This window comes from Taudactylus pleione, unplaced genomic scaffold (genome assembly GCF_031769625.1).
Source record: "Taudactylus pleione unplaced genomic scaffold, aTauple2 ptg000089l, whole genome shotgun sequence".
Lineage (NCBI taxonomy): Eukaryota > Metazoa > Chordata > Amphibia > Anura > Myobatrachidae > Taudactylus > Taudactylus pleione.
In genome coordinates, this window is record NW_028284491.1 from 7812574 (window position 1) to 7882336 (window position 69763).

The 69763-nt window shown below is 44.5% G+C and overlaps 1 protein-coding gene across 1 annotated transcript; it reads right to left on the reverse strand.

Moving 5' to 3' along the window:
• Window positions 1-435: 435 nt before the first annotated feature.
• On the reverse strand, window positions 436-8795 carry LOC148527335 (keratin, type II cytoskeletal 5-like). The gene is made up of 9 exons (XM_088469141.1): window positions 8207-8795; window positions 7883-8097; window positions 7317-7377; window positions 7109-7204; window positions 6561-6725; window positions 6111-6236; window positions 5564-5784; window positions 1262-1296; window positions 436-1162 (listed from the first exon to the last, which is right to left on the reverse strand). The coding sequence occupies exons 1-9, from the start codon at window positions 8732-8734 to the stop codon at window positions 840-842; spliced, it is 1770 nt and encodes a 589-aa protein (XP_088325267.1). The 5' UTR covers window positions 8735-8795; the 3' UTR covers window positions 436-839.
• Window positions 8796-69763: the final 60968 nt, after the last annotated feature.

A 69763-nucleotide genomic window follows, 5' to 3' on the forward strand; every position in this document is an offset into this window, starting at 1 on the left:
TGGATACACTCTAGTGCCCAGAGTCTACCGGTGCGGCGCTGCACTCAGTGCGCAGCCGGCCACCGGAGAGAGAGGAGGGGGCCCCGGACAGAGACTGCACACGGGCCTCCTCCTCTCTTGAAACGCCCCTGGTATAACTGCACTATACTGTAAGTCAAAGTAGTACTATTAATGGGGGGATGTATCAAGCCTAGGAGAGAGATAAAGTGGACAGAGATAAAGCACCAACCAACCAGCAACTAACTGTCAATCTTCAACTATGACATGCAGTTAAGAGCTGTTTGGCTGGTACTTTATCTCCACCCAAGGCTTAGTAAATATACCCCAGCAAAGTTACAGTTAGATGCTGATTAGTTGGTAATTTATCTCTCTCCCCCTAGAGCCTACACTGTAATACGTGAATAAAGCCCACACTATTTCACACAAGAAAAGTGATATCGTCTTCTAAAATGATTTATTTTGCAAGCACATTTAATCTTTTGAATAAACAGCAGAAGAAGTCAGGAACAAGGTGTTAAGTATGATTGCAGTTTATTACAGTGTATATAACATAAGACATTTTAAAAGTATTAAAATTAAGCGACAGCTCAATTGCACATTCTGCTTTATAGAAGCGTAGTTATCAAGTAAGAAATGGATGTATTATCCTACTGGTTATCTGTTCAACGTTGTAAGAATAGTGGGTCAGTAAACTTTATGGGCAAAGAATTTCTGAAACTTCTATTTATACTGGTTGTGAATGGAATGGACCAAGTGAGACTCATGAGGTGATAATAATTAGTAGAATATGTATCTTTTATGATACAAAAACACATCCATGTACAGTAGTCTGGCAATGTTTAATACCTCCGGGAACTTGTGGAGGTTGTTGACAAAATTTTTACACTTGAGCTGGTGCCACCTCCTGAGCCAAAGTTTGCCATTTTTCCACTGTGAGCACTGAAACTTCCTCCACCTACACCTCCACCGAATCCGCTTCCGGAACCAGCGCCATATCCACTTCCGCCTCCAGCTCCATAGCCAGCACCGAATCCGCTTCCGGAACCAGCGCCAAATGCACTTCCGCCTCCAGCTCCATAGCCAACACCGAATCCACTTCCACCTCCAGCTCCATAACTGTAACCTGATCCGCCACTGGTGCCATAGGATGAACTCACGACAGCTATTAAAACGCCCCATCAGAATATGGTTAGTTAACCCGAACGATAACATATACATTATATAAAACATTCGTACATGTGAAGTAACAGAATGGACTTACAGATATTTACAGGTATAACACCATCTCCAGACAACCTGTAAGTAAAGAATAAACCAAATAAGTAACCAATAAACCAAATAAATATTAAACTTCTTCATTCCAAAACTATTTTGCACATTTATTTCATTTATTGTAAATATATATATATATATATATATATATATATATATACAGATCACAGAGGCGGCACTCGGAAGACTTCAAATCAAGGTAGAAAAATAGCAATAATTTATTGCAAGAACATGCGAATAGATCTGATCGCATTAGATATAAGGAGAAAGCATGTGATAAAGATAATGAAGTTTTATTCATTACCCCATTCAATAAGGATGAAAATAGGATACGTAACACTTTAATGAAACATTGGGGGATCTTAAAAACGGATGGGATATTGAACAGCATCTTACCAGATAAACCAAAGGTGGTTTTCAAAACGAGAAATTTAAAGAATATATTAGCACCTAGCCAGCTGAAAGTGAAGCCACCTATGAATACGTGGGAAAGTCAGCGTAAAGGCTTTCATAAGTGCGGCCACTGCAATGTTTACAGATTTGCACATCCTGCTTCAAAGTTATTTATGAATTTCGATGCTTCCAAAAGCTTTCCAATTAGAGAATATATGAATTGTACAACTACATGGGTAATTTATGTACTTGAATGTCCTTGAAAGTTGAAGTATGTCGGCAAAACAAAAAGACCTTTTAAAATGAGAATACAAGAACATGTGCGGAGTATTAAAAATAAACAGGATAACCATAGTGTTCCCAGACATTTTAAATCAGTTCATAATTCTGATGTGGGAGGTTTTAAATTTAAAGCAATAGAGCATGTGACAATTGTAGAACGGGGAGGTGATTTAGAGAATAAATTATCGAAAAGAGAGATGTTTTGGATCTACACACTCAATACTCTAGTTCCCCATGGATTGAACGATAATTATGAATTGCTCCCTTTTTAATACAATGATTTTTAGGAAGGTCTTAAGGTCACTATGTATGAGGTTTTATGAATATGGTCATTTGATTACATTAATTTTCAGTATAGGTTGCTAAATGGTCCTTTCCATATGTATTAGTATCTTTTTTATTATATATTTATTGATGTGTATTAATTATATCCATTAATTGCCATTCCTATTAGGCTATTTTTCTTTTTTTTTATTATTAGAATGTTTTATTGTTTTAATGTGTTATTGTCTTCTTGATACCCTTGATGATTAGCTTTTATTGTTATTTTTTAAATTGTTAATTTGTGTACTAAGCTAAGCAGATGCAAGAGGTCTGATTGCCATAAGTGCTTAGACTCAGTGTTTTTCCATGGCTGGAATATACGGCAAAATGGCCACCGAGGAAACACTAGAGGTAAAACTACAATAAAATGGCCGCTGCAGATTATGTGTGGACCCGGCCGGAGGGTGACGCGGCACCTGGAGCTGACGGCACTGTGACCGTCAGTGTTATCCGGGATGCCCAATCACTCCTAGACAGGGGACATATACTCAGGGGCCTCCGGTAAGAGGTGGATAATGTTATATAGTGGAGGCTATGAGAGCACATCCGGGATTTGGAATGCACTTCTGGATCACTTCCGGGAGTGTGGAACGCACGCCATAAGGACGGCCTTTTTGCGGTACACACGCCCATCACTTGGGATAATCATTTAGGGTATATAAACAGTGCTAATATGATCATAAGATATCCTCCTGATGAAGTCCATGTGAATGTAAAGGAACGAAACGCGTTAAGGTGACAGGCACTCTGACAGGTGATATCCTCTGATGGCAACATTGTGATGTTGCAGATGGACAGATAAGCCTTTATTATCTTTTTATATGTACAGGCAATTTGTTTTTGTCTTTTTTGTGGATTAAATTTGTTTGTGTAGTATTACACTGTGGTTCTCTCTTTTTTTCTACTTTTTCATTATGATGGAGTTATGACATTGGGTTGTTCATAGGATCCTGAGATTGAGGACTATTAAGGTTATTCATGTTGTCAAAAAAGTGGTGTTTCCACTTCTCAAGGTACACCCCCATCCACACAGAGGGGATTACACCTGGTGGTGGTTAAATATACTGTACAATATTGCACTAGGAGGCGCGCTCTTCTCCGCTCTTTATTTTATAGGATTACACGCTGTCGGAACAACAGACGTTGGGAGAAGAAGCAGCCACCCTTGAGATCTGGGGAGTGCGTCTATTGAGGATTAGTGAGACTTTAATCTGAGGGAATATAAGCTAAGCGCCGTTACCACTCTTTCTTTATTTATAGATTTGAAGTCTTCCGAGTGCCGCCTCTGTGATCTGTATATATATATATATATATATATATATATGTATATTTATATAGAGATGGAAACACAAAAGAGGGCGCTCCATAGTGCATAAACAGTTTATTTAAAAACACAGTACTGGTCATCAAAGCAAAAGCATCAATGTACTCGTACCACAATAGATGACTCTGTGGACTGGTTACCACATGGCAGAAGGAAATCCAGACCAGGCAAAACTCCGAGCTCCGCACTCCGCAGGAGACCTGTACACCACGCCGCGACTCTCCACGATGTGATGGCGTGTCGGGTGACCCGGGAGGCAGACACCGGGAGAACAGCCTGGATGTATCAATCGTCTTGTAAGCCCCGCCCTAATGCGTTTCGTCATCAGACTTCGTCAGAGGGCTGTCCCACAAGACGCATGGCTCAGTATTTACATTGGGAGCCACCAATCACTGTTCGGTGGGCGTGTTTAATTCCCTAAGCAACACTGCACATGTTTAAATCAACTACTAAGTTATACTCAGGCCGATCAGAACATTAACTAAAACAAGGTTATAGTTTTAGTTAATGTTCTGATCGGCCTGAGTATCACTTAGTAGTTGATTTAAACATGTGCAGTGTTGCTTAGGGAATTAAACACGCCCACCGAACAGTGATTGGTGGCTCCCAATGTAAATACTGAGCCATGCGTCTTGTGGGACAGCCCTCTGACGAAGTCTGATGACGAAATGCGTTAGGGCGGGGCTTACAAGACGATTTATCCATCCAGGCTGTTCTCCCGGTGTCTGCCTCTCGGGTCACCCGACACACCATCATCTCGTGGAGAGTCGCGGCGTGGTGTACAGGTCTCCTGCGGTGTGCGGAGCTCAGAGTTTTGCCTGGTCTGGATTTCCTTCTGCCATGTGTAACCAGTCCACAGAGTCATCTATTGTGGTACGAGTACATTGATGCTTATGCTTGGATGACCAGTACTGTGTTTTTAAATAAACTGTTTATGCACTATGGAGCGCCCTCTTTTGTGTTTCCATCTCTAGATTCATCATCCTGAGGGATTCGGGATACATTTTGTCACAGAAGAGGAGCAGCAGTTCCCCTATGAACTTAGTGTTTATTTATACTCCATGTTGTAGCGTGTCGCTCACTCACTATTTGTGAACACTTAGGGTTCAGCGCCTATCACATGTTTCTATCTAATGTATATTTATATATATATATATATATATATATATATATATATATATATATACAGATCACAAAGGCGGCACTCGGAAGACTTCAAATCAAGGTAGAAAAATAGCAATCATTTATTGCAAGAACATGCATCTTGCAATTAATAATTGCTACCTTTCTACCTTGATTTGAAGTCTTCCAAGTCTACCTACAGTATATATATAGAGGAACAACAATGATCCGGCATTCAATAAATTCCTGAGATATGAATGCTTCGGTGCCCTCCTTACAGGGAGCAGCATCCCCACCATATACAGATCACAGAGGAGGCACTCGGAAGACTTCAAATCAAGGTAGAAAGGTAGCAATTATTTATTGCAAGATGCATGTTCTTGCAATAAATGATTGCAATTTTTCTACCTTGATTTGAAGTCTTCCGAGTGCCGCCTCTGTGATCTGTATGTATATATATATATATATATATATATATATATATAAACTGTTGTATGCGCTTGTACAAATGTCTTGAGGATTCTCATAGTCCCGAGGATACAGCTCACATACTGAGTGACACCATTAGTAAATCTTCTGATACTTGTTAAGTCTCGTTTCTATGGTGCTACCTGGTCCTTATTACTGTATCTTTTGGTTTCAATTTGTTGTTTTTTCACGTTTTTTTATTCATAATCTTTCTGGTAATTCTGCCTTAGCATAGAGGATCCATTTCTAGATGTCAGTTGCCTGACATAAACAAGACTTTAATGGTAGACTATTATTATTATTATTATTATTATTATTATTATTATTATTATTATTATTATGTATTGATAATATTTAGTCAGTTCCAATGGTAGTTACCTGCTCTCTTCTCCTTCCAGCAGTTTCCTGTAGGTGGCGATCTCAATATCCAGAGCCAGCTTAACATTCATCAGATCCTGGTATTCTTTCAGTTGGCGAGCCATGTCCTGCTTGGCCTTCTGCAGAGCATCCTCTAGCTCTGATAGCTTATGTTTGGCGTCCTTCACTGCCAGCTCCCCGCGTTCCTCGGCCTCAGCAATAGAGCTCTGCAGCTTGGCACACTGTTTTAATAACGAAATAGGAACATCATGTATATTTGGTGTCAGTGCATACCATGACCACAGTATTTTCTAACATATGATAAATGACGCTGGTGCCAAAAATATTATGCTCCTTTCATCCATTTAAGGTTTCTTTTCATTTGAAAGTTTCTGAGGCAACAAAGATGCCAATCCAGTTTTATAGACATGCATTTATGTTCTTTAATAAATACTTCCTGGCAGACAATAAATTCTAAGACAATGTGACACTGTAATTACCCCTCTGCATCAAGGAAAGTATTCACAAAGACAGTTATTTTATTAATCCCTAAAGCTATTTCACCTACTTGTTTTTTCACGTTGTCGATTTCTGAGCGCAGTCTGTTAATCATACGGTTTAGCTCAGAGATCTCAGTCTTTGTGTTCCTGAGATCGTCACCGTGTCTTCCAGCTGAAACCTGGAGCTCCTCGTACTGCAGACAAAATAAAGAATGAGATTGTAGAGATACAGGGGCTTGTTTCATTTCATATATACTGTAATTATAAGTAAGGACAGTTCTGTTTTCTGACATGTCCTTGAATCTACAGCTGTTGTTAACCTACAATTGTTAGCATACACAGCAAGTAAGGACTGGAGGCCTACCCTTCACAATGTACGTATTATACAGTCAGATGGATACAGTATGACCCAATGTATGAGATACTGTCCACTGAAGGCCATATAATTCCAAGTCTGACATGATGCTGTCAAATGACAGTCATATAAATTAGTCATAAATACCATAATAAGAACTCACTTTGGTTTGATACCAGGATTCGGCTTCTTGGCGGCTTTTGTTGGCGATTTCCTCATACTGAGATTTGACCTCAGCAATGATACCATCCAGGTCCAAAGCTCTGTTATTGTCCATTGTCAAAACAACTTGTGTGTCTGAGATCTGTGCCTGCATCTCGTTGATTTCCTAAATATCATACAAATTAATTATTTTGTATAGGTGAGTTAATAATATTTCTGTAAGCTCAGTAATGATGATGGATTAATAAAAAGAACATAAAAAATAACAATACTGAACAATAAGTACTAAATGTCAATTTAGTTCATGCTGAAATAGCTACAAGACATATCTTGGCACCTGTCCCAGTCATTAAGTGTCTCTTCATTCTAGTGGTTAAACTAGTCTGGTATTGCTCAACTTTATGGGATTGGCCAGCCTGAATCAAGTTCTGTATTGTGTTCCAGTTTTTATTTGAATCATAAATATCAATTATAACCGTTAACACTACGTATATATTATAGGTCTACAGTTCATAGAGAAGTACATAGTGGATAGTGTATTGCAGTTACCATTTCATACAGTGCCCTCAGGAAGTTAATCTCATCATTCAGACCATCCACCTTGGATTCCAGTTCTACTTTGTTCATGTAGGCAGCATCCACATCCTAAGGCAACACAAATATTGAGAATACTACATGTTACACAGAGCACAAAGCTTTTCAATTCATTTAGAGCTTTCAATCTGTGATCTAATGGGGGTATTGCTTATATAATTACCTTTTTAAGCACCACAAATTCATTCTCAGCAGCTGTGCGCTTGTTAATTTCTTCTTCATATCTGTATTAAGTAGAAATATCATGAATATGATAAGTAAAGTGGTAAGCGGCCGATACACATCAAGTTTAGAGTTGTCCTCACCACTCACAGCGTGCAATGATTTCTACCGACATTAATTGCACACATCACATGCGCTTGATGTGACTTAGATCACAATAAGTTTGATGTTTACTTATAACACAGTGTAAACATCAATTCCCCAAATCATTATTACAATATATATATTGTCCATGACTAATATATTCAGCGGCAATTCTTAATAAACACTATATAGATCTATCCCTCTTACATTTCCCACAATGTCCATTTAGCTGCCGGATGAGCGGAGTATATCAGCAATAGATAAGATTCCCCAATATTTTTGGAATAAGCCAGAAAAAAAAGTTGTTTTCAATTCTGACAGCATGGTTAGTGTATGGAAAGGCAGCTAGTTCTGCATCTAGAGTTTGCCAAGACTCTATTTTAGGCTGTGCTAAACATTCTAACAGGTCACATCTTGACTTACTTGGTCTTGTAATCCTCTACAGCATCCTGCATTTGTCTTAGTTCTGAATCCAAGCGGACTTTGTCATTTCCTATTCCATCTAGCTGTCTGCGCAGCCTATTAATGTAGGCTTCAAAGAGGGGTTCAATGTTATTTTTAACTGTTTTGACTCCCTGTTCTTGCAAGAGGCTCCATTTGGTTTCCAGGACTTTGTTCTGTTGCTCTAAGAAACGCACCTACATGGTAACAGTAACCGATTGTTAAATATCAGTCATAATGTCAGTAATTGGCACATCATCTAGTGCAACAGGGAAGGGGAGGATATGAAACAGGAATATAACTTACCTTGTCAATGAAGGTAGCAAACTTGTTGTTGAGGGTCTTGATCTGTTCTCTTTCTTCTGTGCGTACTCTCTGAATGTTTGGGTCAATTTCCAAATTGAGTGGGGCTAAAAGGCTCTGATTAATTGTAACTTCTTGGATTCCTCCAGGTGGGCACACTGGAAACCCAGGTCCACCGCCATATCCTTGACCACCGCCATATCCTTGACCACCGCCATATCCTTGACCACCACCAAATCCTTGACCACCACCAAATCCTTGACCAGCACCAAAGCCTGCTCCACTACCAGCTCCACTACCAAAGCCGGAGCCATATCCATAACGGGACTGAGAACTTAGGGACACTCTTTTGTTTGCTCCTACATTGTGGAGGCTTCTGCTGCCAAAGCTACCAGAGCTAACCCGGCCGCCACCTCCACCGCCAGAGCGATTGATAGAGACAGAGCTGAAGCTGTTACGGTTTGCCCCTGATGGAACAGCAGAAGCTGCACTGAAGGTTTTTTTGACAGTTGTTTGGCGAGACATCGACATGGTCCTGTTGATAGTGTGATGCTGAGGATGAGCTGAGAGGGAGACAGAGTGAACGGCTCATGAAACTCACCTTTTATTTGTCCCAGTATGTGGGTTTGGTCCAGGACGTGTATGTATCATCTTACCACAATAATGGGTTTGGCATGCCCTGAAGCAATCTAAACACTGAGCTCATCTGATTAACGCACACCTCTATTATCTGAAGTGCTCAAAACTATGCAATAGCTTGTATTCTGTGTGAATCCCTTCACCCCTTCTAGACTTCTGACTGTTACATGTCAGCAGATATTGTTTTTACTTTAACACTCCCATCTCTTGTTTTATAAATGAAAATAACTAGAATAAAATGAGTAGATAAACAGATAGATATGATATAGATGATATGATAAATTGCAAAAGTCTGTAAAGAAATATGTACATCATTGTCCTTTCCCCCCACCCAGGGAGAGGCTTATGTATTCATCATTTGTCATTTACAACTTTGCTGTATATGCAGGTAGAAGATTGCAGAATACTGTAATGACTAAATACAACAGTGTCACCTCCCCGAATTGTGGTTAGCAAGTTATTTTTTTTGCAAACAGGTAAGGAATGTTGCTAAGTTGCTAGCAGATCAGTGCAGGGCATTACCCCATCATGCCGAGCAACCAGTGGACAAAGGATCCCCTGTTCTGCACAGTTAAAGAGAGACTAGTGAAAGATTCACAAAATTAATAAAAAAAATAACAGTGATCTAACAAAACACAATTGCTTATATTACACATTACTTCAGTGGCAAGGAGTGGTAATATTATGCTTAAGTTTTAATAATTGGAAAGTGAAACCATTGGGATCCTGTAGAGATGGACATGCATGTTTTTTAATTTATTTATTTATTTGGGGGGATTGTTTCTGTAACCTATGCCATTACGTATTGTACATGCACACAAGCCAAGCCAAGATTTGGGCTGCCTCAGCTTCCATTTACGACTCCTTAAGAGAAGCAGAATTGGGGTGGGAACAAGTGTGCAAGGGTAGGGCAAAGGGGATGTAGCTACCATCCCGGTGGTCAGAATACCGGCGCTGGAATACCGACAGAAGTCTGAATCCTGTCAGCAGTCGGAATCACGGCTCCAGAATCCTGACCATCGGAATCCCAGTGGTGAGTATTAGGTTTAGGGTAAGGGTTATATTTAGGCACTGGGGAGGGGGGTTAGAGTTAAGCTGCGGGGGGGGGTTGGGTTGGGCTGCAGGGGGGGAGAGTTAGAGTTAAGCTATGGTGGGGGAGAGGGCTTGGGTTAGGCTGCAGGAAAGGTGGGTTAGGGTTAGGGGGAGGGTTAGGAGTTAGGGTTAGGATACTTACCTGTAGACATCTGGATTCTGACTGTCGGGGTCCCATACCCAGCCCGGGCAAGGATGTATTTATATAATTGTGGCACAATGAAGTTTGGAAGAAGCCACGGATTTGTCTCAGTTGAAAGTGATCAACCAACAGCTCAAGTTATGCACTGATAATGATGAGCATCAGCACAGACTTTTGCACTGTTGAAAAAAAAATCTTCCTAAGAGTGAGTGCTCATCATAGCAATTGTGGGGGGGATAACAGGCTGGGCTGGTCACACTGTAACATACTCTCCCCTTCTCCCAGGAAAACAAAAGCGCCATCCGGACAGCTCTGGTGCTCTTCCTAATACCTGTGTGAGGTGTGTGTGCGGGTAAGAAACTGTTATGTATAAAAGATACACAAATTCTGTGTGTGGCACTGCATGATCCCAGCAAGCACCTGAATGCATAGACTGATTTGGGTATGGCGGCTCTTGTACGTGGCTGCCAGGATACGATCGTACTTATTAAACAAGAAATATAGGGCCACAAAAAAGTACTGTCAAAATTTTAAATCCAGAAAAAAATCTCCTATCCATCCAAATCCCCTATTCAGCAATTTACTATTCACCTAGACCATTGATTCCCAACCTCGGTTCTCGAGGCACACTAACAGTCCTGGTTTTAGTGATATCCATGCTTGAGCACAGATGGTTAAATCAAAATAACTGAGGTACTAATTAAGTCACCTGTGCTCACGTATGGCTATCCTTAAAACCTGAATTTTTAGTGTGCCTTGAGGACCGTGGTTGGGAACCCCTGACCTAGACACTCTTCTACTGCTACGAAATAAAGTAATTGGAGGAAATTGACCAAGCAGTGATTTGGTCATGGCCGGTTTGCAGACAGGAAATCTATAAAATCCTCCCTACATCTCAGTGTTGGTTTGCCACTGGGCCTGATCCAGAGATAGACGCTAATGTGTACGCAGCCGCGCTTTCCCACGCTCGCAGCTGTGTAAACATGCTAATGTTAGCAAAGATCACCCAAGCATAAAGACGCCCACTGTTGCCTTCGTACTTGTACGCGAGATCGCATGCACACATAAATTTCAGTAACATTGAAGGACATCGGCGGCCATTTTACCCTTGCGGAAAGTCTGACCTGCCGCAACCTAGGGCGCTCTTCTGCCACGCAGGGCTGCGTATACACTTGCAGTGGCTAATTTATGCACGCCCACGAAACAGAGTTCAAACGCCCAGGCATGCATGCTTTTCCTTAACCACCCCCCGTCAACACCCCCAAATGGTCACTTCCTGTCAATCAAGCTGCAATGGGCCTCCATGGTCTGCGGCCTTGCACGGCGATCGCTGCAGTATCGCACAGCTGCCGTCGCGCGTGCGAACTGTGATTAATGCACATGTGCAATGGCAAACAATCACTCAGTCTGCGTGCGAATTGCAATAGCGACCACCTCTGAATCAGGCCCACTATCTGTGTGTTTAGAGATAGATTGGCTCTGGACTGTCTCTAAGATCAGGAGATTGTGTGAATGTTTTAGCTGAATTGCTAGAACCTCCTGCAGCTTTATGAGCAGGTGAGACAATACTTAATGCCTTTTGCACCAAAAAGCTATGCAGTGTCTGGGCACCCATACTGATGTGTACTATACACTTTACAGCCATAGAGCCGTATTAAATATGAGCAGACCCGCGTCACTTTTCCCCCTCCCGGACTTTTCGCCTACATTGCGTGTTTTGCAGGTGGAAAAGTATCGCTTGTGAGCCCCCGTATCCCCGTATTCAATTTGAAAGTACGCGAAAATGGGATCCGGCAAAACTTACACAAGCGGAAAGTCCTGTCAGATTTGGGGAAATCAGCCTGACACCCCCCAAAAGATGCTCTGACATGGGGGTTAGCTATGGTTACATATCGATCCAGCTTGATAAAGGCCATTGCCGAAACGCATTGCTGTCTACCTCATTGATCTACCTCTATATCAAGCATCTTGATACCCGATATTGGTAACTATTTGAGACCATTTGGATACTCTGTAACTCAAGTCCTCCCAGCTAATTACTGAGACCGGACGATGCCTTCCACGTGCCTACCTGATTACCATCACAGCTGCTGGCGCGGTGGAGTATATGGAGACTTCCGACTTGCACTGTCTGTTACAGGGTGGAGGCCGCTCGTTCCCTGTGAGAGTGAGAGAGCGAGGCTGCTGCAGGCACTTGAGGGAGATTCAGCCTGCCAATTCACTTGCTACATGTGGAGCATTGAGCCAGAGACGCTCCGTGAGTAAATCCCCTGCATGGAGGCTCCATCGACTAATCCTAATTGGGTTCAATCCATCTGAGCAGGTGTCATTGGATTTGTCCAACTGTCCTTTCTCCTCCTATTACACTTGCAGGCTATGACTGTTCTAAATATATGGTTTTAAACATTCCAATACTATATATTTTTTACCTATAAGTGCTGGATTTCTTTCATTATCACGGCTGTCAATTCCTGATTAACATTCATTTGTACATGGGACATTGCTATTTAAAACCTCCATCGGATACAATTGTGGTTTATATATCTATCATTCCATGAGATAACATTGTATCACAATTAATAGCCATTTATTACACAATTAGGTATTTTGAGGTTTAGTCTCATGGTTATCGTCTAGTGTTTTTATGTGTGTATTTGTATTTATGACAATTTTTATTAAATATATGCGATATCTATTATTGATGCGATTGATTATTGTTTTTGACAGGGACACTCCAGCGCAGTATTCATTTACTTCCTTATGTTTTTTGAGGCTGGCATACCTCTTTCTACTGCTGCAGGGTGCCTCTAATTTAACAGATTCACACAGGTCCAGTACCTTCTGTATTTATTAGCTATGGTTACCCCCGATTTGGCTTGCCGAAGGTATTTGGTGTTTTTAAACTGGCTCAATAGCTGCTAATAGCGTTTCTGTATAAGTGGTGCAGAATAGTATTCAGGAGTTTTTTTGCAGAAAATAACTTATCCCAGCAAATTTGGGGTACTTGAAAATGGGGGTCAGCATATTTTAAAGTTGCTAAAGTTAATTTTAAAAAATCATGAAAAATCCAACTGCCGCAAGCCCCTGCAATGAAAAAAACACCTGGGGAATACTTGGGGACCCCCCTAGAGTCTAGTTCACTAGTTTTTAACTTTGTCCCCCAACATTTTTTTTTTCTCCCCCAAAATGAAAGTGATTTTTTGCGGTGTTCTTAAGTGTTTTTTTTTTTTTACATTTTTGATGCAGTTTACCTTTGGGGGACTGTCTGAAGGCTGCACGGGGGTTCCTGCAATGCTGCACCCCAAAACCCCAGTTCTGCACTTATTTCCGCCTGCTATTCATTGGCAAAACTTTTCCGCCTATTACATTGCATTGACTTTCCTCCTAGGCAGAAAGTCTTTCAAATTGAATACGGCGATACTTTTCCGCCTGGTGAAATGATGTCATAGGCGAAACTTTTTCGCCGATTCCGGCTTTTCGCCTCAAATTGTATACGGGCCATAGGCTTTTTCCAGTCTGTGATATCTAAAATAAACTGTAACATTATTACAAATCCAACAGTTTTCAGGCGCTTAAGCAGTGTTAAGTGCCCTCATATAATTGTGGCTCATAAATCTGTTTCCCCAGCCAGCAGTCCGATTGATATGACCTTAATTTAAGCTTGTATGGAGCTGTTTAGAATGTAAGCTGTCACCAGCAGGACCCTCTTCCCTCACGTGCTTCTCCTTACTTATACTATCATTTACCCCTAACTCCCCACAATGGCACCTAACACTGATATCATGACCACTGCTTCAACGTGCAGGTGGTCTGCGATTTTTACAAAAGTGTTGTGCCCATCTTTCCTGGGTCGTAACGTCCTGCCTACAGTATATCCTGCGGAGGTTAGCCATCTTCTAGAAGTTTGTGAATAGGAAAATGTCAGAGGGGCTGATTACTGGATTAGTGCAATAAACATTGTTTTCTGCATAAAGTTTATTGGCCCATGCTATACATAGACTCCATGCTATATATGTTGACTGATGTTAATATGTGTGTGCTGCGTGTTATTTCAGATGACTCAGGATATGAGCCTTTCACCTGGTTACTGACACCTCTGAATCTACAGACTCCTGCTGATCACAAATATAGTGAGGTACATGTAATCACTAGGGATGTGATAAAGGGTAGCCGATATTGCTAATTCTTGATGTATGCAGCACAATATAGCTTTTACATTGATAGGCCTAGGCATGGGCTGGGCCTTATATGGAGAATACAGAGTAGGGGGGCAGGTCAGACTGTGTTATACATATGTGTTTCCCCAAAAACCTTATTCAGCATGTTAATGTGTTGGTAACCCTTTGTAGTACAAATAACTCACCTTGTTTATTTCCTATATTTAGTACATTTACCACACTTGAGCATTGGCCCGTGGCCTACATCTGTGTCACCATTATCCTGGTACAGTATTAGCACTTTTTATTATATTGTCACTTCTACTCTCCAATGGCTAAATCAACCTTACAGCATAGCAGAGTTATGTTGTTTCTTACAAGAGATTTCCACATAACACTATACCACAGACATTAAGCTATGAACAAGTATTAAGCAACAAAGTCATAAATTACAATATGAATTGCAAAATAACCCAATAAAATACTTAATGCATATCAAGATTTTTCTTTTAATGTCAAAACAATGTTCTACATGTTCAACTTTTTTTAATTAAAAATATATAACATGGGTTTTTTTTCTATTTTTTGGCAGGACAATTATCATTATCACCTGTACTCATTACTCTTCCACACAGAGGCTTAGCTTATAGCCATAGCACTAGGAGCATGTGCATTCTATGCCAGCCCCCACCCAGAAGAGTAGTGTGGAAACATGGCGCCGGAGAAAGTGCATGTTATAGCGTCCCCCCTGTACTGAACTGTGCCAGTGGGGTATGGCCAGCCTGCGGGGGAATACTGAAGTGAAGAGAAAAATAGCAAACAGTGGCAGTAGCTCCTTTGGCACTGTTTTATTCATGTATAGCACCTAGGATCTGACTTTTGCTCCTTGAAATCATTCTTATTAGTCAATAAAGGAGTTTGTATTATACAGTATATTCTGATAATTTAACTTAAATTGACAGAGTACATGTGCTAGATTTAGATTCCACAGGGTGCACAGCTTATTACTGCAATTACTGCCCCAAACAGCTATCACTGGAGTGGGAAAACCTACTGTATGGGAAGCTCCCTTCTCAGCTATGCTCCTACTTCACAAATATACATTGCACAAATATTAATGTGAGGACTATTAATCTGTCTACCACCATTATTAATATTATTATTTCAGGTCTCCTAATATTTTCCTTTCAAATAGACCTTCAAATAACACTGTGTGGTCATGCCTGTGTACACCTCCATTGCTTTAAATAGCAAAGCAGTGACTCTTTTTAAACTCATACCTTTAAATTGAAGTTTAGAATTTTACCTCAGATGTGTCACTTTTAAGTCCACTGAAGCTGAATGAATGAATGAGGAGAGAAGGAGGGAGGGGATCAAAGAGGAGATGTCACAAGCTGCCACACTGCAAATGCTGTGAGAAGCTAACGCCGGGCAAGTATTTGCTGAAACTCCGCCAACCTCCTGTCCATCATTCTGAGGATCAGTCCAGATTGGCTCCTACATCTATATCCTGCTGGCACTAACGCTGCTCCGATGCCGGTGATAGAGTTTTCGTGTTTCCGGTTCTGGCTTTGTCTCCTGTCTTCCAGTTGAATTCCAGTTTTACTGTCTCCTACATTGTTGTTCTGCCATTTGTGTCATTTAGGTGGCACAGTTTTGCATATCATCTACCTGCTGTTTGAGTCATCCAGGCAGCACGGTCCACATATTGGTCCTCTGCCGTTCGTGTCATCCAGGCGGCACGGACTGTATCCAGAGTATGCATTACTGCATCAGCTGCTCGTGTCAACCCGATGGCACAGGCCGCACTACTGCGTCAGCAGCTTGTGTCAACCTGGCAGCACAGGCCGCACTACAGCGTCAGCTGCTTGTGTCAACTTGGAGGCACAGGCCGCACCCCAGTGACTTAATTGCGCAGTCCCACGCACCAACACCAATGACTTTGCTACAGCTATACCCAGCTGCTGTCACATCTAGCCAAGTCATACCAGCCCTCAAAGCTGCTACACGGCCCAGAGGCCGATTCATATTCTACTGCCCACTGGCCATAGCTAGCCAAGTCATACCAGCCCTCAAGGGTGCTACACGGCCCAGAGGCCGTTTCATATTCTACGGCCCACTGGCCACATCTAGCCAAGCCATACCAGCCCTCAAGGCTGCTACAAGGCCCAGAGGCTGCTTCATATTCTACAGCCCACTGGCCACAGCTAGCCATCATACCAGCCCTCAAGGCTGCTGCACGGCTCAAAGGCTGCTTCATAATTTACGGCCTTTAGGCCCACCTAGCCAAGTTTCTATCAGCTCTCAAAGCTGTTGCATGGCCGCATCCAGCCAAGAATTCCAGTCCTCAAGGCTGCTGCAGGACTATACTCAAAAGTCATGCATGTGCCCTAACATTATCACCAGCCACACATATTTTTTCTTTGAGTATAGTTGATCCCCTTTTCTGGAGCCTGGTCAAAATCCTGCTCAAATTTTAGCTGCACAGATACAGGTTCTTACGCAGAAAGTTCAAGAACTCTCCCTCCATGTTCAAGCAACCCGAGGCGCCTCAGCTCCCACTGTTGTTGAACCTAAACTAAATCTGCCTGATCGTTTCTCAGGTAACCGTAAGGATTTTTTACATTTCAACGAGAGCTGCAAGCTTTATTTCAAGCTCTGACCTAGGTCCTCGGGTTTTGAAGCCCAAGAAGTAGGGATAATTATCTCTTTGTTACAGGGTGACCCACAAACATGGGCCTTTGGTCTCCCTGTAACTAGCCCTGCACTATTGATGGCCGAAGCAATCTTTGCAATATTGGGTCTCCTCTACGACGACCCAGATAAAGCGGCAATGGCATAGGCTAGCCTCAGATCTCTGAAACAGGAAAACAGAGCCGCTGAGGACTACTGTACAGTTCTGGAGATGGGCGGTCGATTCTGGCTAAAATGACCCAGCCTTGCGAAGCCAGTTTCATGGCAGACTGTCTGAGGAGATTAAGGATATCTTAGTCCAGTATCCTGCCCCTAGTTCTGTGCATGACCTCATGAACCTGGTTATTCACTTTGACCGGTGGCTCCGTGAATGCCGAGTGGAGAAGAAATTGCCTTCTCTTCCTCCACGATCTCCATTATGGTTAGCTCTGCCCGATTCTGAGGAACCAATGCAACTGGGAGCATTTCGTCTTTCCGCCGAAGAGAAACAGAGGAGATGTTTGTTGGGTCTGTGCCTGTACTGCGGTGGTAGAGGACATATGGCTCAGCTTTGCCCACTGAAGTTGGGAAAAGACAAGGTCTAGATGAGCTAGGGGAGGTACATCTAGGCCTTGCATCCATTTCCCCAGAAACATTCTGTCCTTATTACCGCAGTCATCTCTCTTTCTAATGATCAAGTCTCAGTTAATGCATTCATTGACAGCGGAGCTGTGGAGAATTTCATGGATGTAACCTTTTTTAAGACCTTGGGCCTGGAACCTGAGCACTTATCCACACCTGGTCAATTATTGGACTTGATGGGTCAAATCTCTCCAAGCTTCCAGTCGTCTGCTGGACCCCTTCATTGCAATTTGCCATTGGAGCTCTGCATCAGGAGGAAATTATCATTCCTACTTCTTCAATGTACACTGGCCCCAGTTGTCCTGGGGTTACCTTGGATGAAGGAACATAACCCCATAAGCCAGTGGCAAACTGGTGAAATTCGTGAGTGGGGATCGACTTGCTTCTCCGGATGTTTATTCCATCCTGTTCGTCTTGCTGCCCCCGTCTCAGCCGAGTCCTCATCTATTCCTGCTCCTTACCGGGATCTGGCCAAAGTTTTTTCTAAAAGGAAGGCTGGCGTTCTGCTGCCTCACCATCGATTTGACTGCGCCATTGATTTATTACCTGGTACCAGGCTTCCTAACGGCAGATTATATGCATTATTTATTCCGGAAGATAAAGCCATGCAGGAATATATTCAAGAGGCTCTGGATAAAGGATTCATTTGTCCTTCTAAATCCCCGGTGGGAACGGGGTTTTTCTTTGTCCAGAAGAAGGATGGATCCCTCCGACCCTGCATTGACTTCCGCAGACTGAATAAAATCACAGTCAAGAACGCCTATCCCTTGCCACTCATCTCCGTCATCTTCGACCAATTGCGTGAGGCCTCCATCTTTTCTAAGATTGATCTTATAGGCACATATAAACTCATCCGCATCAGAGAAGGAGACGAGTGGAAGACAGCATTTAACACTCATTCGGGACTCTTTGAATATCTTGTCATGCCATTTGGCCTCTCCAATGCCCCAGCCATCTTTCAAGATTTCATTAATGAGGTGTTAAAGGATTTCTTGGGAGTCTTTGCAGTGGTCTATCTAGATGACATCCTCATCTATTCAAAATTCATGGATGAACATCATAGACATGTGAGGCAGGTCTTACAAAGGCTACTGAAGAACAACTTGTATGCCAAATTAGAGAAATGCAAGTTTGATGTAAAGGAGGTATCATTCCTGGGTTACATTATCTCCTCGCAAGGTTTCTCTATGGATCCCGGCAAGGTGAAGGCCATCCTGGATTGGGAACAACCCGCTATGCTGAAGGCCATCCAGAGGTTCCTGGGGTTTGCAAATTATTATCGCAGGTTTCTGAAGTCCTACACCTCTATAGTCTCGCTCATTGTACAGCCTTGGCCAAAAGTTTTGAGAATGACACAAAAGTTGGTTTTCACAAAGTTTGCTGCTTCAGTTTTGTCAGATGTTACTATGGTAAAATTTCAAGCATTTCATAAGTGTCAAAGGCTTTTATTGACAATTACGTTAAGTTTATGCAAAGAGTCAATATTTGCAATGTTGACCCTTCTTTTTCTGCAATTCGCCCTGGCATGTTGTCAATGAACTTCTGGGCCACATTCTGACTGATGGACTCCCATTCTTGCATAATCAATGCTTAGAGTTTGTCAGAATTTGTGGGTTTTTATTTGTCCACCTGCCTCTTGAGGATTGACCACAAGTTCTCAATGGGATTAAGGTCTGGGGAGTTTCCTGGCTATGGACTCAAAATTTTGATGTTTTTTTCCCAGAACCACTTAATTATCACTTTTGCCTTATGGCAAGGTGCTCCATCATGCTGGAAAAGGCATTGTTCGTCACCAAATTGTTCTTCGATGGTTGGGAGAAGTTGCTCTTGGAGGATGTTTTGGTACCATTCTTTATTCATGGCTGTGTTCTTAGGCAAAATTGTGAGTGAGCCCACTCCCTTGGCTGCAAAGCAACCCCACACATGAATGGTCTCAGGATGCTTCTGTCCTGTTCTGTCTGGTGGCAGTCCGTGTCTCGAGACGCTCATGAATTTGTCCTGGCATGCGATGTCTGTTCTAGAAATAAGACCCTCCGAACCACTCCTCAAGGTCTCCTGTTTCCTATGCCTACCAGATACCAGAATCAGGTCTTGAAAAAGACCTTCTTCAGGTCGAAACACGTTGGCAGAGTAGGGGGGACACCGGGACCATATCCAAGGATTGGTTGGAGAACAGTGCCTAAGGGTCAGCTACAATTCCTGGGAATATAACATCTTCTAAGCTTACTACAGGCTTGTTTGTCGACCTGATTCTGGTATGAGTCCACCTTCATCACAGCTGGTGTATCTATATGCATTTATGTCATTTCTAAAGGTCCAAACCTTTTTGGATGGATGGGCATAAAAAATTACCACTTTTTAAATGTTTCATTAAAACTTTATTTGTGCATAACATTGTGTACATGAATGTATTTTCAAGGAATACATACAATATATGGCAATATTGCAATATCTCTTATCCCAAAGATAATATGGGGGTATAGAGGATGTTTTGAGAGATCACCAATATGAACAATCTGCACTGGATTTTTTTTCTCTTCTATTTTCTGTTTTCATGTGTGTTGTAAGTCTTAGCACACCACTACTACCATTTGAAAGAGCTGTGTATGAGGTTTGATTAGTGAACTCAGGTGTGGTCCTCCAGTTATATATATTTTGTGTTGCAGGACTATACTCAAAAGAGTCATGCATGTGCCCTAACAGGAGAGGGGAGAGGAAAGTGCCGTCAGAGAGGGGAGGAGTGAATAGGGGTAAAGAGACCATCTCAGAGTAGAGAGGGGAGGGAATTAAAGAGGTGAGAAGTGAATGTAATCAATCTGACAGGGAAGGGGAGGTGACAGAAGATGATCACAGAGGAGGGAGGGCCGGAGGGGAGGTGACAGAAGATGATCACAGAGGAGGGCGGGCCGGAGGGTAGGCATTCTGGGCAGCTTGTGGAGCATGAAATGTATAAACTGGTCTCAGATCTGTAACTTATTTAGGATATAGAGAAAACAAACTGAGATAAAACTAACGGTCGTCACACTGTTCAGCGCCTCATGAATTTCGGAACCAGGTATGGTGCCCTCTGTCCATTTTGGCGCCCGGAACTCATGATCCACTGGAACCAGCCTCACTACACACCTGCCCCCACCCCCTGCCCATCTGTCCTGAAGTTGCCACGGAGTGGGTATGTCCAGCATGTAATGGAAAATTAAAATGAAATAAAATTAAACTTTAGGAACAGTATCAAATGATGGCCCCTTAGGGCCCTAGGCATTATACCATTTTGCCCTCTCTCCCCTGGGTATGTATGTGTGTGTATATATATTGTTTGCAGCCTTGCAAGTAGAAGAGAGTGTACAGTTGCCCCCAAATGTAAAGTTGTAGCCGGTACCCTGCTGCAGGGAATATCCTGCAGCCACTTACCTTTTACTGCCTCCGAACAGATCACATTCATCTCCCTCTTTTCCCGATGCATCCTTTCCTTGGTGCTCCTCTCTCCACTCACTGCCGGCTGAGGCTGGCGGGTCTCGCTGGGGTGGAGTAACTCCTCCAGAGTGGTCGCTGTACAGCAGAGTGTATGCAGACTGAGAAAGGGATGGCCATCGACCATTGTTTTCAAAACATCAATAGTGGCTGGCCGATGTCAACTAGTTTTGCCACCGATAGCAGAGAACCAATGGTTCTCCGCCATCAATGGATGAGTGATGTTTTTTTTCACCTTAACAGGACAAAGCTTAGCCCTGCCCCCAGTGGCCGCTAAGCCCTGCCCCCATTTTTGATCGGCCCGTCATGACTCCAGCAGCAGTGGCCATCGAGGGGGTGCAAACCATAGATGATTCACCAATGATGGCTTTTGTGTCATCAATGGTAATCACTGAGATTGGTGGTAGTTAGAAGAGGAGGAGCTTCCGCCACCAGATAGGATCAGTAGGCTCTGCCTCCAGGAATTCCATGAGGAGCTGTGATGGGGGTGTTACCAGTGGCCAGACCCTCATGCCAGGTGCCTCGGGCTGAGAACCTGACTCTGGACCTCATTCAGAGCCGCTCGTAAGCGGCCGCTCGTTCGTTCTGAGCGATGTTCGCACATCTGCGCATGCGTATGGGTTGTAATACGCATGCGCAAACCAGTCAGTGCGGCCGAAAATCGTGTGCTCGCAAAATAGCGAATGCCTGCTAATTTGAGTGACAGAGTGAGGCGTTTATGGGTGGTAACAGGGGAAGGTGCTTGAAAACGGAGAGTGGAGATCCGAACGCAGGCGTGCCAAACGGTCAAAACGGGCGTTTTAAGGGTGTGCATAATTAACAAAGCAGCGTCATCGACCACGTCAGTTGGGTGTCCTATAGCCAGAACTGCTCGCATGTTTGCGGTAGGAAAATGCTACCACAAGAATAGTGAGCAGTTCATACGCCTTTCGATGTACTTGATTAATCTAATAAATAGCGGAGATGACGTATGATGCGAGCGGCCAGGTTTTTTTTTGAAAAATAACGTCCGCATGTTTTGTTCGCTCGTTCAGACATAGAGGCGTCAACAGACCGCAAAGAGCGAATGGTCAATTTAAATAGCCAGCCCCTTTTTCAGAACGACCGTCCGCAAATAGCGTCCGGCTCTGAATCAGGCCCTCTGTATGTGGCAGCAGCAGTAGCTCACTGGGCTGCCCACACCCCTGCTTGGAGCTACCTGCAACATCATTACAAGATGATCCGCCACTGGACGGCGCACATGGCTGGAGCATGTACCCAGAGCTCGAGTTCTGCCCTTGCTATGCTCCTGCTTCCACAGCTCCTCCTGGTTCTCACATTATGCTTCATAGTAGCTGTATGCGCCAAAGTAGGTGGCATGCTTCTCTGGCTGGGGGGCCAGTTAATCTGAATAGAAGAATTTCTTGCAATGCTATGCATCCATACATGAAATCTGTCACTTTGCATACGTCAATGAATTCACAGTAGCTGTCATATTGGCCATGAGTGCCAAAGAGTTATTCTAGTTTCGGTGTGGAGGGATGCTGTCACGCATCTCATCCCTTGTGAAAATTTTGACAGATGGAGAACATTTGTGATCTTTGGCCCTGATTCAGACCCACTCGCAAGTGGGCGTACGCACGTTCGCCGTACGTAAAAAAATATTTAAATTCAAGCACTCGCTCGTTTTTTCCTACGCAGCTAAAAATCCGCCCCAAACTCAGGCGACCCCTCCTCTGACTAACGAGCGTGCCAAATAGCGAGCGTACATCCCCGAAATGGCTTGAAGGGAACGCACGCACAAGTACAAACCGGAAGTGGGACTGTCAGATTCCGATTACCTGCTCGTTTTTTCGGCCTACCTCCCTCAATCGTATCATGCCAATCAATGTATCAATTAGCTTAATTGTTTGTTTTTTTTCAACACAATGCAATAAACTTTAATCTTGTCCGTGTTTGTATTTGCTCGCAGAATACGTACGGCTGAAACCTTCGCTTTTATTGTTCCAAAGACATGTTAGCCCCAATTAAACAATTGTTGTATTTGTTTGTCTCCCCACAATTTTTCTGTGGTTCATTTCTTTATTTAAATTTGCTTACGCATGTCACTGCATCAAGCCAATCATAACTCTCCAGAGATTTGTGGCCCTGTCGAACACATGACTCATACACTAACCAATAGAATTTGTCCTGTTAATTTCCCAAATACATTAGCCAATCAAATTTTTTTGTGGTGCTTTATTAAAAATATTTTGTAAAAAAAACACCATTGCCATCATGAGATCCGCCGCATTCACCAGGCGCGAACTGCTGGTGCTGACGGAGGTGATGGACAGGAGGATCACCAGTCAGCCTCCACCCATCTCCAACAGGCGCAAGCGTTCCGCATATGCGGAGGTACGTCGACGCCTGCGCTCCTTCGGCTCACGCCGACATATTGGCCAGCTGGAGCGCAGGTGGTCGGACCTGCACCGGCGGACGCCCCGGACCTGCACCGGCGGAAAGTAAGTGTTCTGGACTCTGGTTTTCAAGTTTATCTTGTGGGCCCTAACTGCGTGTGCATGTTTTCATGTCTGTCCTATTGAGTCATTGTAGTCATATCTGCATGTGCATGTTTTCATGTCTGTCCTATTGAGTCATTGTAGTCATATCTGCATGTGCATGTTTTCATGTCTGTCCTATTGAGTCATTGTAGTCATATCTGCATGTGCATGTTTTCATGTCTGTCCTATTGAGTCATTGTAGTCATATCTGCATGTGCATGTTTTCATGTCTGTCCTATTGAGTCATTGTAGTCATATCTGCATGTGCATGTTTTCATGTCTGTCCTATATTTTTTATTTTTTTTTTGGTTTCCTGTTGAAACTAACAACAATTTTTTGGTAATTTTTTAGGGGCACAGCAAACACTACGGCGGCATCGCCACACAAGACGCCGGTCCCGGCCCCTCTCTCCAACCCCCAATTCCTCTATTCCCCCCTCCTCCCCAGACCCTGTGGCCGAAATTTCTGCCCTACTTCCCCTCCAGCCCAATTCCCCCTCTCCTCCATCTGTCCCTCCTCCAAATACCCCCTCCCAGGATGGCGAAAACACCATGCCCCTCTGGTTGGGGAATGTAGCCACCTCCGAGGTGGTCCAGGGAGTGGCTTCTGGCTCTCTCGTTTTGGAGAACGGTATGTTTTTAAAGTTTATTTTGGACACCACAAACTGTTTGTATGTAATCATGTGTCGTCCCCATTTTTTTTTTTTTTTTTTCGCCTTAGGGTATTTTTGGGGGTTGTCTTTACCTGTTCCTGCTGATGTCACCATACACATATCACACCTGTGTGCCTTTTTTTAGGGCCCTTGTATTTTTGGCATACGACATTTTGGGCTTCTGGGTTTTATCCGTGTAATGTATTTTTGGCCCCCAAGCTTGTAAGTTTGTGTTTGCTTGTTTTTTTTTTTTTGACAATGTTGCTTCATTATCGATTTATTAATCCCCAAACTTTTGTCACCCACAGAGGAACAGAGGCGTCGGGAAGAGATTGAGAATTGTGTGGGCCGTATGCGGGAGCAGGTCACCGGGCTAATGCAGGCCCTTGACCATCTGTTGGTCCTCCTTCGGAATTAATTTTTTGTTTTAATTTTTTTTTAAATTGTTTCTTAATAAATATGTTTAAAATCAAGCTCTGTCTCATGCGTTTGGAGTAAATCCAAGATTCTTTACACTGACATAAGTAGACTCTTCAAGCAAGGTTTGCCCCAGAAACTCACTACAGATTGTGTGTTGTATTTTGAATGCAAACAGGCACAAGAAACACCTCCCAGTACCAATGTCATTTTCCTTTTTTGTGGTGGTCAACATGATAGTTTACACCATTTTTCAGGTTCCTATTTGGTGGCCAAACTGCTTAGGACAATCTTACGAAGGCAACTGATTGTACAGGATTCCTTGTTGTGTTGGTTAGTACCCCGAAAACATATTACATTTTAGCTCCACTTGCTTCATTACTGGGTTACCCCTTAGGTAAAATTAACGTTTGGGATTTTGTTTACACTTGCTTCTAACGTGCCCAAAAAGGAAACAAATTACACTCTCCAAATATTTATTCACAACAGAAATCAAAATACAAAGTGGTCACTCACAAACAAAACACACAGTGATAAAAATAAAAACTCCACATACCAAAAACACTCAACAAACACACAACAAATCAAGAACTGGTTGACGAAGGTCCATGCCCACATGATTTCACAAATATGGCGTTGCAATATTGGTGTCAGAATATATTCCCGAAGTTTCCACAGAAAGGTTTTTGAAGGGTAGCAGGAAGAAGTCATCGTGGGAGTGCCAAAGATTATGCAAACAAACAGAAGATGGTGCAAGAATTAATATAAAAAAAGATGAATGTTAAAAAACCATAACACATTGGGTATACACACTGTTGTTTGATCAATAATTACCTAAAATATCGGGCCACCACATCATCGCGTATGGCCCCCCCACATACTGACCTCCGACCAACCTCGGGGGGGCCATCCTCCGGTAAGGCATCCTCTGGCTGCATTGGAACACCACTCCTTATGGCGATGTTGTGAAAGATCCCACACAGGACCACAATTTTCGAAACCATATCCGGCAAATACATGAGCTCGCCACCAGAGCGGTGGAGGCATCTGAATCGGCCTTTTAAGAGGCCGATACAGCACTCCACCACTTGCCTGGTGGCTGTAAGTGCGGTATTAAACTCACTTTGTGGACCTGGTGTGGGAGCCAAGTAAGGAGTGAGCAGCCAGGGCATGCAAGGGTATCCACTGTCTCCTGTGAAAAAGAATAGACAACATTAGGATCACTGTGTATCAAGCTTAACATTGTTATGTACTAAAGGTCTACACTTACCCAGAAGCCACGCATCACCAGCTTGTAGGTTGTTTAATTTGTGCCATATCCCTGATTGCCGGATGACGAAGGAGTCATGTGCACTTCCTGGTAATTTTGCATTCAGGGACAGGATCTGGAGGGAGGCATCACATACCACCATTACATTCAGGGAGTGATAGTGTTTACGGTTTCTAAATATTGCCTCCAGCCGTGCTGGAGGCTGAAGTGGTATGTGAGTACCATCCACAACCCCTATGATGTGTGGGAAGCCAGCTATTTGGTAAAAATTGGCCTTGGCCACACTAAGGGCACCCATATCCAAAGGCATTTGAATAAAATGATGGAGGTGCTTGAAAAGTGCCTCCATCACTGCCCTCAGGATCCGGGAAAAGGAGGATTGTGAGATGCCTGCCACTATTCCCACCGTTGTTTGAAACGATCCTGAGGCACAGAAATGTAACACCGCCATAAATTGCGTAAGTGGTGGTATTGCTGTAGGACTGTCAATTTGCCGCTCCAGATCACTCTCTATTAATGAGAGAGTGTCTATGATGATTTTGGGAGGAAGACGGTAGCGTCTTAAAACCTTATCATCGGGCATTCCAAAAAGGGTGACACGTGTTCGAAATATCTGGGGCCTTGCACGCCTACGATGCCTACGCCTGGGACGAGATTGAGGTTGGTCGGCTTCCGGGAGCATGGCCAGAACAATCCGCCCTAGATCAACCTGAAATGGCAAGATTGTAATGTAAGGCTTTGGACCCACCCCAAAAGAAAATTCAAAACAACTTAGCTTGATGATACCATCCATTGCTGCTTACATGCCGGGGTATTGTCATGATACGTCCAAACTGAAATTAATCACAAAAAATTTTTGAAAAAATTCACTCTGTGCATTTTTGGTTCTAAATTTTGTGATAGACCAAACTTAAAATATGCGAAACATACATTTGGCAAAAGAGCAAAATGACATTGCACACAGTACATCAAAATGGGTTGAAATGTTTGCCCAAAAAGCAAAAGGGCAACCTCAAAAAAAAAAAAATTAGTAATAAGCATTTAAAAATGCACTAATTAGTTCGCAAATACAAGTCACAATAGTAAGTAGTAAAAATGCGCTAATTAGTTCGCAAATACAAGTCACAATAGTAAGTAGTAAAAATGCGCTAATTAGTTTGCAAATACAAGTCACAATAGTAAGTAGTAAAAATGCGCTAATTATGGACTTACCAAGAGCAAATATATGAGTCCAAATCAAAAGGTCTTTGGGTCCGAAATTAATCAAGAGCTAAAATATATGAAATTATTGATCCAAAATTTACAATAATGAAGAAACACAATGAAACAACAATTGATCAAAAGTTAGACTTCACAAAACTTACCAAATCAAGAAACGAGGTCAAAAAAATAAAAAACAAAAAAGAGAACGGAAAATAAAAACGCAAATCTACCAAACAAAATAATCTCCAACCGCCAACTCCTTTATACGCAAACAATAAACTCCAGCCAAGGTATCCTCCAACAATCCAAAAACGCCACCTCGACTCGAGACACACCAAGCCATAAATAGTGTTTCGTTTCCCGCACAAATTAAGGAGGGATCATAGGAATGCACAATCAATGATGCGGCCGCAAAATAAGGACGCATGTATAAATACGTCACGAAAACACATTAAAATTCTGGGGTATTTCTGGATTGGACCTCAGACATGGCGACAGACCAGGGAAACAATGCCCAAGAGTCAGGCGGTAAGTCTTTCATGCATTTTGTATCAATGATTTATTTGAAACATAAGATTGGGCAAGTTGTGATTTTGAGAAATCTGAATATTTACACAAATAGGTGAGGAGGATGACATGGAAGAGGCTGCCGGGCCCAGTATTCCGGCCAAAGCTGCCAAAAAAAAAAGGCAGCCACATTTCACAAGAAAGGAGATGGAGGTTTTGATACAGAAGTGTGTGGACATCCTGCCACAGGCAGACAGGAATATGAGTCTAAGCCAGAAGGGGAGAATGTGGGAAGAGGTAGCCGTTGCTGTCAATAGGGTGGGTGATTATGTCCGTCTAGCCCTTGATGTCAAACGGCGGTAAGTAAACACTTGCCCCCCTAAAAACAAACACCATTTTAAACAAAAGGATAATGGCTTGCATTTTTTCCCACAGATGGGGCGACTTCAAATATCGCCTAAAGCAAAAACTCGCGGACAGGGCTAGGCATGCAAGGGGGACAGGTGGGGGTCCTACCCCTGTGTCATTGGAGTTGACCGATTTAGAAGAGCTGGCACAGGGGTGTGTGCAGCCTGTGGAGGTGTTTGGCGTGTCCAACATGGATACGGACATGCCAGACTTTGCGGCTCCTCATGTTGTCCCAGGTAAATCTTTGGATGTTATCAACTATGAAATGTTATTGTGCCAATATGTAGATTCTAATGTGAGGCTTTTCTCTTTTTTCCTAACAGAGACACAGGCGGATGAGTCTGTTCCAGAGGGGAGCCTTGGCCGCCGAATTTCTGCTGGCTCGGCAGGGGAGGAACCAGTACATCCGGCTGAGGACCCTGCAGAAGCCAGTCCAGGGCAATCCCCCTCACAGGCAGTGTCCCTCCTCACAGAACTCAATTTCAAATCGGATTTCCATACGGAGATTCTGCAGAGGATGGACGCCAGTCTGCTACGGGTGGCTGAGGCCCTGGAGCAAAATGCTGCGGCCAACGTGACCATTGGTCAGGCCCTGTCGGAAAATACCAGGGCCAACATCCGCATCGCCAATGCCCTGGAGCAGCTCGTTCGCCAGCACATGGTGGAGCCGACCTCCCTTCCTGCCGGAACATCAGGATCCTCCACCTCTGGCACAACATCAGCCAATCCTCCAAATGTGCCTAGCCCTGTGCCTAGTCCAGAGGCCACAACATCTGCCTCTGGACAGGCCAGCCCGATGACATCCCGGACCCGGTCTGGCGCCCTCCCTCCCCCATCCAAACGGGTGAAAAAACGATGACAGCAATGGTGACTTTTCCCACAATCCTTCTGTGCTTGGCTCATATTCCTTTCTGGTCAAAACTTCCCTCTCCTTTCTTGTGAAATGTTTTTAAATTTTTTTTGTATGTTTATGTAAACAGTTATGTTGGGCCAATTTGTTTGATTTTGGGACATATCTTTGGCAAAAAAAGATGATCCCAAATTTTTAATTTTTTTTAATTTTGTTTGAGCAATAAATTGAAACCAAAAATCTGACATTGGATTGTGAAATTATTGTACAAATGGGTTAAATTGAATCCTGGACCAAAAGGCAAAAACTGGGGAAAAAAAAAAAAATGGGCTCTTTAAGGAACGTTTAAAAAATCATATAACGAGGCAAATTCAAAAGGCAAAAATAAAATGGTGCGAAAATTAAAACATGATGACATTATTGTTACAATAGGCCCTAACCACCAAATTGAGGGCAAAATAAACCCTCACAAATGTACGCAAATTGATTGTGTCATCCTGACATTAGCAGCTCTGATTTCCACCTGCGTACGGTTTTGTGCTATCCCAAAAAACTGATTTCCAAACACATACCAAGCCGGTTTTCAAGCCAACACTAATTGCTTTTCAGCCCTCCCGCGATTAATCGCAACAACATCGAGGAGTCCCGGGATTGAGGAGAAGGCCATCGCCAATGTGGTCGAGTAATCCAGACCCTAAGCTGTGCGAGCATTTTGAAGGGAAAGAGGATCATCCAGTGACGTATGAGTCGGTCCGAACACATTTTACGCTCGCATTTGCTAATGTATGTACGCCCCAAAAACGCCTCGCCACACCTGCGTTTTTCCATCTCCACCCCCGTCAACACCCAAAAACGCCCTGTTCTGTCAATCACATTTGACAGGTCACTTCCTGTACGCTATTTGACGAACGAGACCAAAAAAGCTCGCAATCTGCCGTCCGCACATGCGCAGTGTTACACCGACGCATGCGCGGTTATTCAACATCGGAACGCAACGAGCGTACTGCTGTTTGCGAGTGGCTCTGAATGAGGGCCTTTGTTCTGCCAGGAAACTATTTTAGATATTTTTAAACTGCTCCATGGCAGAGTGGACATTTGGGCTGGTGCACTTTGTGGAGTAGCAGATTAGCTCTCATAATAGCATTCTACTTTACAAAGTTAAATAGATGGCTCCTCCAAAATTCGAAGCAACTTCAGAATTATACTGGGCCGCAGACAGGGAGTCAGGTCTTGTTCTGGGTCCTACAAAGAGAAACATTTGTAACAAAGGGGCCTATTAATCAAAACATAATTATCACTTGTGTTAATCATAGTTTGAACCCGCTGCGAGTTCAAACACGGTTTAGGAAGCATTCATCATGCCTTCTGCCCTAAACTATCATTTCCGAAAAACTGTTTTCGGAAGCGAGAGACTTTTCTTCTATCCCTCTTCAGTTTTCACTGCATGCGCAGCTTGAAGGCTGCGAAGAGAGACTGAGCCCCCCACCTGTCTTCCCTCCCACCAACTAACCCTGCCAGTGTCTGTCACCCCCACCTCCCATCCTTGTAAAGCTGCTCCCACGGCTGCCAGAGACTGTGCGCCCCGCCTAATCGCTGAGACCTGCTGCATGCACTGAGTAGGTCCCCCACCACGGACGCTGCTGTGAGGGGGACCTACTCTGCTAAGCTGGTGCTGCTGCTGCCGGAGACTTGGCCCGTCCCCCGTCACATCAGCTTCCCGTTGTAGGACCCCCACTGCTGCTGACCCTGCTGGCCGATGGTGCCCTCTCCTGCCCCTGGCTCACAGAAGGACTGCTCTGGGAGCCTGGAGGGAGCATCAGGCAGGTAAGTGGATACAGCAGGGAGAGATATTTTCAGATCCCTGTGCTGTATCGGATGCTGTAAGCCACCTTGGTGTGGGGTACTGCATCACTGTCAAGTTCCGAAAAAAATGCTTTTTCAGAACTTGATGAATTTCATATTATCTATGTCCCCATACTGTGGAAATTATCAATGCACATTTGTAACCAGGAGCTATCTGTGATATCGCCGGCATTACATGAATGATGAATAGCCCTGACACTTAAATTATACATAATTAGGTGAAAATGTTATTTTTCACCTGCTTTTGTATAAATTAAGTGTTGATGAATAGGCCCAAGAGTGACTGATAAGACTGGGCAGTAATCTGATAACAGGCATCCTCCAACTGGAGGATACCACACCCTAAAGCTAACCCCCCGGGTGGGTCCCTAACCTCCCCCTGGGGGCATAAACCCTAACCCCACCCCTAGGGGTGCCTAACTCTAACCTCCCCCCCCCAAAACATAACCCTAACCCTGCTGCTCTTCCTAAACATACCCCCCCCCCCCACCCGCACGTGAAGGGTACCCCGGACTTACCTCATTCGGGCTGGCGTTCTGGCATCAGGATTAAGATAGGCGTCGGTATTTTGACGGCAATCTTGTCGGGATTCGGATGTCGGTATTGAGATCAGCGACTGCTTCTTATAGACTCTGCATCCAAACCATTGGCCTGGATAAAAGCTAATACACATAGGCCTGGATAAAAGCTAATACACATAGACCTGGATAAAAGCTAATACACATCTTATGTTCTGTAATAGCTTATTGGTACGTAGAATTGGGCAGTGAGTGAGAAATGGGTCTCTTCATACTCCCTTCCTCTCTCAGCACTGAAAGATGGCTGGCTATAACAGCTGGTTATATAGGGAATTAGGGCAAGTGCTATTCCTGACTGCAGCCACGCATTGGAAACCCAGCAAGCAGAAATTTGATACCAGGTAAACGTCTATGTAAATGGTCATGCTTTGAATTAAATTGTGAGTCATTTGGAATATTCAGACATTACAGACTGATGTTGCTATTTCATCATCTCCAGTAGCAACATGGATACAAACAGTAAGAGAAAAAATGAGCTGAATGCAAAAGTACAAATGAGCAATTAATTATTTATATACTAATAAGACACAATCTTTGGGAAATATATTAATAATAGTAATATTAGGGAACATCTTTGTGTCATAAGACAACTATGTGGGAGAAAGGTCAGATCTCCTTTTAGGGGGCTTATGACTGGTTATGTGTCATCTTTGGGAATTAGGGATTGGCAAGATATTTAGAATTGGCACATAGATGCTGATTTCAGAATTGAACCCTCTGCTTGTGGATCCTAACGTGTGTGTTTTCATTCTGCACATGTGCTAGATACAGTACAAGCATATGCAATAGGCATCAATCTTATGTAGGCAAAGGGCCTGATTCAGACCCGCTCGCGACTGCTATGTGCTCGCAAGCGGGTCGATTGTGGGGCACTGCGCACATGCCGAAATTCACTCGCTCCGGGGCTCGCTACAGACGGGGCAGCTGTCGATGTTGATTGACAGCTCGCCCCATTTTGTAGGCGGGGAGGGGGGGTGGCTGGACAAACGGAGGCGTTCCTGAAGGAATGCCTACCATTTGTGGGCGGCCCTACTGACATCACTCGTGATGTCAGTAGTGAGCTTCCTGCTCTATTAGAGCAGGAAGCTCACTGGGGCTTGCAGGAACGAGACCCTACCACAAGGGTCTCATCGCAAGCCCGATGGTCGCGACCATCGTGACCATCACCTGGCCGCCCACTAAAGCTGTGGGTGGTCACCCACAGCTTCGCGAGCGACCTGGAGGCCAGGCAAAAAAAAAAAAGGCTGCCCTGATTCAGAGCGAGCACTCACAAAGAGCGTCCGGCTCTGAATCAGGGCCTAAGTTCAGTGAGGGTATGTGCTGACTGCAGTGTCTGCCATGTAATTGAGGAATTATTCAGATTTGTGTGTATGCGTAACTACAGAGAGATCTTCTGTACCAAGGATATGGTTGGTGCAAGTGCGCACTGAGAACAATGATGACAGATATGAAACACAGTGTTGGCCAAACAGATGAAGTTATATATTTTAGTCCATGTATGTTCAATGCTGCATTATCCACTTAGTCTATTAATTACTAATACGAGTATTTTTTGAGAACCTTGATATAAAATATATACATAACTAATAATAATAATCTTACAAGTTTAGCAGAAATACATTTTCGGGTGTTGTAATGCCCTCTTGTCTTGTTTTACACATTAGTCATCAATCTTACTTTATCGAAGTACAAAGTTTCACATAATTGAGCAATATGCCAATTAGCAAATGCTGGGTTTGGCCAAGAATTTTCTGCCAGGGGCAAAAACATTAATATTTTCCTACTATTAATTATTTCCCCAGAAAGAAGACCAAAGTTCCAATAACCAAATTTTTACGTATATGTAAGATACCACCCAGTACATTAACATATATTGTAGGTATAACAAAGAAAGCTAAGACTGTACAGAATGTGAGAGATAAGTGATGTAGGGATATGACCAGCTTTTAAAACTATAACTGGGATTTACCAGGTGGAGAATGACACAAGCAATTGTTTCCATGGTGTTTTTGATGTTTACAGTACTGTATATTTCCATGTGTACATTGTTTACATGAGCGAGACAAGATAAAAAGTACAGTAATGTAAATCATGAATGTGATAGAGGAATATATTAAAAAAAAAGACCGATACCAAGCAATAACTTCTGGAAAAACTAGACTTGTTTTATTCTGCAAACAAAGACCCGTTATGTTACTCCCTACCTCACTGGTGTTTATTTTGCCTGATTTAGTTTATTGGACTCCTTGCTTAATCCTAATTAAGTTTTTTAATAACCTGAGAAAGAAAAAGTACAATAGGATACTTTTAATCTTGTGTCAGCTTTGTGGAGGTGTAATACTTAATAAATGGTTTAGTTGAAAAGTAGACTGAGCAAAGTTACACCACCTAGTTTGTATTGACTCTTTACTATCTCTTAGCTGTTAGTTATTTTACAAGTACTCCCAGTGTACAACCCATGTGCCCAAGGTACAGAGGCATAAAATCATACAGCTCAAGGGAAAAGGGGAATTAATTCAGGCGCTCGATATGGATTATCCTAAAAATATAAACAAGAAACAAATGCTAACCAATGAAGCGGATATAAAGCTGGGTACACAATAGCCAATATCCAGCGGATCGGGCCGACACATCATCAATAATGGCCAGGGCTAGTGTGTACGCACTACTAATGACCAAGCACGCTCCCGTGTGGTCGTCATTGGCATCGTCAAGTCGGGCCTACATGCAGCTCAATCTGACAATGCGACTGACGACCCCATGCAGGAGGAAGCGGCTGGTACCCACGTATTGGGCGATCAGGCACCGGATCATGTAATGTGTACCAGCCGCACAATATGTCAGCCCGCCGGCAGTGTGGTCGTCCGTCGCATCGCTGGGTACACACATCATTATATATGTGTTCCCAGCTTAAGAAATGCAATAAAGAAATAATGGTAGCACTAGTAAATTGTGTATTTTATGATTTAAAAAATAGGTATACCAAGTAATAAAAAGGTAATACCACTTCATTAATAGGACCATCATAGACCCATATTCAATTGTTTTCGCACCTGCGATACTTTTTCACATGCCGGACTTTTCGCCAACATTGCCAGTTTTGCATGTTAAAAAGTATCGCGTACGTTCCCGGTATTTGCCGTATTCAATTCCAAAGGAAGCGAAAACAGGTCCCGGTAAAACTCTAACAGGCGAAAAGAGTTGGCAGAATTGGGGAAATCAGCCTGACACCCCCCCAAAAGATGCACTAACATTGGGGATCAATCTAGATATGCCCGATTAGCCGTACTGTAGCTATTTGGGGTACTTAAGTGCTGTCAATTGCTCCAAAATAGCAGCTTTGCACAAGTGGTGAAGAATAGCATTAAGCAGTTTTTTTGGGGAAAATAAGTAGTCTTGTCAAATTTGGGGTTCTTGAAAATGGGTGCAAGCATAGTTAAAAATCGCTAAAGCCAACTGTTAAGTCACACAAAAAACGCACCTTCAGCAAACACCTGCAATAAAAAAACACCTCCCCATGCTTGAAGACCCCCCAAAAGTCTATTTCAATAGTTTTTGCCTTTGTACCCCCACTTTGTACGTGAAGTCTTTGCAATTGAATACGGCGAGTAGTTTCCACCTGGTGAAAAGACGCAATCGGCGATACTTTTTCGCTAATCACGGCGTTTCACACCTAATTGAATACGGCCCATAGTCTGTGTTGGCTAACTGGTGTAATCAGCAATTTTCCTATTTGCCAATAAGCACTATATATACACTATTACATTAAGCATTTACAATATGCCGGATCAGAAACTTATTCAAATGCAGTCCCTGACCCTCCAACATGACCCCTTCCATTAAGTACAAAATGCTCTTGTAATTTATGATTGCAGCCACCTGTGCTGAAACACCCTTCTCGTCAATTAACTAGTTCAGCACAGGTGACTACAATCATAAATTAGGTGGGAAGTCCAGGAGCAGAGCAGTTTGTACCTACTGGAACGGGTCATGCTGGAGGGTAGGCAGTTGTCTATCCAACTATATACCATGAAACTTTAATTTAAAGAAGGTACCTACGTCTTTGGAGGCTTTTCAACAGAGGACAAAGCATTCATGTTGAGACTTTGGGGGTATATTTACTAAAGGTCGATTTTAATATAATTTGATCGATTTGAAATAATTCTACAGTAAATCGATATAAATTGATGTTATGTTTCTGGGGCTAAATAACACATTTAGTAACACTTAAAAAAACTAATCAAAAATTGCCTGTTAGTAAATGTGTGATTTAGCCTCAGAAACGCAACATTGATTTAAATCTATTTAAAATTGATCCGATTCTATAAAAATCGACCTTTAGTAAATATACCCCTTAATATTTACAGGTACATTGTTTCATTGCTTGAATAGGTAACATTATCATAGAGACATATGTAGAGTTTTTTTTTATGATGGAACACAACGGTGCTCAGTAATTTATGGTTCTGTAGGTTCAGAAACAGGAGGAGATCAGTGTAACAACTTCAGAAATGAAAATACTCTTAGCATATGAAGGCTTCCCTAGACTATGGAACTACTATAATCTTTGTATCAAGTTTAAATGAGTACTAGTACATTTTTAGTCACCCATTATTTTAATAATACGTTTTGCTTCTAACGTAAACCACTAACTAGAAATAAAGACTCGGAGGCATATGTGGAATTTAAAGAGGACACAGCCAACATTTATTTATAAATTGGAATTTGTATTGAAAGATTGGTGGCAGAAAAAGCAGCTCTCCTGGGCTATAGCCCAATAATATATATATTAAATAATGAGGGCGGATCCCCGTACAAACGTAAACTGGCCTGAAATGGTACCATTCTTCCCTAATTGGCATAGCATTGACCTCTTACTAAGATGATGGACTAGTCCCTTAGGAAATGACTAACTCGCCACTATCAAGGGGAAAATGCCACTCAGGCACTCTTAGCGACGTAATAGGCCGCCCAGGAGAACTGCCTTCCGCCCGGCTGCTCCTCCCCTCTTGGAAGGAAAACATAAAAATTGCACAATCCAACAAACATTGCATGTAATACAAACCAGATATGTCGGGTGGGTGGGTGGGCTTGAAACTGCAAAGAGGAAAATGGCTCCTCAAACTTGGCTATTTAAGTGACTAGCAGAGGCCTTGCCTCCTGCCCTGCTGCTAATAGGCCCAATAGATTGATTGACAGGTCCTAGCTACGCCCTCTCTATCCCTTAACCCCCTAACTGACCAAACTAGCAAAACTCCTAACAAACGAGGCTTACCTTTCCTCAAACTTATACAAGTGTTCGGAATCTTTAAGTGACCCATTATTTTAATAATACGTTTTGCTTCTAACTTAAACCACTAACTAGAAATAAAGACTCGGAGGCATATGTGGAATTTAAACAGGACGCAGCCAAAATGTATTTATAAATTGGAATTTGTATTGAAAGTACGGTGGCACAAAAAGCAGCGCTCCTGGTCCACAGCCCAATAAAATATATATTAAATAATGAGGGCGGATCCCCGCCAAAGTGTAAACTGGCCTGAAATGGTACCATTCTCCCCTAATTGGCATAGCATTGACCTCTCCCTAAGATGATGGCCTAGTCCCCCCCTTAGGAAATGACTAACTCGCAGCTATCAAGGGGAAAATGCCACTCAGGCACTCTTAGCGACGTAATAGGCCGCCCAGGAGCACTGCCTTCCGCCAAAGCTCGGACGAATTAACCGAGCCCCGCCACACATCTAGAAATTTCTCAAGCTTCGAGGAAGCTGTACAAGTCCCTAATGAACCATTCTAATCCCAAACCCGTGAGATGCACCCCATCGGGCCTATAAAAAGTTTCCTCCTTGTATTTTAAACGTGGATGGGTGATCACGGGCCCTCCTGTTTTGATGACAAATTTGGACGCTGCTGTGTTGACCTTCTTACGCACCCTATCCAACGCTGCACCCCCTTGAGACCCTCTCCAAAAATGCCTGGGAACAATGTCTGACCACACTAATTTCACTCCTGGACATCTGTCAATTATTGTCTGCCAATCCCTCCGAATTGCATGTATGAGCTCTATGCCGTTACAAGTACCCAGATAGTTACCTAGTAGATGAACCATTTAGCCTCTGCCAACCACAATGCGTTTAAAAGGCCGGACCAGCGCATACCTCTAACTCCGATCCACTGCACCTTGCTAACACCTGACAAAATCCGGGCCTGAGAGGCAAAAGGAAGCTTGCTAGCCCAGTAAATGTATGAATGGCCTATGAACCACACCCGACAATTAGTCATCTTGGGAGTACCTGCAAAAAGGGGTTAATCCCGTCAGAATTGATAACAAAATATTAACACACCTGGCCAGGGAAAGGGAAACAAAATAGTTGGGTGACCCATCTTGAGGGGGAAAAACATAAAACCTCTGTGAGGATAAAACTGAAACCCCCCCCAAGCTCCATAGCGGTAGCAGGCATAAGGCCTCTGGGTTTCCCAACAAACTCGCTAGGGGTGCGGAGAATCATGCAGCTTATCCCCCCGTAAATAAGTTTTATACACAGAATATTTCCATCGACCCAATTGTTTTAAAGAGTCAGCGGAAGCGGCCGCTGCGCATGTCGCTGCCCCAATTCTAAAGGAATGCGTACCAAACTTATCTAAAGGCAAATCAAGTGCAATCAAGGAATTTTGAAAAACTCTAGTAAACTGAAACTTAGACAGCGGAGTACAGTCAGCGTGGACGAGCTACTGAGCGCCACCCGAGGGACGCATTCTATTGAATTGGTTGGCCCAATTGACCGGATTGAGAACTACTTTCACGTGCACCGGAACAGAAATCCATTTCCCTTTAGCTAACTGATCTGTTTTAGATTTGTGAATGCGGCATAAGATTAGGTCCTGCTTGACCACTACATTACTAAAAAGCAAACCTGTTGATACAGAGTTCTTATTAACTGCCACCAATTCCCCAATTCTAAATGCACCAAAATAAGCAAAGGAGATAGACAAACTAAAAAGTGTTGCTTCGTACTCGCTTGCCGCCCAGAAACCGCAACTATGAGTTCCTTGAGAAGGGCGGGGTCTATGGGACGCCTTGTATCCCCTACTACTACGCGCTCATTCGCCCAACCTCTCATCACCTTGGTTAATAAAAAGGATTTAGTGGGATCCTGCTCACCATGTAATCTAGAAAAATAGGAAATGCCGGACAAAGCAGCCGACATGGCAGCTTTACAACAGCCTTGCTCGTGTTTCTCCCAAACAAACTGTACCATGCAGTCATGGATCGGCTTACCTCCGCCCTGCATGGAGGCCCGGAAGCCCTGCCAATCTCTCCAAGCCGCCGAATAAGTCCTCAGCGTACTCGGGGCCAATGACATCAAGGAGAGTCCTACGATGCCGGCTCGACAATCTGCCAGACATGCAGAGGACAAGATAAGCCGCGCAAACTAGCGAACGGAGCAAGAGCCCTAAATCTATCCCACTGGAAACGCGACAAGGAATCTGCGATATTATTTTCCACCCCTGTAACATGGCGAGCCCGGAATTCTATATTCTGACGCAAACATAAAAGGGTTAAATGCCTTAATAAACGCAAGGCCGGAGGTGATTCCGCCCTCTGATTATTAATAGCGTGCATGACCCCCCAAATTATCGAACCAAAAAACTATACTCCTATTGGAAAGCTTTCCGGACCACAGCTCGACGGAGACCACGATTGGAAAGAGCTCCAAAAGTAGCATATTTGCTGTTAGACCGAGCCTCTTCCAAGAATCTGGCCAATGCTCTGCACACCATTCGCCCTCCAGGAACGCCCCAAAACCTAATGAACCCGACGCATCAGTAAATAGCTGAAGCTCGCAATTGTCCACCGATGCCGGAAGCCAAATTTGCACTCCGTTAAACGTCCTAAAAAACATAAGCCAAACACGCAGGTCTTCCCGAATGTCGTGCGATATGCGAATCAGGTGGTGGGACTTCTTAACCCCCACAGTAGAGCGCTCTAAACGACGACAGAAAACCCTGCCCGTGGGTATCACTCTGCTTGCGAAATTCAAAAGGCCTAAAAGAGCTTGTAGCTTTCTAAGCGAAACTTTCTTCGCCAAAACAAATGACTCCAAAAGTTCCCTTAACTTCATAACCTTATATAACGGTAAATGGCAAATACCCAACCTGGTATCAATTTCAATACCCAGGTAGGATAAGTGGGTAGTCGGACCCTCCGTTTTCTCCTGCGCTACGGGCACCCCCAAAACGGCAAACAATGCTTGCAATTAAAAAAACAAGTCCCTGCAAACCGAGCTGCCCGCCGGCCCCACCAATAAGAAATCATCTAGGTAATGATCCACGCCCCATGACCCGTACCCGCCTGCACGCACCATTGTAAAAAGGAACTGAAACATTCAAAAAATTAACATGAACTGGAACACCCCATCGGAAGACATCTGTCAACGTAATAATGACCTGCGAGTTTAAAACCCATATATTTAAAGGAATCTGGGTGAAGGGGTAACAGTCTGAAAGCGGATTCGATATCCACCTTAGCTAACAACGCTTGCCTACTGAAACCCTGTACTATCGCTTGAACTTGTTTGAAAGACTGGTAACTCACACTGCAATCTTCCTCATTTAGAGCGTCATTGATTGACCCTCCTTCCGGGTAAGAAAGGTGCTGGATTAACCGAAACTTGCCTTGTTCCTTCTTCGGAACCACACCCAGCGGTTAGATACAGAGACCCTGCAGGGGGAGAGAGGAAAAGGGGCCACACATGTGCCCCAACTGCACCTCCGCTGCCACTTTACGCATGGCCACGTCTGGATGCTCCCTCACTGACCGCAAATTTTTCTTGGCCACCACGTAAATATCCTGAGTTAAAGGAAGACGAAACCCGAATTTAAAACCGTTTAGCAAAAACGCTGCCTGTATTTTGAGTGGATAGCGGCCTAACCACTTCTCCAACTGAACTAAAACGATGGGTGATGGCGCTTTACTTAATACCACTTCGTTGTTCCCCCCGGCCTGCCTTGGAATAGCCACCCCGGGAGCAATCTTTGGCCGGGTGCCCGTTACCGCATAGCATGCAGATGTGCCGATATCTACAACCAGCACCTCTGCTGCACTGGGCATTATTGAATGCGTAACATTTCCAGCGACCGCCTCCCGCTGAGGTGAAACATGCCAGAAAGGGCTGTTTCCTGGCCACGCTGGAGTCCGTGGACATTTTGTTTTGGTGATTGACCTCAAGCCATACTTCGACGTCTTTGAAGCAAAATTGGAAAACTTCCTGAGCTTCCTGCTTTTTTCTAAAGGTCTCATCGTACTGCCGCCACGCAATCCCCTTGGCCGAGTTATACATGCTATGGATTAATTGCATATATTTGATAACGTTCAAATATTCGCCCGGCCTGGTCTCCAAGTAACATGCCGCAAAAACGTACATGCCCGACAACAAATTAACATATGATCTTCTGGTTTCCTCAGCTCCTACCCCAGCCGACTTTGCCTGATCAAGAGCCTTTTTATCATCCGCAGTAATGGCGAACATGTCTACAAATTTACCTTTTTTAATCCGCTCTCTCACCTTTGATCTGAGACCCCTAAGAATAGCCGTGTTCGTGCAATGGACTACGTCCCCTGTCGCATCTGGCACCTTAGCTGCAGAAACCACTCTAGATGTCTTGGGACTATCTCGCTTCCCTTTCATCTTTTGCGCTAAATACTTCATAAACTTACGCGGCCTATCTGCGGAGCTAGAAGAGCCGCTGGAGAGTCAAATCACCTGGGGGAAGCGCTGCGCAAGGCTGTAACAACATGCTCACCAGATCCTGCTGTAGATGGCCAGCGACAACCGACTGCTCGGAGATGCCTTGTCCCTCGTTGCGCGGTGCGCCCACCACAGCTTGACTTGACGATGTCCCCGAGCCAAGTGTGACCGATCCAACCTGTGTAACTGCAACGACGGGTATCTGCGGGCTCAAGATAACAGGATGTGAGGCGGCCGGAGGTGGTAAAGCCGCCGCTGGTGGGGCGGGTGGCGGCGGGGGAGGAGGGGTGGCTGTGTGGGATACTGGTGCTGGCGGGGGGGGAAGGGGTAGTAGGGCCTGTACAGTAGGCGCGGGTGGGGCTGGAGCGAATGCGCTTGCATGGACAATGGGTCTCGGCAAGGGAGGCTGGTACCTTGGTAAAAACCTGCCGTGCTCAGCATGTAAGGGTTGTTTACGGTGTATACAGGAGGGATGACGTATCGGGGTGGTGCCTGATGCAAAATGGGGGGGGGGCGGTAGTGTAAGGATGCCCCATGGATGGGTGCAGGCTCCGCTGATGTGCAGCGGCCGCAAAATAAGGGGACCAGCCTGTATGCAGAACAGGACGAGGGCTCAGTATTCCCTGCGCCTGTACACTGCCGGGGGAAGTGGATGCCAAGTGTGCAACTGCAGGAGAGGGAGGGGCTGAATGGTGAGAGACCCTGGGGGTACTGGGGGCGCCTTAGATGGGGCAGGACTTTCCTGGGACACTAAAGATCCCCTGGGGCTAAAGAGCAGGGGAGAATCTGCTCTAAATACTATGTGCCCCCCTGCTTCTGAAGCAGAGGGGGCAGGAGAGGGGACGCTGAGCAGAAGGAGCCTGCTGGTGGAGGGCTGGCTGACACCTAAAATGGGGGTCATGGCCTAAATCGGGTGGAGTGCGCTGGCCAGCGGGTGTTTCTGGCTGCTACGCAGCCCGGCGGGGAGCGCCAGCACCACTAGCGGAGCCCCCGGCCAGCCACAAGGTGAGAACAGACGGGGAAGGGGAAGGTGCGCCAACGCCGGAGCTCTCAGCGCGCGCACTCCCAGGGGACACATGAGCGGCATCGCGGCTACCTGCTGGCCGTGAGCTGCGTCTGGAGGAGGCTTGGGCTGCAGAAGAGAGCGGCCTGGATGACTCCATTAAGCGGCCAGGGGGGTGCATTTCTGCGTGAACGGGGCATAGCTGAGCAGAGTGAAGGGGGGGAGCAAACTTATGCTGCACTGCAAGGGAAGCTGAGCAAGGGGGGGGGAGAGGCGCTGTGCAAGGTGAGGCGACAGTAATGAGACAGTAGGGTAAGATTGAATGTAAAGGTTTATGGTAGGTGAATAGGATGGAAAAAAAAGGGAATTGCAGAATAATTAAAGGTAAAGGCAATAAATACAGCAAACAAGGAAGTGATACTCAGCCAGCTTGAAACTGCAAAGAGGAAAATGGCTCCTCAAACTTGGCTATTTAAGTGACTAGCAGAGGCCTTGCCTCCTGTCCTGCTGCTAATAGGCCCAATAGAATGATTTACAGGTCCTAGCTACACCCTCTCTATCCCTTAACCCCCTAACTGACCAAACTAGCAAAACTCCTAACAAACAGGGTGTTTATGTTTCCTCAAACTTATACAAGTATTCGGAATCTTTATTCTAAGTACTGGAACCTTTTTTATAGAAATACAGTTCTAGTCTCCCATATCCAAATATTCCAAAATACGGAATAATTTTGGCATGACTGAGATAATGAAACCTTTGCTTTTTGATGGTTCAATGTACACAAACTTTGTTTAACCACTTAACTGACCAATTTTTTTTCCAAAAACCGCTCCGAAATTGTCGTTTTTTTTAATGATTGAATTAGGTCAAGAACATCTTTTTAAAACTATTTCAACGCAATTAATTTTTTTTAAACACCATATACCATAAAAATTTAAATTTTTATGGTATACTGTAGTTCTGGTCATTGACAGTCGTACCATCGATGGCCAATATATAGTGTGTGTATGTATGTGTATATATTAGGGGTGTGCACCGGCCACTTTTCGTGTTTTGTGTTTTGGGTTTGGATCTGGATCTTTCTTCGTGTTTTGGATCTGGATTGGTTTTGCCAAAACCACCCTTCCGTGTTTTGGGTTCTGGGTTTTGTGTTTTGGATCTGTATTTTTTTGAAAAAAAGCATAAAAACAGCTAAAATCACAGAATTTGTAGGTTTTTCTGCTCCTATGCTATTATTAACCTCAATAACCTTAATTTCCACTCATTTCCAGTCTATTCTGAATACCTCACACCTCACAATAGTGTTTTTATGTCCAAAAGGTTGCACCGAGGTAGCTGGATGACTATGCTAAGCGACACGAGTGGGCGGCACAAAAACGTGACCCATCTAGGCGTGAAACTGCAGTGGCAGACAGGATGGCATTGAAAAACTAGGCCCCAAACTGTACATAATGCAAAGAAAAAAAAGAGGTGCAAGATGGAATTGTCCTTGGGCCCTCCCACCCACCCTTATGTTGTATAAACAGGACATGCACACTTTAACAAACCAATCATTTCAGCGCCAGGGTCTGCCACACAACTGTGGCTGAAATGATTGGTTCGTTTGGGCCCCCACAAAACAAGCTGGCAATTTATCTGTCCCTGCACAAACTGGCTCTACGGAGGCAAGATGTCATCCTCATCCTCCTCATCCACCGATTCCTCACCCTCTTCAGTGTGTACATCCTCATCCTCACAGAGTATTAATTCGTCCCTGCTGGAACCACAGGTCCCTCTGTACGTTCTGGAGGCTGGTCTCCCTGGAAGAGTTGATAATTCATTTTATGAACATCATCTTCTCCACATTTTGTGGAAGCAACCTCCTACGCCTTTCGCTGACAAGGTTCCCGGCTGCACTAAACACTCTTTCGGAGTACACACTGGAGGGGGGGCAACTCAGGTAAAATAGAGCCAGTTTGTACAGGGACCTCCAAATTGCTTCTTTTTCCTGCCAGTACAGGTACGGACTGTCTGACATGCCTACTTGGATGCTGTCACCGATGTAATCCTTTAACAGACAGACGCACGCTTTGAGGATTCAAGTGCGGCTACAGCCCACACAATTCACAAAGACAGAAAAAAAAAAGAATATTTTTATTGTTTGTGGAGCACACTTTGAGGGTTACACCACCCTTTAACAGACAGACGCACGCTTGTCGCTGCTGCTTTGAGGATGCAAGTGCGGCTACAGCCCACACAATTCACAAAGACAGAAAAAAGAAGAAGAATATTTTTATTGTTTGTGTAGCACACTTTGAGGGTGTCACCACCCTTTAACAGACAGACGCACGCTTGTCGCTGCTGCTTTAAGGATGCAGGTGCGGCAACAGCCCACACATTTCACAAAGACCGAAAAAAAAGAACAATATTTTAATTGTTTGTGTAGCACACTTTGAGGGTGTCACCACCCTTTAACAGACAGACACACACTTGTCGCTGCTGCTTTAAGGATGCAGGTGTGGCTACAGCCCACACAATTCACAAAGACAGAAAAAAGAAGAAGAATATTTTTATTGTTTGTGTAGCACACTTTGAGGGTGTCACCACCCTTTAACAGACAGACGCATGCTTGTCGCTGCTGCTTTGAGGATGCAAGTGCGGCTACATCGCACACAAGTCACAAACACATTAAAAAAATAGTTTTTTATTTTTTGGAGCACTTTGAGAGTTACACCACCCTTTAACAGACAGACGCACGCTTGTCGCTGCTGCTTTAAGGATGCAGGTGCGGCTACAGCCCACACATTTCACAAAGACCGAAAAAAAAAGAACAATATTTTAATTGTTTGTGTAGAACACTTTGAGGGTGTCGCCACCCTTTAACAGACAGACGCACGCTTGTCGCTGCTGCTTTAAGGATGCAGGTGCGGCTACAGCCCACACAATTCACATAGACAGAAAAAAGAAGAAGAATATTTTTATTGTTTGTGTAGCACACTTTGAGGGTGTCACCACCCTTTAACAGACAGACGCACGCTTGTCGCTGCTGCTTTAAGGATGCAGGTGCGGCTACAGCCCACACATTTCACAAAGACCAAAAAAAAAAGAACAATATTTTAATTGTTTGTGTAGCACACTTTGAGGGTGTCACCACCCTTTAACAGACAGACGCACGCTTGTCGCTGCTGCTTTAAGGATGCAGGTGCGGCTACAGCCCACACAATTCACAAAGACAGAAAAAAGAACAATATTTTAATTGTTTGTGTAGCAGACTTTGAGGGTGTCACCACCCTTTAACAGACAGACGCACGCTTGTCGCTGCTGCTTTGAGGATGCAAGTGCGGCTACATCGCACACAAGTCACAAACACATTAAAAAAATAGTTTTTTATTTTTTGGAGCACATTGAGAGTTACACCACCCTTTAACAGACAGACGCACGCTTGTCGCTGCTGCTTTAAGGATGCAGGTGCGGCTACAGCCCACACAATTCACAAAGACAGAAAAAAAAAGAACAATATTTAAATTGTTTGTGTAGCACACTTTGAGGGTGTCACCACCCTTTAACAGACAGACGCACGCTTGTCGTTGCTGCTTTGAGGATGCAGGTGGAATCTAGACGGGATTTGGAACCAAGGACACACTACCTCCATCAATTGTCTAAATCCCACTGCACTAATGTCGGATACCGGACGCACGTCTAACACCAACATAGCAGTCAAGGCCTCAGTTATACGTTTTGCTTCAGGATGACTGCTGTCGTACTTCATCCTCATCGCTAGGGACTGTTGGAGGGTCAATTGTTTAGTAAAAGTAGTGATGTTCCTACTTCCTCTCTGGGATGATGAACAACTCCCAGCAGCAGCAACAGAACTAGGAGGAAGTGGTTCTTGATCTTTCCCTATTTTATTTTTATCGGAGAAAGTTTGGTCCCCCGTTTATGTTATATTGATATATATACGTGCGGCTAAAGCGCACACAAACACAGAAAATATTTTTTTATTTTTGCTGGAGAGTAGTGCACTTTGTGGGTTACACCACCCTTTAAGAAATGAGCCAGCTGGCTCTTTACTTATGGGACACAGGCGCACGCTTGGCGCTGCTCCTTTGTTGATGCACGTGCAACCACAGTGCACACAAGTCACAAACACAGAAAATATATATTTTTTTGGTTTGGAGTGTACTTTGGGGGTTACAGAACCCTTTAACGGTCAAGCCAGCCGGCCCTTTACTTATGACACAGGCGCACGCTTGGCACTACTTTGTTGATGCACGTGCGGCTACTGCGCACACAATTCACAAACACAGAAAATAATTTTTTTTTTGGTTTGGACTGGAGTGTACTTTCGGGGGTTACAGCACCCTTTAACGGTCTAGCCAGCCGGCCCTTTACTTATGACACAGGCGCACGCTTGGCACTACTTTGTTGATGCACGTGCGGCTACTGCGCACACAATTCACAAACACAGAAAATAATTTTTTTTTTTGTTTGGACTGGAGTGTACTTTGGGGGTTACAGCACCCTTAACGGTCAAGCCAGCCGGCCCTTTACTTATGACACAGGCGCACGCTTGGCACTACTTTGTTGATGCACGTGCGGCTACTGCGACCACAATTCACAAACACAGAAAATAATTTTTTTTTTGTTTGGACTGGAGTGTACTTTCGGGGGTTACAGCACCCTTAACGGTCAAGCCAGCCGGCCCTTTACTTATGACACAGGCGCACGCTTGGCACTACTTTGTTGATGCACGTGCGGCTACTGCGCACACAATTCACAAACACAGAAAATAATTTTTTTTTTGGTTTGGACTGGAGTGTACTTTCGGGGGTTACAGCACCATTAACGGTCAAGCCAGCCGGCCCTTTACTTATGACACAGGCGCACGCTTGGCACTACTTTGTTGATGCACGTGCGGCTACTGCGCACACAATTCACAAACACAGAAAATATATTATTTTTTTAGCACTTGGGGGGAGCACCCCTGATGGACAGAGCACCCCCTGGACAACACTACAGCACCCCTTTAGGACTGGGACACTGCACAGGACTTTGGAGTGGACACAGCCCCTATGGAGAACTGACTGCACAACACAGTCCAGCCAGCCCCTATGGACTTTGAAGTAGTGGACACAGCCCCTATTAACAACAGCAGCACAGCACAACACAGCCAGCCCCTATGGACTTTGAAGTAGTGGACAACAGCAGCACTACACTACACTACACAACACAGCCCTAACTCCCACCCTCCCTCTTCACTGTCCACAGCCGAGTGAGAAAATGGCGCCGACGCGGGTACCTTATATAGGATCCAAAACCCGCGAGTCTCAGAAGGCGGGATGATGACGTTTTGCCTCGATTTCAGATCCGAGTCAGGCGGGAAAAGTCGAGCCTGATTCGGATCGGACTCGGATCGGGGGGGCTCGGGGGGGTTCGGATTTCAGAAATCCGAACCCGCTCACCCCTAGTACATATATTAATATATATATATATATATATATATATATATACAAATACAAAGCAACAGCGGGCGGCACTCAGAGAAACTATCAAAAATGACACGGACACACCGTGAATCTAGTCAACGTTTCAATTCTTTTAAAGAATTTTCATCAGGACATAAAGTACAAAATACAGATACACTTACCTAAATACCCTCCACCAAGGACACCCAACGTGAAGTGCTGAATGGACCTCGCTCACTGACGTCCGGCAGCGCCGTCCGGCATGCAGTCGCTGCGGGGCTGACGTCATCAGTGGGCGTCCCGTTGCTAGGTGATGAAGAAGAAACAAATTGATTACACCAACACCACACAGTGGCTCACGCAGCTAGCCAGCTAGGAATAACATAAAGGAAATACAGTCACCAGGCAGAGGAGGACCCAGTACCAAGCATAATAGAAAACCAATAATGATAAATGTGATAAGAAACAAATAGTCTAACAGCGCAAACAACAGGAATGCAGATAGTCAGAGTCAGTGACACAAGGGAAGATGTACGGATCAATAAGAACTCATACAGCTAGATGAAGCAGTTCAATAGGCATTGCTCATTAAGTCCATTAGGACTCAGCGTATCCAACCTATGGATCCAGCGTGCTTCTCTCTGCAGAAGCAACCTAGATCTATCTCCCCCTCTGTGATGCTCTGGGATATGATCAATCATTTTATATTTTAGAGAGCTAAGACTGTGCCTAGCATCCCTAAAGTGTTTAGCAACCGGTTGGTCTGATGTTCTACCCTCAATTGCCAGTCGGATGGCACTTCTATGAAGCGCCATTCGCTCCTTAAATTGGCGAGTCGTCTTCCCGATATAGAGGAGCCCACAGGGACAACGTATAAAATATATCACAAAACTACTTGTGCAAGTAAGTATGTGATTTATAAGTATCTTTTTACCCGTTAATGGATGAGGGAACGTGTCTCCAGTTTCCAGGAAACTACACGTTGTGCAGTTAAGGCACCGATAATTACCCGGTTTTTTAGTTAAAAAATGTGCTTGCTTCTTAGATTTAGACTCCCACCCTGTAATATCGGTCCTCACTACATAATCCCTAATGTTTTTGGCTCTCTTGTAACAGGGAACCAGAGTTGTATTTTTTAATAAAGGCAGTTCATCTTCCTGATTAATTAACGGCCAATGGGCCTGATTCAGACCCTCTCGCGAGCGGCTGTCCGCTCGCAAGTGGGTCAATGTTCTGCACTGAGCATGCGCACGATGGAGGGAGCTCCGTCGTGCGCATGCGCCAGACGCGACGAGCGAAGGATTTTCCTTCGCTCGTAGTGTCTCTTCAAAGGGGGCGTGCTGTCGATGTTGACTGACAGCACCCCCCCTTAGGTGGGCGTGCCGGGGGTGTGCCTCCCTGACGGGGGCGTTCCCATGGGAACGCCTCCCGTCAGAAGCCGGCCCACTGACATCACTAGTGATGTCAGTGGGAGTGATTTTGGCTCTGATAGAGCCAAAATCACTCCGAGCCTTGTGGTTGAAAAACTCAACCACAGGCTTTTGTACGCAGTTTCGATGGTCGCGATGGTCACGACCATCGCGGCCATCAAACTGCACGCTCGTATAGGCTGTGGGTGGTGACCCACAGCTATACGAGCGTCCAGGAGGACGCTCCATAGTTATGGAGGACGGCCCTCATTCAGAGCGTGCGCTCTGCTCAGAGCGTACGCTCTGCTCAGAGCGTACGGCTCTGAATGAGGGCCAATGTCTTTTAGCTTTTCTGACGATTTCTGTACTTGCAGTTGAAAACTGATTGATGAACAGCATAGACTTCTTCTCCGATTGTTCATAAGATTTTTGTAATAATTTCGATCTTGGAATGTTCAAAGCTTTCGTTTTAGCTACTGAGAGCAATGATGCTGAAAACCCCTCTGTAAGAATCGATTATACATAAGTCCCATCTGCTTCTTTTCCTCTTCTTCACTATCACAAATTCGTCTTACCCTCACAAATTGAGAGAAGGGCAGGCCTCTCTTCAAAGCACCTGGATGAAAGCTAGATGCTGATAGTAAAGAGTTACAGTCAGTGGGTTTGTTATAAATGGTAGTATGCAGTTTATTCTCACTCCGTATAACCCGTACATCCAGAAAGTGCACTGTTTCACTGCTAACATCATAAGTAAATTTGATATTAGGATCTTTCTGGTGGACAGTGTGCGAGGCAAAGGAAGGCAGAATTTAAGAAGGAGAAGGTGATTTACATCCTATCCTCACGTATATTAACAGAAGATGAACTAAGAGTATTAAGAAGAGGACTTAGGCCCTCATTCAGAGCCGTACGCTCTGAGCAGAGCGCACGCTCTGAATGAGGGCAGGGCTCCATTTTCATGGAGCGTCCTCCTGGACGCTCGTATAGCTGTGGGTCACCACCCACAGGCTATATGAGCGTGCATTGTGATGGCCGCGATGGTCGAGACCATCGCGACCATCGAAATTGCGAGCCGGAGCCTGCGGTTGAGGTTTTCAACCGCAAGCTCGGGAGTGATTTTGGCTCTATCAGAGCCAAAATCACTCCCACTGACATAACTAGTGATGTCAGTGGGCCGGCTTTTGACGGGAGGCGTTCCCGTGGGAACGCCCCCGTCAGGGAGGCACGCCCCCGGCACGCCCACCAAAGGGGGCGTGCTGTCAATCAACATTGACAGCACGCCCCCTTTGATCGGACACAACGAGCGAAGGACTTTCCTTTGCTCGTCGCGTCTGGCGCATGCGCACGACGGAGCTCCCTCCGTCGTGCGCATGCTCAGTCCATAACATCGACCCACTTGCGAGCGGACAGCCGCTCGCGAGTGGGTCTGAATCAGGCCCTTAGTTTTGTGCCCACTAATGAGCATGACTCATTCCAGAGCAAGATTGATCTGTGCAAATTTAATCGTCAACTTAGATTAAAAGAATATTTTGGTAATCCTGAATTACCAACACGTCATATTCCTCTGGATAAAAATACTAACCCATTCAAAACTAAATCCTTTTTTGACCCTGCCTCTAGCAATATTAACATAAAGGCCTATACAAAAACTATGATTGAAACAATTGAAAAGGCGGATAAAACTACTTCTATTGACAATTTGTCCCATAAGGAGCGTGTGGCTCTTAAAAATCTGTCTGGTTATGATGATGTTGTTATACGCCCAGCCGATAAGGGTGGGGGAATTGTTGTGTGGGGCATTGAGGAATATAAGGCTGAAGCTTATCGCCAGCTGAATGACACTGTTGTATGTAAACGATTGTGCAAGGATCCAACAAATACCTTGTATAAAGAGCTAGAGCATATTTTATCAAAAGCAGTAGTGGAGAACATAATAACTGATAAAACAGCAGTAGCATTATTGCAGGAATCCCCTAGGGTTCCTGTTTTTTACTTGCTCCCTAAATTGCATAAAAACAGCATTCGGCCCCCGGGTAGACCTATAATATCGGCAAGAGATTCGTTATATTATAACGTTTCTAAATATCTGGATCTGTATCTTCAACCGGTGATCCAAAATGAAAAAACATTTCTGAAAGATACCACGATGTTTTTGAATGATTTAAACAGTTTGACATCTTTACCCTCCATGTTCTTTATGGTGACTATTGACGTAGTTAGTCTGTACACGAGTATCCCCCATGAAAGAGGAATTGAAGCTATGAAATGGCTAATTACGAATAACAACAAATACGGTGGTCCAGATATTGATTTTTTCCTGGATTTATTGCAGTTAGTGTTGACACACAACTATTTTATTTTTAATGGAGAATTCTTCATACAGCAACAAGGATGTGCCATGGGATCCTGTGTGGCACCGGCTTACGCAAATGCCTTTATGTTCTCGTTAGAAAAGGAGTTATTTTTCTGTGACTCTGGGACTGCAGGTAATATTGTCTATTTCAAACGATACATAGATGATATCTTTCTTTTATGGACTAGTACCGAAAAAGACCTTAGGGATTTGATGACTCAGATTAACCAGAAAGATCCTAATATCAAATTTACTTATGATGTTAGCAGTGAAACAGTGCATTTTCTGGATGTACAGGTTATACGGAGTGAGAATAAACTGCATACTAACATTTATAACAAACCCACTGACTAACTCTTTACTATCAGCATCTAGCTTTCATCCAGGTGCTTTGAAGAAAGGCCTGCCCTTCTCTCAATTTGTGAGGGTAAGACGAATTTGTGATAGTGAAGAAGAGGAAAAGAAGCAGATGGGACTTATGTATAATCGAATCTTACAGAGGGGTTATTCAGCATCATTGCTCTCAGTAGCTAAAACTAAAGCTTTGAACATTCCAAGATCGAAATTATTACAAAAATCTAATGAACAATCGGAGAAGAAGTCCATGCTGTTCATCAATCAGTTTTCAACTGCAAGTACAGAAATCGTCAGAAAAGCTAAAAGACATTGGCCCTCATTCAGACCCGGACGCAAGTGGCCGTTCGTACGTTAGGCGAACGTAAAGAAATATTTAAATTCAGGCACACGCTCATATTTTCGTTCGCATCAAAACATCCTCCCCAAACTCAGGCGACCCCTCCTCTAACTAACGAGCGTGCCAAATAGCGAGCGTACATCTCCGAAGTGGTTTGAAGGGAACGCACGCACTAGTACTACCCGGAAGTTGGCCTGAGACATTTCGATTAACTGCTCGTTTATTCTGCCTACCTCCCTCAATCGTAACATGCCAATCAATATATCAATTAGCTTAATTGTTTTTTTTGTTTTTTTTACACAATGCAATAAACTTTATTTATGTCCGTGTTTGTGTTTACCCGCAGAATACGTACGGCTTAAACATTCGCTTTTATTTGTCAAAATACATGTTAACCCCTATAAACTAATTGGTATATTTGTTTTTAGCCCCGCATATTTCATGGAGTTCATTTTTTAATGTAAATTTGCTTACGCATGTCACTGCATTAAGCCTATCATAAGTCTCCTCAGATTTCTGGCCCTGTCGAACACATGACTCATACACTAACCAATAGAATTGCTCCTGTTAATATCCTAAATACATTAGCCAATCAGAAAATTTTTGAGCACTTTATCAAAAATGATTTTTTGGCAAAACTCCATTGCCATCATGAGAGCCTCCGCATTCACCAGGCGCGAGCTGCTGGTGCTTACGGAGGTGATGGATCGGCGGATAACCAGCCAGCCTCCACCCATCACCAACCGGGAGAAGCGATCCGCATATGCAGAGGTTCAGGCCCGCCTGCGCTCCTTCGGCTCACGCCGCCATATCGGGCAGCTGGAGCGCAGGTGGTCGGACCTGCAACGGCGGACGCCCCGCTTGCTGGCATGCTTTCGCATGCAGATCGCTGCGAGTAAGTTTAATGGATTGTGGTTTTCATGTTTGTCTTTGTGGCCCTAACTGCATGGCCATGTTTTCCGTGTCTTTCATCTTTATTCATTCTCCTCATATCTGCATGGCCATGTTTTCCCTGTCTTTCATCTTTATTCATTCTCCTCATATCTGCATGGCCATGTTTTCCCTGTCTTTCATCTTTATTCATTCTCCTCATATCTGCATGGCCATGTTTTCCCTGTCTTTCATCTTTATTCATTCTCCTCATATCTGCATGGCCATGTTTTCCCTGTCTTTCATCTTTATTCATTCTCCTCATATCTGCATGGCCATGTTTTCCCTGTCTTTCATCTTTATTCATTCTCCTCATATCTGCATGGCCATGTTTTCCCTGTCTTTCATCTTTATTCATTCTCCTCATATCTGCATGGCCATGTTTTCCCTGTCTTTCATCTTTATTCATTCTCCTCATATCTGCATGGCCATGTTTTCCCTGTCTTTCATCTTTATTCATTCTCCTCATATCTGCATGGCCATGTTTTCCGTGTCTTTCATCTTTATTCATTCTCCTCATATCTGCATGGCCATGTTTTCCCTGTCTTTCATCTTTATTCATTCTAATTTTTTTTTTTTTGGGGGGGGTTTGGGGGTGCATTTGAAATTGATTTTGTTTGCGGATTTGTGTTGGATCTAACCACAATTTGTTTACCATCTTTTAGGGGCCCAGCAAAGACTACGCCATCAGCGTCCCGCCAGACGGCGAGCACGGCCACTCTCCCCCACCCCCAGCCAACACTCCAACTACTCCTTCCCCTATTCCCCCCTCCTCCCCAGCCTTCCTACACCCTCAGCCAGATTTTTCTGGACTCCTTCCCCTCCGTCCCAATTCCCCCTCTCCTCCAACCACCCCTCTTCGAATGACCCCCTCCCCGGAGTCGGTCATTACACCGCCCCGATCTTTGGGGAATGGACCCACCTCCGAGGAGGACGATGGAGGGCCTTCTGTAGCTGGCGTTGGGTCTTCCGGTATGTTTTTTTTGCTGTTTTTTTCCGACACAAACTGTTTGTTTTTTGTTTTTAATTTTATGTTTTTTGTTTGTTTTACACAAAAATAAGTGGTTTTGGTCGTTTGCCGTAACCTGTTACTGCTGTTTTCAACATACACATAGCACACCTGTCTGAATTTGGACATAGGCCTTGTATTTTTGTCCTACACCATTTTAGTGTGATGAATTTTAATGCATTTTTTTGTTGTTTTTTAAATTGTTTTTTTATGTGGTTTCACTATTGTTGTATTAATCCCCAATTTTTTCACACCCACAGAGGAACAGAGGCTTCGGGCAAATTTAACAGGATGTGTGGCCCAGATGCACAGCCAAATCATCGGGGTGCTGGTGGTCCTTGACCGTATGTCGGTCCTCCTTAGGGAGTAGTTTTTTTTTTGTTCAACATTCTGTAAATAAATTGTTTTGTTTGAAGTTACGTTCTGGCTCATTCGTTTTGTCCCAACCACATATTGTTTACCCTGACATAAGTATAGTGTTCCTGCAAGGATTTCACATTTGGGCCAATAAGAGTGTGTGTTGTATTTTTGGGTCAAACAGCCACAAGAAACACCTAACAGTACAAATCTGATTTCCCTTTTTTGGTGTAGTCACAATTAGATATTTCAACATTTTCCTGGTTCCTAGTTGGTGTGCAAGCAGCTTAGGGCAATATTACGAAGCAAAAGGATTGTCCAGGCTTCCTTTTGGTGTTGGTTTGGACCCAGAATAAAGGAATCATTTTTGCACAAATGGCGTCAGTACTGGATTACCCCTTAGTCAAATGTTACATGTGTGAACCTGGTTACACTTGGTAGTAACGTTACAAAAAAGGGACAACATTTCGCTCTAAAAAAATTTAATACCAACATAACAGAAATTGCAAAGTGGTCACTCACAAACAAAACACACAGTGATAATCTCAAATACAACACATACCAAAAAACAAACACCCAAAAAAAACAATCAAGAACTGGTTGACGAAGGACCATGCCAACATGATTCCACATATATGGCGTGGCAAGAAGTGTTCCCAAATATAGCCACAAAATATCCACATACAGGTTTTGTAAGGGTAGCAGGAAGTAGTCATCGTTGGAGTGCCAAAGATTATGTCAAAAAACAGAAGAGGGAGAAACAAATTAGCAAAAAATTAGATGCTCTCAAACAAACCAAACCACATTAGGTATCAACACTGGTTTTTTGCAAATAATTACCTAAAAAATCTGGCCACCACATCATCGTGTATGGCCCCCCCACATACTGACCTCCGACCAACCTCGGGGGGGCCATCCTCAGGTAAGGCATCCTCTGGCTGCATTGGGACACCACTCCTTATGGCGATGTTGTGAAATATCCCACACAGGACCACAATTTTTGAAACCATATCCGGCAAATACATGAGTTCGCCACCAGAGCGGTGGAGGCATCTGAATCGGCCTTTTAAAAGGCCGATACAGCGCTCCACCACTTGCCTGGTGGCAGTAAGTGCGGAATTATACTCACTTTGTGGCCCTGGTGTGGGAGCCAAATAAGGAGTGAGCAGCCAGGATGTGCAAGGGTAGCCACTGTCTCCTGTGAAAACGAAAAGACAACATCAGGCTCACTCTGTATGAAGCTTAACATTGTTATGTACTAAAGGTCTCCACTTACCCAGAAGCCACGCATCACCAGCTTGTAGGTTGGTTAATTTGTGCCATATCCCTGATTGCCGGATGACGAAGGAGTCATGTGCACTTCCTGGTAATTTTGCATTCAGGGACAGGATCTGGAGGGAGGCATCACATACCACCATTACATTCAGGGAGTGATAGTGTTTACGGTTTCTAAATATTGCCTCCAGCCGTGCTGGAGGCTGAAGTGGTATGTGAGTACCATCCACAACCCCTATGATGTGTGGGAAGCCAGCTATTTGGTAAAAATTGGCCTTGGCCACACTAAGGGCACCCATATCCAAAGGCATTTGAATAAAATGATGGAGGTGCTTGAAAAGTGCCTCCATCACTGCCCTCAGGATCCGGGAAAAGGAGGATTGTGAGATGCCCGCCACTATTCCCACCGTTGTTTGGAACGATCCTGAGGCACAGAAATGTAACACCGCCATTAATTGCGTAAGTGGTGGAATTGCTGTAGGACTGTCAATTTGCCGCTCAAGATCACTCTCTATTAATGAGAGAGTGTCTATGATGATTTTTGGAGGAAGACGGTATCGTCTTAAAACCTCATCATCTGGCATTCCAAAAAGGGTGACACGTGTTCGAAATATCTGGGGCCTTGCACGCCTACGATGCCTACGCCTGGGATGAGATTGAGGTTGGTCGGCTTCCGGGAGCAGGGCCAGAACAATCCGACCCAAATCAACCTGAAATGACAACATTGGAAGGTCAGCCTTTTTACAACACCCAATAAAAATACATGTAACTTTGCTTTCAAATACCATCCAGTGATGCTTACATGCCGGGGTATTGTCATGATATGTTGTAACTGCAAATAATAACATCAAAAATATACATAATTTTATGCTGGCCATGTCATTATCACAAATTTAAGCAACACAAAACATAAAAGGGGACACACACACATTTGGCCCAAGAGCAAAATGACGTTACGCACACTACGCCAAATAGAGGCCAAATGTAATCAACCAATGCTCCAGGCGACAAAAAACATTATTAAGGGATGAATACACATTTCGCAATGCGCTAATTAGTTCACAAATACAGGGCACAATAGCAAGTAGTAAAAATGCGCTAATTAGTTCGCAAATACAGGGCACAATAGCAAGTAGTAAAAATGCGCTAATTCGTTCGCAAATACAGGGCACAATAGCAAGTAGTAAAAATGCACTAATTAGTTCGCAAATAGAGGGCACAATAGCAAGTAGTAAAAATGCGCTAATTAGTTCACAAATACAGGGCACAATAGCAAGTAGTAAAAATGCGCTAATTAGATCGCAAATACAGGGCACAATAACGGCGGCCAAAAATATTAACAAAAAACACAGAGTTCGATTTGCCAAAAAACAACGTCACATGTGGAAGGCCAACCAAAGTTGCGTACAGACAAACAAGAACATTCCCTAAACAATTTAACACATGAACTTACCAAGAGCTAATATCTAAGAAACCGGACCAAAATGTCTTTGAGGCAGAGCCAAAAAAAAAACCTAAGAGAGATGAAATGACGGAAAAAAAATATTAGAAAAATCAACACCACAATGAGAGACAAATTGCCCCGAAGTTATACTTCCCCAAACTTACCAAAACTGGAAACGATCCAAAAAACCAAATGTGAAAAAAAAGGAACTGAAAACCAAGAAAAACCGCTAACACCAAAAAAACCCCCAATAAACGCAATCTCCAAAACCAGCCAACAATCAACTCCAACCAACGTAACCTCCAACATTCAATAAACGCCACCTCGAGTCGAAACGCCACAACCCATAAATAGTGTTTAGTTTCCCGCCCAAATTAAGGAAGGATCAGAGGAACGCACAATCAATGATGTGGCCGCAAAATAAGGACGCATGTATAAATACGTCACAAGACAAAAACACAATTCTGGTGTATTTCTAGTTGGAACAACACACATGGATACAGACCAGGAAAACAATGGACAACAGTCCCGCGGTATTTCATGCATTTTGACTCAATGATTAATTCTAAACATATTATTGTGCAAGTTGGGAATTTGAGATTTCTTCAAATTACCCCAAATAGGTGAGGAGGATGACATGGAAGAGGCTGCTGGGCCCAGTAATCCGGGCAAAGCTGCCAAAAAGAAAAGGCAGCCACAATTCACAAGAAAGGAGATGGAGGTTTTGATTCAGAAGTGTGTGGACATCCTGCCACAGGCAGACAGGAATATGAGTGCAAGCCAGAAGTGGAGAATGTGGGAAGAGGTAGCCGTGGAGGTCAATAGGGTGGGGGATTATGTCCGTCTAGCCCGGGATGTCAAACGGCGGTAAGTAAACACTTGACCACCCTAAAACCAACAACCCAATCAAATAAAAAGTAATGCTTCCAATTTAACCCACAGATGGCAAGACTTCAAATATCGGCTGAAACAAAAAATGGCATTCAGGGCTAGGCATGCAAGGGGGACAGGTGGAGGTCCCACCCAAGTGTCATTGGAGTTTACAGATTTAGAAGAGCTGGCACAGGGCTGTGTGCAGCCTGTGGAGGTGTTTGGCGTGTCCAACATGGATACGGACATGCCAGACTTTGCGGCTCCTCATGTTGTCCCAGGTAAATGTTGTGATGTCACCAACTGTGAAATGTTATTGTGCCAATATGTAGATTCTAATGTGAGTCTTTTCTCATTTTTCCAACAGAGACACAGGCGGATGAGTCTGCTCCAGAGGGGAGCCTTGGCCGCAGAATTTCTGCTGGCTCTGCAGGGGAGGAACCAGTACATCCGGCTGAGGACCCTGCAGAAGCCAGTCTAGGGCAATTCCCCTCGCAGGCAATGTCCCTCCTCACAGAACTCAATTTAAAATCGGATTTCCATATGGAGATTCTGCAGAGGATGGACGCCAGTCTGGTACGGGTGGCTGAGGCCCTGGAGCAAAATGCTGCGGCCAACGTGACCATTGGTCAGGCCCTGGCGGAAAATACCAGGGCCAACATCCGCATCGCCACTGCCCTGGAGCAGCTCGTTCGCCAGCACATGGTGGAGCCGACCTCCCTTCCTGCCGGAACATCAGGATCCTCCACCTCTGGCACAACATCAGCCAATCCTCCTAATGTGCCTAGCCCTGTGCCTAGTCCAGAGGCCACAACATCTGCCTCTGGACAGGTCAGCCCGATGACATCCCGGACCCGGTCTGGCGCCCTCCCTCCCCCAGCCAAACGGGCGAAAAAACGGTGACACCATTGGCTACTTTTCCCACACTCCTTCTGTGCTTGCCTCATATTCCTTTCTGGCCAAAACTTCCCTCTCCTTTCTTGTGAATTGTTTTTAATTTTTACATTTACGTTTATTCAAAAATTATTGTTTGCACAATTAATAAATATTGTGGAACACTGCCCAAAATGTTGTAGTTCAATATGTTTTTTTTTATGGGTGGATACAAATAAATTTTGCAGAAATGTACGACTTTGTATTCTGACATTCTTTACAAAATGGGTTACTTTTAATCCGGGCAAAAACACAAATTACACATTGTAAAAAAAGTGCTCGTTAAGGAACGTTTAAAACATTACCTAAGGAGTAAAAAACACCTTGCAAACACAAAATGAGGGACCAAACCTAAACATGATGACATTATTGTTACAATAGTCCAAAAACGAACACATTGCGGCCAAAATACACCCCCACAAATGTACGCTAATTGATTGTGTAATCCTGACATTAGCAGCTATGATTTCCACCTGCGTTCGGTTTTGTGCTATCCAAAAAAACTGCTTTCCAAACACATACCAAGCCGGTTTTCAATCCAACACTAATTGAGTTTCTGACAAGCCGTGATTAATCGATGCAACATCGTGGAGTGCCGGGACGGAGGAGAAGGCCATCGCCACTGTGGTCGAGTTATCCAGCTCCTAAGCTGTGCGAGCATTTTGAAGGGAAAGAGGATCATCCAGTGACGTATGAGTCTGTACGAACACATTTGACGTTCGCATTTGTTAATGTATGTACGCCCCAAAAACGCCTCGCCACGCCTGCGTTTTTCCATCTCCACCCCCGTCAACGCCCAAAAACGGCCTGTTCTATCAATCACATTTGACATGTCACTTCCTGTACGCTATTTGACGAACGAGACAAAAAAACCTCGCAATCAGCCGTACGCACATGCGCAGTGTAACACCGGCGCATGCGCGGTTAGTCAACATCGGAACGCAACGAGCGTACAGCCTCTAACGAACGGCTCTGAATCAGGGCCATTGGCCGTTAATTAATCAGGAAGATGAACTGCCTTTATTAAAAAATATAACGCTGGTTCCCTGTTACAAGAGAGCCAAAAATATTAGGGATTATGTAGTGAGGACCGATATTACAGGGTGGGAATCTAAATCTAAGAAGCAAGCACATTTTTTAACTAAAAAAACGGGTAATTATCGATGCATTAACTGCACAACGTGTAGTTTCCTGGAAACTGGAGACACGTTCCCTCATCCATTAACAGGTAAAAAGATACATATAACTCACATACTTACTTGCACAAGTAGTTTTGTGATATATTTTATACGTTGTCCCTGTGGGCTCCTCTATATCGGGAAGACGACTTGCCAATTTAAGGAGCGAATGGCGCTTCATAGAAGTGCCATCCGACTGGCAATTGAGGGTAGAACATCAGACCAACCGGTTGCTAAACACTTTAGGGATGCTAGGCACAGTCTTAGCTCTCTAAAATATAAAATGATTGATTATATCCCAGAGCATCACAGAGGGGGAGATAGATCTAGGTTGCTTCTGCAGAGAGAAGCACGCTGGATCCATAGGTTGGATGCGCTGAGTCCTAATGGACTTAATGAGCAATGCCTATTGAACTGCTTCATCTAGCTGTATGAGTTCTTATTGATTCGTACATCTTCCCTTGTGTCACTGACTCTGACTATCTGCATTCCTGTTGTTTGCGCTGTTAGACTATTTGTTTCTTATCACATTTATCATTATTGGTTTTCTATTATGCTTGGTACTGGGTCCTCCTCTGCCTGGTGACTGTATTTCCTTTATGTTATTCCTAGCTGGCTAGCTGCGTGAGCCACTGTGCGGTGTTGGTGTAATCAATTTGTTTCTTCTTCATCACCTAGCAACGGGACTCCCACTGATGACGTCAGCCCCGCCGCGACTGCATGCCGGACGGCGCTGCCGGACGTCAGTGAGCGAGGTCCATTCAGCACTTCACGTTGGGTGTCCTTGGTGGAGGGTATTTAGGTAAGTGTATCTGTATTTTGTACTTTATGTCCTGATGAAAATTCTTTAAAAGAATTGAAACGTTGACTGGATTCACGGTGTGTCCGTGTCATTTTTGAAAGTTTCTCTGAGTGCCGCCCGCTGTTGCTTTGTATTTGGATATAAATATACTGGGAAGGCACCTACAAGTAAAGTTCTATAGGTGCTAGTGTCGAGTATTGTGGTTGACTATATATATATATATACATAGTATGTATATATATATATATATATATATATATATAAATAATATATATAATATATATACACATACATCTAGGGCTTTGCTGTTTATATATATGGGGAGGGGCTTGCAAAAATGGAGGAGGGAGAGAAGGGGTTGGCTCTTTGGCCAGCGGCTGCTCCCTCTACTATTTGCAGCCGCTGGGGAGCCGCTAACAGGGCGGTGGGGTGGAGAGAGAGAGAAGGACAGCGCTGATAGCGCTGTCCTTCTCTGCCCGGCGTCTGCTCTGCCATCAGCTGCCGGGCTGCTGCTAGCTCCGGAGGAGGTAGAGACGGACAGCGCTATCAGCGCTGCCTTCTCTGCCCTGTCGGCGGCTGCTCTCCGGAGGGGGAGGGAGAGAAGGACAGCGCTATAAGCGCTGCCTTCTCTGCCCTGCCAGCAGCCGCTGGGCTGCTGCTCTCCGGAGGTGGGAAAGAAGAACAGCACTATCAGCACTGCCTTCTCTGCCCTGTCGGCGGCTGCTCTCCGGAGGGGGAGGGAGAGAAGGACAACGCTATCAGCGCTGCCTTCTCTGCCCCAGTCAGCAGCCGCCGGGCTGCTGTCGGGGGTGGGTGCGCCTTCGTTGGGCTGTCCAATCACTGCTAGCAGTGATCGGCCGGCCCACGGGGGGGACAGTGTGCAGAGGGACCAGGAGGTCCCTCTGTGATTGGTGGCTGCTAGAAAATTATTTTCCAGCAGCCACCCACAGAGCTTTCCTGACTGGTCGTATCCGATACGACCATGTCAGGGAACGCCCAGTCTGGTATGGTTGTATCTGATACGACCATGCCAGGCAAGTGGTTAAGGCACAAAATTATTAAAAATATTGTATAAATTGGGTCCCATTCCAAAGATATCTCATTATGGTATGCAAATATTCCAAAATATGGAATATTCCGATATCCAAAAACGCTGGGAAAGTGGCTACTGCTGCCATTTTCCAGGCGATTTGTGCAGCGCTGCTACAGCCGATTCGGGACTCCGGAGAGGTAAGTATTAAAAATAAGGGTGCAGGGCATAGTTGCCGACATTCAGCTCCCTCCTTCCGGGAGGGAGCTGAATGCCTGCATACAGCGGGGGGCGGAGCCACGATGACGCGATTTAGCACGAATCGCGTCATTGGGCCCCCCGCTGCGGGGGGTTTCTAGTTATAGTCGAGGGGGCAGTCGGCAGCCGGGAGACTTGCCTGCCTTTCCGGGGGGTCGGGAGCGGCACTCGATATTCAGGAGGCTACCGACCAAATCGGGAGGGTAGGCAAGCCTGGTGCAGGGTGTGCGATGTGGGTCCCCCCTAGACTCAGGGGCCCCTGTGCACCGCACACCCTGCACCCATTATAGATATGCCTCTGACTGCCAGGGTCATCAAGAGCAGTGATGGGCCCGGGTACAGGGATGGGGGGAAGGTGGCAAAATCGCGGAGGTATGGCCATGCCTGGTGGATTTGTCCTCCTCAGCCAGGGTATAGATCCAAGAAGGGGGATCGCCCCCTCCCCCATAACACTTGCTGAGAGAGAGAGAAGACTGTTGCTGCAGCCTCTCTGGACCCTCTGCAGGCCAGAACACAGCAGTGTGTGCTGGGCTAGGGAAAGAGACTGCTGCCACAGAGTAGCATCAGACTCCTCTCTCCTTCCCCAATGTGCTACTGACCCAGGCCCGCGCCGGGACCCTCCAGTTGGCAAGGGCTAAGATCAGGTACCACCACACTACCCCCGCATAAACCCCTCTCTGCACCACTGAGCACTGCTGGTAGTTATCATTATCATTGCATATATTTGGTTGTCTACATTCACTTTAATGGAGCTGCAATTACATGAACATTCTGTGCTTGTCCACCCCATCTCCCCCTGTATCACCTCTCCTGCCTTAAGGGTGCCTGAGTTTACAGATACACAAAAATCTCATACACATGCGGTTTTTGGTGCACATGAACACTATGAAAATGCTGATCTTATACAATATGAGAACAAAAAGTCCACCCAATAATGCATTTATTTTTCCTCTTGGGTGAAGTGATCTCTTACTGGCAATATCTAATTACTCCCATTTCCAAAACAGCATCTGCTACCTGTCTCATATTTATGCATTTGCATGGAGGCAGTTATACATGGGAGTGCATCTCAGAATATTCACATACAAGTGCACAGGAATGCAACGCTTATGAGCTTGTGTACATAAATGAATGGGTGCATAAAGATAATATCCAGTGTTACATGACCGTCTTTCACATGTCCGTTTCCATTAATTTTTTGGTAATTCCAAAAAAACAACTGAGCCTAATCTACGACCTATTTAAGGAAGATTATAGACTCACTCAGTAAAGTAGAATCGTCATCATCTCCCTGGAGACATTCTGATCTAAGTTGACAATAAATCAATTGGGTTTGTCAGACAGTAGCACTATACAGATATTTCTCTGTTGGCAGGGCAGTGGATTGGTATTATGTATAGACAATGTCTAACTTGTTCTTATGGGCACACCCCTCATTAAATCTATTTCCCTAAAGCAGATTCAATTATCTACATGTTTCACATATGTTTTATTACTATTTATTAATTTGGCTGTGACAGTGATCCACAGTCAGTTAATAATTGGCATTATCATCATTATCTTCATTATTTTATTGTTAAGGTGTCACTAAACTCTGCACACACAGGGGATCATGTACAGATGAATATAATTTGCTTCTAAGTCACAAGCATAAAATGTACCCCCCAAAAAGCGCACTTAGCGCAGATTGCAGAATTGGCTTTATTGCAAGATGCAGATCTAATAGGGTGCAATATGTACCTGGTGTATGCAAGAAACAAATAGTCTTATATGCACCCTCTTGCAAAGCATTCTGGAGCTTGGCCCCTATAGCATAACGCCATCTCGAGATGGCGTCAGCCATTGTAGCCTATGGGTTACTTTCCGCAAAAGGTATCGGAGAGAACTCAGTTATGGATTAAACTTCCCTATGCACTACTTCAAAAGAAGACTCCATATGAATGTCAAATGTTAACATTCTCAATGTCGATACTGGCAGAATATCGACATTTCCAGAATGTAGACATTGTGAATGTGGACAGTTGGCTTGTCGAAAAAAGCGATTATACATTCACTTTACATCCGCAGCCTAACTCTAACCCTAATTAAACCCTAACCCTAAAATTGGGTGTTGACATTCTGAAGCATACCTGATTTTCATATAATACCTCTTTTCCACCAAAAACCCAGGTCCGACCTGGGTTTTTAGACATGGTTCCAACCCTGGTCAGACCCAGGTCAGACCCATTTACACTGCACCTTTGATCTGGGTTACTCCCAGGTCAGCCCTGTTCACACTGAACTCAGGTCTGCCCTGCTAAACCTGTGAGGTCATAAAAAGTGGGAGGTGAATGCTCCACAACCACCAATCCTCTCATTTTAGGCATGATCCAGGTCAGATAACCTGGGTTGCACCGTTTACACTGCACCATTACCTGGGTCCATCCTGGGTCCAACCCTGGTAGCTACCTGGGTTGGATTGCAGGGTCACTTGACCCAGGTTATTTTTCAGAGACCCTTTTACACTTAGCTGCGACCCGGGTAGACCCAGCAAAAACCCAGGTTTTTGCTCTGGTGTAAAAGGGGTATTAGTCACACTACAGCATAATGGCGATTCGGCAGTGACCTGTTTGTCTATTTCCCAAATTCTTTGTTTAGCCTCATCTGTAAGCTGCCTGGTGCTGAGGTGCAGCCTCTCCACATGGAATCGGTATGATTTACCGCTGGACGCCAGTCCGGCGGTTGGAATCCCGACAGCGGGTGCCCGACATGGGTGAAAGTCCTGATCGTCCCTAAGATAAGTATTCACTAAACTAATTCCCTAACCCTAACCCTCCTTAGGGGTGCTTAACCCTAACCTTCCCCCCAGTGCCTAACCCTAATCCCCCCTCTAAGTGCCTACACCTAACCCCCCCTTCCCCACCGCCTAAACCTAAGTCCCCCCAGGGGTGCCTAACACTAACCCTCCCTCCCCCTAGCCTAACCCTAACCTCCTGGGTGGGATGCCTAACCCTAAATCCCCCCCGGGAGCCCTAGACCTAATCCTCCCCCCCCGCGCGGCTGTCCACGCTCGGAGCCCGGCATCACTTCGATCGGCATCGGTAAAATGACAGGCGTCTACATTTAGACGCCTGTCATTTAACCCTCGCCGGGATAAAGCAGTCGGTAAGCCGGCTGTCAGGATTAGGTCCGCCGGCTTCCCGATTGCATACCCTCCACATGAGTGGCAACAGAACTTCAAGTTCCCTGTGGCAGAAGTTTGACTGGTGCTGTTTCTGGGGCCAAGTCTGGGGTCCGGAGCATTGTCCTATGGCTGGCAGATACTAGCATTTTTTCACCTTGCAAAACAATGGAGTCTAATTATCAAAAATAAAAGCAGCAAGACAATGTGTAGGCCTATATGAAGTCCTTTGCAGGGTTTTATATAGTTGTTTGGATTGTATGCTTGCATTTATTCATGGGTTTTGTCTTTTTGGGGGGTTACGGTGCAGCATGCTTTTCTTATTGGCTGCGTGCATAAAAGTTCACCACTGTAGGCAATTCACTGAGCAACCATCGTACTGTAAGGCATTTGCACAATGCTATGGCTGCGGACGTAGGCCACCTTTATGTCGGCAGACAACCAATCAGCATTCTGATTATTCAGAAGATTTATTCAGTTGCAAAAATGCAAGCAGGCAGCTTCATCAAGATAGAGACCCTCATGTTGACTGAGGTGATGGTCACCAAGCTGGGTATGGTGCTGCCACAACTCAGCAATATCCAAAGGAACTCAGCATGTTGTTCTGCAAGGTGATGCATATGCTGCGAGGTCGGCTCCAAGCATACTATGGTCCAGTTAGCCCACAGTGGAGGCAGCCAGAGCTTCTAGCAAAGCTGTACAGGAAGATTAGGCGGTATAAGTATGAATATGTGTGTGTGTTTGACAGTGATTAGCATAGTTAATAATACTATAGGATCTATGGCAGGGGTTCCCAAGCACAGTCCTCAAGGCACACTAACAGTCCAGGTTTTAAGGTTAGCCATAGTTGAGTACAGGTGACTTAATTAGTACCTCAGTCATTTTGATTTAACCATCTGTGCTTTAGCATGTATATCACTAAAACCAGGACTGTTAGTGTGCCTTGAGGACCGAGGTTGGGAATCACTGATCTATGGGGTAATATTATTAAGAATTGTGTCTGGTCTGAGTTTAAACCCTCACAGCCTCGCTGAAACTTGGGAGACTTTTGCCTGATGAAACTCTCAAATTTACCAAGAATCGTGATTTGCTGAATCGATTTTTTCGATGGTGTAAGTGATAGTGTTTATCCCCGAGTTTCCTGAGTCTGATATCAGCAAAACTCACCCGAACACGCAGCCTGCACATATCAGTGAGATACATGCAGGCTGCTTGTGAGGGGGAAAAAATAAATAAATTTTGTTAAAAAAAAATGATGTCGTGCCCCCCCTCCCAAAGCATAACCAGCCCCGGATAAAAACGTGTAGGGTTTCCCCGTATTTTATGAAACAGCACTGGGCTCCCTGAGCCGGTCCTGGTTTTACAAATAGGAGAAAAAAATGGTGTGGGGTTCCCCCTATTTTTAAAACCAGCACCAGACTCAAACCTAGCCAGGGTGTAATGCCACATCTAGGGACCCTTTCACCGGGTCTCCCCGGCCAAAGCATTAACACCCCAAGCTAGCTAGCCCAAGCTGAGGATCTCAGGAGAGGTGGGGAACCCCCAATAAAGGGGTCCCCCCTCTACCGAGCACCCCAAGCTTAGGCTGAAGCCTGGAGCTTTTCCCTGCACCCCTGGCCGGTGGGTGCAGGGATAATAATGTAAAAAATAGATTGATACTATTGTTTTTTACAGTGGAACTACAGGTGCAAGCATGTCAGCCCTTTGGCAGTTGTGAAACTACAAGTGCCAGCAAGTGGCCATCACTTGTACCCCCACTGTAAAAAGAGTAGTGAAAAAAACACATTACACACACACCGTTGACAGTAAAATTTATTACATGCAAAACACACACACATACTTACCTTCTGCCAGATGTTCAATCTCCTTCTCCAGTGGAAATTCCATGGTTTTCATGGAAAAAAAAAACAATACTCACCTCCTGGCGTAGCATCGGTCCTCTTCTCCAGTAGACTCCCCGGAACTTGGCACAAAAAATGCTTTGCCCCAACCCCTCGGACATGTAGAGATATATGTGATAACACATATATCTCCACCCTGGTAAATGACAGAGACTGCGTGGTTTTGGTCATTAGCAAAACCCACCAGCCAATCAGAGGCTGCTCCATTAGGTTTGAGTATGGTGCTGGTTTTAAAAATAGGGGGAACCCCACGCCATTTTTGTCCCTTATTTTTAAAACCAGGACTGGCTCAGGGAGCCAAGTGCTGTTTCATAAAACATGAGGGAACCCTACACGTTCCCCCCCTATATTATTAGATCCAGAACTGTCTCAGGAGCCCAGGGCTGCTTATGCTTTGAGGGGGGGGGAACCTATGTCAATTTATTTTTAACATTACACCTTTTGAGAGTAATTACAGGCAGAAACATACACAGATCACACTGATCTTTGTATGTTTCTGCCAAACACGCAGCTCAGAAGGTGGTCTATTTTAAACATCTATTTAGGTCAGAGTTTGCTAAAATGACACAAGTGATTATAATCACAATTCTTGGTAAATACCCGAATTGTATTTCAGGCTATAAAACGTATCTGCGAGTTTGGCCAATGGTGTATTTATTTCTATTTGTGTTTTCACCCGAGGTTTGCAGAGAGTTTCATGATTTCTCATCCGAGTTTGCCTTTTGTAAATTTGCAAGTTGTAAAAAATGGCCAAACACACCCGAGATTGCAATCTCGACCAGACACGGAGCTTAGTAAATTTACCCCTATGTCGTAGTTATGGTAACTTATGGGTAAAATTGGGTATGACCACCTTTTGTGCTATTAAGCAGCATGCATAATATCAGGTATCAGTCACATGACACAAAAAGGGGAATATATATATATATATATATATATATATATGGGGTGTGCACCGGCCACTTTTCGTGTTTTGTGTTTTGGGTTTGGATCTGGATCTTTCTTCGTGTTTTGGATCTGGATTGGTTTTGCCAAAACCACCCTTCCCTGTTTTTGGTTCTGGGTTTTGTGATTTGGATCTGTATTTTTTTTATAAAAAGCATAAAAACAGCTAAAATCAGAGAAAGTGTTGGTTTTTATGCTCCTATGCTATTATTAACCTCAAAAACCTTAATTTCCACTCATTTCCAGTTTATTCTGAACACCTCACACCTCACAATAGTGTTTTTATGTCCAAAAGGTTGCACCGAGGTAGATGGATGACTATGCTAAGCGACACGAGTGGGCGGCACAAAAACGTGGCCCATCTAGGAGTGACACTGCAGTGGCAGACAGGATGGCAGTTTGAAAAACTAGGCCCCAAACTGTACATAATGCAAAGAAAAAAAAGAGGTGCAAGATGAAATTGTCCTTGGGCCCTCCCAACCACCCTTATGTTGTATAAACAGGACATGCACACTTTAACAAACCAATCATTTCAGTGCCAGGATCTGCCACACGACTGTGGCTTAAATGATTGGTTCGTTTGGGCCCCCACAAAACAAGCTGGCAATTAATCTGGCCCTGCACAAACTGGCTCTACGGAGGCAAGATGTCGTCCTCATCCTCCTCATTCACCGATTCCTCACCCTCTTCAGTGTTGTGTACATCCTCATCCTCACAGAGTATTAATTCGTCCCCGCTGGAATCCACCACCACAGGTCCCTCTGTACGTTCTGGAGGCTGGTCTCCCTGGAAAAGTTGATAATTCATTTTTATGAACATCATCTTCTCCACATTTTCTGGAAGCAACCTCCTACGCCTTTTGCTGACAAGGTTCCCGGCTGCACTAAACACTCTTTCGGAGTGCACACTGGAGGGGGGGCAACTCAGGTAAAAAAGAGCCAGTTTGTACAGGGGCCTCCAAATTGCCTCTTTTTCCTGCCAGTACATGTACGGACTGTCTGACATGCCTACTTGGATGCTGTCACCGATGTAATCCTTTAACAGACAGGCGCACGCTTGTCGCTGCTGCTTTGAGGATGCAGGTGCGGCTACAGCCCACACAATTCACAAAGACAGGAAAAAAAAGAAGAATTTTTTTATTGTTTGTGGAGCGCACTTTGAGGGTTACACCACCGTTTAACAGACAGATGCATGCTTGTCGCTGCTGCTTTAAGGATGCAGGTGCGGCTACAGCCCACACATTTCACAAAGACAGAAAAAAAAATAAGAATTTTTTTATTGTTTGTGGAGCGCACTTTGAGGGTGTCACCACCCTTTAACAGACAGACGCACGCTTGTCGCTGCTGCTTTGAGGATGCAGGTGTGGCTACAGCCCACACATTTCACAAAGACAGAAAAAAAAGAAGAATTTTTTTATTGTTTGTGGAGCGCACTTTGAGGGTTACACCACCCTTTAACAGACAGACGCACGCTTGTCACTGCTGCTTTGAGGATGCAGGTGGAATCTAGACGGGATTTGGAACCGGGGACACACTACCTCCATCAATTGTCTAAATCCCACTGCACTAATGGTGGATACCGGACGCACGTCTAACACCAACATAGCAGTCAAGGCCTCAGTTATACGTTTTGCTTCAGGATGACTGCTGTCGTACTTCATCCTCATCGCTAGGGACTGTTGGAGGGTCAATTGTTTAGTAAAAGTAGTGGTGTTCCTACTTCCTCTCTGGGAT

What these genes read in the sequence shown, in the direction of transcription:
- LOC148527335 (XM_088469141.1), bottom strand. Translation starts at nt 8,734, where the DNA reads ATGTCGATGTCTCGCCAAACAACTGTCAAAAAAACCTTCAGTGCAGCT. An exon ending in AATCCTGGTATCAAACCAAA is followed by an intron (nt 6,237 to 6,560) that starts GTGAGTTCTTAT and finishes TTTTGTCTGCAG; the next exon opens with TACGAGGAGCTCCAGGTTTC. An exon ending in TGTTATACCTGTAAATATCT is followed by an intron (nt 1,163 to 1,261) that starts GTAAGTCCATTC and finishes GCGTTTTAATAG; the next exon opens with CTGTCGTGAGTTCATCCTAT.